Source organism: Agelaius phoeniceus, chromosome W (assembly GCF_051311805.1).
Source record: "Agelaius phoeniceus isolate bAgePho1 chromosome W, bAgePho1.hap1, whole genome shotgun sequence".
Lineage (NCBI taxonomy): Eukaryota > Metazoa > Chordata > Aves > Passeriformes > Icteridae > Agelaius > Agelaius phoeniceus.
The window spans coordinates 825528-896060 of record NC_135301.1 but is presented as its reverse complement, the minus strand read 5'-3'; the positions used below and the strand labels follow the sequence as shown (position 1 = coordinate 896060).

Sequence of the window (70533 nt, the reverse complement as noted above, 5' to 3'; positions counted from 1 at the left end):
AGGGAGTATAAAATGTAGCAGTTGTTGCTGTGAACTGACATAGTTTAGAAACACATCTTAAGTTCTAATTTAGTGCTTGAGTATCAGAGCTGGAGCACAGAGTAGCCAGTGAGCCCTGAATGTGGTGGGTTCTGCATATGGAGGTTTCTGAGTGCTGCCCAGTAGCATAAGCAGGCAGATTAGGGCAAGGGAGGACACAAAAGACAAGTGTGAACATCATCCCCTTTAGTGATGAGGAAAATAAAATCAGAAATACCCATCTGTGAATCATCCCCCATCAGCATGCATCTCTGCAGCTTACTCCTTCAAGTTCCCAAACAGGCAGTTCTTGCTGAGTGCTGGTAGGGGTTGCTCAGGACAGCTGTGGTCAGAAAAGCCCAGCACAGCATCCTCAGCTGCAGGGCATGGAGCCAGTCCTTCCTTTTCACAAACGGCTTGCTAGGCAACCCTGGCTCTCAGAGCATCAACACAACCCAGCATCATCTGGGTTTGCTGCCACATAAAAACCAACAATGCATGCAGCTCTAAGTTCTGCATTTCCCATCATTATCAGGGCCATGTAGGGATAAAGGATTCCCTTTTTAATCTGCTTTCCACTCTGCCACAGCCACCCCCCAGCCCTGAGACAGTGTTCAGTAATTAATTACAAAAATCTCATCATACACCTAGAATAGCTGTTTCTGCGTGTTTTTCTAGCATGTCAGGAAGATTTCCTGGCCACTGCTGATTGAGTAATAATTCATGTTTACTTTCTGTAAAATATCTTAGTCTGGCTCATGTATTCTTCTCCAAAACTTCTGGTTTTGTAGTCTTATCCCAATTTTCTGTAGTGAAACACATTTCCAGCTGTGATATCCTGAAGAGCTTCTTGGTATTTCAGTAAAGGCTTGAATTTAATTATTTTCAGGTTATTATTTTTCTTAATCTTGCTATTACCAGGACTGCAACCTGTTAGAAATCTGTGATAATTTTTTTTATATGTGGAGAAATGTTAGTGATAGGTAGAGATCCACGTGTTCCATTTCTGATTTTTATGCTGCATCTCTCTAATTTCTTTTCTATTCCAATTACATTCTCTGAATGAAGCTGCATTTCCTTGTACCAGGTTTAATTGCTTTTATTTTAAAACCTTAATTAACAGTATAGTGTATTTCTACATCCTGGAGAGAGTAAGCAAATCAGACCATCCAGTCTAGAGTAAAGAAAACAGAAAATGATTGCACAGATGTCTAGTTATTAAATCCTGCTCTGGACATGCAGATGAGGCTGCTTCATTTGATTTGTCACAGCTGCAGTATTAAAAATTTAGTGCAGCATTAGGAAAATGTAGCATTTATGATCATGTAAAACCTGAACACTCAGATGTCTTGGGAAAGGAATGAGACAAAATTGTGATGCAGACATTGAAGCTGTGTAACTGTTGAATGGTGTGCCTGATCCCTCTGTCAGAGGATGTTTCACAGTGTTTACACACTGAGTACCAGCAAGTGGGTGTCAGTGCTTGGGTGGCTACCTGACAACAGAACTGGAGTGCAGGAGGAGGGAAAGAGTTTACATTTCCCTTAAGAAATGGTTTGGCTGATCCCTACTATAGCACTACTTAAGTTTACATTGTACATCGTAATTAGTTTTGTTTAGTACTGGAAAAATGAATTCAGATTTTAAGTGAGTCTTGTAAAAATTCTCATGTGCTTAGCTACCCTTTAAACAAAGATCCAAATAGCTGAACAGATAACAATATATTTTTAATATATAAACCTGCTGTATATGATACTTCATATACATAAAAGCAGTTAAATGCACCTCATTTTCACAGTACTCATCTAAAATATATTAGGAAGCATGTGTTTGAGTAAGGGCAGCTATCAATATACTTGAGTGAGAAATATTTGAATTAAAATAGTTCAAGTTAATTGATGAAACATTTGAACAGGAAAGGATATGTTCAAGAGCCTGCTTTACTTCCAGCACACCTGTTAGACAAAGAGTTGGAAAATTTGTCATACTTCTTTGCATTCAAGAAGAAGTTAATTCATTTCCTCTATGTTATATATATATCTGTGTCCTTTATACAGCTAAAAAGCAGAAAATTTAAACTGAATAACATCATCCAATATTTCTAAGAAATGGGCAATACTGAAAATGCATAAATTACTGGATGGGATAAATTATTCCCTTCTTCCTGTGAACATTTTTTTATTGCTTCCACATCCATACAGAGGTGAATCACACGGAGGAAAAAAATAGATATATTTTTTGTATAATTTTTGAGTAATTTTCTTTAGGTTTAAATTTGGTGTACTAAGAGTCACTGAAAATGTAGCCCAGTATTCCTGGGAAATGCACAAGGAGATCAAGTGTTCTGTTTGAAGTGGAGATTGTCTCATACACCTCACCATAATTCTTTGATTCAAATGTATCAAAGCAACAGCAAAGATTAGAGTTTCTGCCTCAAAGGCAGAGTGAACATGTAAATATTTGAGGTCACTGGTTGAGGTCCACATAGAAAATTAATAGACTGGAGAATGCAGTGATCTATACAGTGTATGTGATAGGAGGCTGGATATACTTATTAACCTTTAAGGACCTTTTTCTGAAAAATCCAGGTTTAGGCGAGCATGTTTTTTCTCTTTCAGGCAGAATAACAGGAGCTTTAATATGATGAGCAAAAAGCAGGTGTAAACTCTGAAAGGAAAAGTGTTCCCTTTAGAGTAAGTCCTTAAAAACAGCCATCAGTCTGATTTGCAGTAATGCTGACAACCTCCAGCCCTCATCCTTCTTCTCTGCAAGTGACCGGGCCTTACAGAGTGATCAGGTTTGGTACCTGTGCATCTGCCACCCCCAGTAAACCAAAACAGATCCCATAGAACAGTTCAGCAAAAACTAGCCTGTCTAAACTGTCTGATTGCTTTGCACAACTTTGTACTGCAAGGGTTTGCAGGCACAGCAGATGGTGTCCTTAAATGCCATGGCACTGGATAAATTCTGCTTTAGTGAAGGACTGGGAAGGAACCCCCTTCCATCCAGTAGAAATGCAGAAAGTGCAGTAACTCTGAAGGAAGTCAGAAGCGTTGCTTTCCACTCTGTGTACAGGATGTTGACTTGGGACAGTGTTAGCATTAGCAGTACACTTACAAATCACCCAGTCAGCCTTCTGTGTGTCTGAGTACCAGCAGGAGCTGAGAACATTTGTGTTTCTCACAGGAATTGCTTCAATTTGCTTTGCAAAAACCATGCAGTTCCCAGTCAAACCTGTTAGTGCTGACACGTTCAGTCCATTTTTTACAGAAGAGTTGACCTGGATGCTTATTTATCCTCTTGAGACTCCTTCTGCCATTGAGCTGTCTCTCATCATCAGTGCTCTTAATCCTAATTCTGTTCAATTGCCCACAATGCCTCTTGAAACTTCTTTCAGTCTACAGAATTATGTTTAATGTTTCATGCTTAAAGACATTACTCTAGGCTATCAAGTTTTGCCTTTAAATTGGAAAGTAGAGATCTTGCCTAGAATGGGGGAAGGAACCCAGATGGGCATCTCTCCTTTCAGTGAGCATGAAGTGTAGTAACACAATAAAGCCTTTTGCCAAGCATGCAGTAAATCCAATTATGAGAGTTTTATACAAGTTTGGATAACTGCTTACTATAAAAAAAGGCAAAAAATAATTCACTTAAAGGGCACCTTTGCCTGCATTTGGCTTTAGGGTTCCAAATGCTAATGATGGCAACAGACTGCAGAAACCATTCAGGAATGCTGGAATTTGGAGGCCAGGCCAGTTAGAGGAGCACAAGACAGTGTTAGCTTTTGATGCCTCAGTCCTGCCTGCTCATTTTTTTCCTGGAGTTACTCAGTTTGTGTGCTTTAATCCTTACACAGCTCACTAGTTCAGGCTTTGCAGCCTGTATTAGGTGCACTGTCAGCAGTCCAGAGCTGACAGGACAGTACCACTGTCCCAGGCTTGGATTGGGCATATGAAGGGGTGAAAACAGACACAGTAAGTAGAAAAATAACAGGAAATTTTAAGTAATGTGTGTGAATTGAGTATAGAAACCTTCCTCCCTGTACTTCAGAGCAGTTCTAAAGCCAAAGCAGAGGCAGAGCTGAACCAGGCACTGCTCTTGTTCCTCCCTGTCTGTGTGGATCTGAGAGCCAGCCGTGCTCATCCTGCCTTTCTTCCTTGCTGCACCCCAGGCCATTGCTGTAGGACACATTCAAGGCCCTGTGCAGAGGAGAACAAGTGGCTCTGTGGGGGTTTAAATGATCTGCCCAGTGCCCTGAAGAGCTGCTGTGCAGGTGAGCTGGGAGTGCTCATCCAGCTGTGCTGCAGCCCTGTCCTCACACGTTCACCACAGCTGGATTTCACCAGAGCCCCCGGGGCAGAGTGCAGCCACTGGCTTTCAAAACACTTGCAGAATGTTTGGGCCTAACTCTTTGGGGAGGATTTAATTTTCTTAATGACTCTGAGTAAAGTGTGCACTGCACCCACTCTGAAGGCTGAAGGCTGAGGCTCTGCACAGGCCTCTCATCTCTTGGAAACAGAACAGCTTAGCTCCTCACAGGGCTTGAGCCTTCACATTTCCCTTTTGTGGTTAAAAAAAGCACATCTTGCTAGAAGCATCTGTGCTCCCTGCAATACTCAATTCACACACATGAACCACGACTTAATTTTGGTGTCTCTTTGTATTCCATACAGCAGCTCCAATGTACTCAGCTGGCTGGTTTTCAGTAGCCAATGCAGAGCACTTTCCCCACATCAAAAAGAGCTTCCTTGGCTTTTTATCTCCCAACTCCCTTGTTTCTGTTAAATAAAAGCCAGATTTTACATGAGGGCACTTCAGAGAGAGTGAAGGAGTGTGAGGGGGCTTTAAATATGGTTTTTTGGTTGCTTGTTTGTTTTGTTTTTCCTTAGGAATGGTTTACACTTAGTTTGTGTAGCTGCCTGTATTAGTGTTTCTCATGAACACATTTACTATAACACCTAGGTCTGCGCTACAAAATTTAGAAAAAAGGAAAAACGTTGTCTCCACAGTGAACATCCTCCTTCCTCCGCCCCCAAATCCACATGGCATTTCAGCCCATTCAAGTGAAAGAAACCCTTAACCACTGACACAAATGGGAATTAAGCAGAAAAATTCCAACTCCTCATGGCAGTCTTTAAGTTTTAACCCTGTGCCTTCCTCTACCTAACAGAGCTCCAAGTGCTGTACTTCACAAAAACATGGAGAGAGGGAATTCTGTTCCTGTTCTTACGCCAGTAAATTAGAAATGACAGGAGAAGCCTAAGAGTGCCATGCACAGAGTCATATCCCAAGTCCAGAAATCAGGCAAATAATGGACCCCAACTAAGGCAGTTTTCTAACAAGACAAAGTGGGACAACTTTCCTCAGCTTCAGTGCAGGTTCCGAGCTGAGAATGTCTCAAGCACCAGAAGTCGGATGAGAGACAACCAATAAATGGAAGATGCAAAACTGCTTTACGTAGCTAACAGCGACACAAGCACCTCCAGCATCAGCTGAGAACACAGGGAAGTTCATCTTGATTTTGGCTTTAGGCAGAAACACTTGTAAGGTGTAATTCCCAATTGCCAGTTTAAGCCAAGAGAGCTGAGCCTGGGTGCCATGCAACCCTGAGTCTCCCCAGTGGAAAACCACACTCTACAGCTTTCATCAAGGATAGAAATGTTATTCTGGAAGAAAACAGGATAACTGCTCCTTTCACAATGAGAAAATATCCATTACCTCAGAGTTTCACATGTGAATAATCTGGTTCAGAGCTCATTAACTTGGAGAAAAAAAAATCAACCTCGCTGCAGTGATCTCCAGAAGGCCAAAGTAACAAAGGGAATGGGGGAATGAGATTGGTGGAGGGGCAGGGATAAAGTGTGAGTGTCTAGGATAAGACAAGAAATGGCATATAATACAGAACTGAAAAAATTTTCATCTTAGTTTCTTCAAATTTCTTGTATGTCATGCAGTGTTATTACTTTTGGATAGTTTGGAGTTTATTTTCCCACCAGGCAGCCAAATGTAACTACTGTTATTAATACAAATGTCAATAACAGTTACACAGCAGTGGGAAAATACAGTTCATTCAGCATTTCATTATGGAGGTGTATTAAATGCCTCTGCAAGCCTGTCTGTCTGGTAAAGTAATCAGTGGGAGTTTTATCAAGGCTGCACATAGGCCTACCAGGAGGATTTATGGGAGCCACACGTTTCAAATTTTTGTGGATTATTCTAGAAATGTCCCTCTTGTCCAAAGCTATATTTAAAATGTGGAGCTTTCAAACCTAATTCTGTATTTCATTAACCAGGTCCAAAATGGTATTTTAGAAGTCCCATCTCAGAGAAAGTTCTCACTAAGCATTACTGGTGGGATAGGAGGGGACCCTGAGCCACCTGTGTGCATGAAGCAGAACCTGCCCTGAGTGGCACAAGCTGCCCCTGGCTGGGGAACAGCACACAGCCTTTCTGTGGGGTTTGTGCCAATGTCCTTCCACTTTGTAATGACTTTATAATACAAGGGACAACACAGACTTGAACAGAGCTATGAGGTGGTGGGCTTTTGCATGGAATTGGGTATTCAGTTTGGGTTTTTTACAGAAACTCTTTTTTCCCATCGTACCTATAAGCGATTTGAATGCTTCTGCTCCTTCCATACTTCAGGTGTACCAATCTGCACCAAATCCTTTCTTTGATTTACAGATTCAGCCAGTGATTCTCTACACAAGCCCAAGGTCCTTTTTAGAGAAAGCCACTTTCAGACCTGTGTGCAATTTACTCTATCTCCATGTATCTTGGCAGAAACCTCCCAGACCCTGATGTGTACACGTTATCTGTTGCCTTCCTTAGACAGGAGAGAGGAGGAGAGAACCAACTGAAAATAGATTTCAAGAGGGGGAAATGTAATTTATGTCACCTGCATGACAATTTAATTGTAATTGAGGTCTATAGGTTTTTGTGCGATAGCAGAGATTTAAAGCTTGATGCAACTCAACAATGAAGGCAAGGCTTTAATAAGGCAGCATTAAGCTGGGAATTGAACAGAATCAATACTGAGAATTAGCAAGAAAAGATTATAAAAGACATTTCAGTATTCAAGGAAAAAACAGTTTTTGCATTTGATCATTTATGCAGCATACCATGGCTGTGTTTTGCCTTATTTTGGTGTTCAGAAGTGCAGCAGAACCACAAAATCAGGGAACTCAAGCAAACAGGAAAGCTTTTGGCTTTTTTATGGTTAAAATGCATGGGTAGAAACACAGCTCCATTCCAGAAATCCCATTTGCTGAAATGGAAACCAGGCAATTGAGACTATTGCAAACTGCATCAGAGATTAAACCAGCCTGCAACAAAGGAACCTTCATTCCAAATCCAGCAAATCCTCACCTTGTCTCTAACTGTAAAGGTTTTCACAGTAGATGGACACTGGAATGTTCTATAACTTCTGTTACCCCGCAGGAGCAATGCAACAAGGTCAGTGTTTAACACAAACTCCTCTTTTTCTTTTTCTTCTTCTTTTTGCCCCAATCTCTACAGGGAGGTCCTATCCAGAACCGAAAATCCAAGCGCTGCCTGGAATTGCAGGAGAACAATGAAAATGAATTTGGATTTCAAGTGGTCCTTCAGAAGTGCACTGGACAACGCTGGTCCATAACAAATGTCCTGAGAAGCTTGTCATTATAGCAGACTAAATTTTGTACCCATTTCTTTTGCTACTGTGTAGCAAGTACTGCATTGTCGCCTGCTGTACTGTATCCCTCCCGCTCCCCGTCCCCCCAGCTCCTTCTCTCCCCTTTTTGTCTCTGATTTGATTTTGTGAGTGTGTGGAAATAGGGTTTGTGGGCTGGAAATAAGAAGTTTTTATTTCACCATGATGTTTTCACGACATTTATAGAGATGCTGAATGACAGGTGACGGGTAGGCTATCCTAAAATATTTTACAACTGTAACTATTAAGCAAATGGAGAATATTTATATCTCAAACTTTTATTGAATAAAAAAGCCCAAACACTATTACTGGGTAGGTGTCTCCATGGAAATCAATTTGGAAGCTAAGTGCTGGTTTCATTGCTTCATTAACCCAAGCCTGATCCTGGCATGTTGCTGCAGAGCATCAGAATTCTGCAGACTTTGGATAAAGAGTTCTACCTGCACACCAGCAGCTACAGCAAGGGAGGATTTTCTCCAGTCTCCCTCCAGAGCTCTGTCTAGGCCACGGTAGGTACCGGTGTGCAAATACAGGGGAAAGGTCTGGGGTGTGGAGGTGTTATGTCCCCAAGTATTTTTCCTCTCCAGTACCACTTAATAAAACCCCAGAGAAAGCTCCAGGGCTCAAGTGAGGCAGGGAAGAGAATTTATTAAAAAGAAGGGAAAAAATATCCCAAGAGAAAAGCAGCAGCTACTGGAAGAAAAGTAAAATATAAACCCTGACATTTCACAGTGGGCTGGCCTCCATTTCAGTGGCTGAACCTTCCTTCCAATTCTTCATTGTTCTTACAAGTCTTTTTTTTTTAATGCAGTTGTTCCCTGGGTGCTGCAGACTTGGGTAAAAGTGGCTCCATCCAAGAGAAAAAGGGATGAATTCACTCTGCTTTTCTTCCTGCCTTGAAGGAGGTGTGAATGCAATTCCACATCTCTTCATCTCTGCTCAGACTGGCGAGGAGAGGAAATTTGATGAGGTAAACCAGAGCACTGGGATTACTAGAGTTCATTTCCAGCAGCTTTTATTTGTATGTAAATTCCCCCGTATTTTGATCAGTTTTTCTTGACAATAACAGTACACCTACCACATCTACCAGCTGATAAGGAGATACTGACAATTAAAGGAAATAGAACATTGCAAGAAACCCCAAGCCGCCTTCCTACAGTACTTGCTTAAATATTTATGGACAGCAAATATCTTGTCAGGTATCATCCCTCGTGCCAGGATATCACCTAGGGTGCTTTCCCAAGGTCTCCCACTGTGTGTTCTCTCACCACATTTGCACCTGGGGCAAGCCACCAGCACCAAGGAGGAAAAAGTTGTGCTGGTGATGTGAGGAGAGCCTGCAGAGTATCTCCACATCCTCAGGGAAAAGCTGTTAGGGCTTGGTTGCTATCAGAGACCCTGGGTAATACTTTTGAAGATGGGCTGTTCAGAAGGGATCCAGGTTCCGGGAATTTATTCATTGATCTGTTTATATACTTATTTTTACAAAGCTACCGGTTTCAGGAGCACAGATGACTGACACCATACCCAGTCATTCCCAGCTGGAACTCTGACAGGAGAATTCCTGATTATCCTTGCCTGCCTGATCTTTCCAGGCTGGCCAACATCTGCTGGGAGTGACTGTGCAGGGCATGGTTTAGGATTGTCCTCTTTTGCTGGGGAAGGTTCTTTGGCTTCATCTTTCTGAAGGACCAGAATTTCATCCTCCAACACCATGTGTCTTTTTCTGTGTCTTTTATAAACAGAAGTTAATCAGTCAAAACTAATCACTGAGCCTTTTTGTGTATGGTAATCAAGAGGTAGTTGCAAAAATTATAATTAAGCAAGTAGCTGTCATATGTCATTTTATACTGGGTAGCACTGAATACTTATTTAGCTGGAGATATAAAGGGAAACAGATTTTAGAAGGTCACACTTACATTTTACAATCAATGTAAAAATGTGTCTGTAAGCATCATTTTGTTTGCAGACCTAAATTATGTGTATTTGTGTGTGTGTATCTCTACATCATCAAATACATGTAAATTTATATGTAAAACATCAGCATGCATGTACACAGACAGCTCACTGGCCAACCACAACAGAAGCAAAATTACATTAAAGTGCACTTTCTCCAACTAGAGCCTTTTGAGACGTGCAGATAAGACACCAAAATGTCAGCTTTGGTTCACAATTACATCACTGCTACACAGATCACCTTCAGCACTGCAGCTATTTTTAATGCTGACAAAAAACACAGAACACATGATCCTTTTTCAACATTTTTTCAAGTGCATGTTGGAAGTTTTCCACAATAACTTCTCCAACCAGAATACAAAATAGCTGTGTTCACGCAGAGGCTCTGGAGGCAATTAGCAAGGCTTTTATCTAACAGTGCATTTTCTACTGATTTTCTAAACTTTCCCCCTGCTGCACACCTTGCTTTAAAAATACTTAAAAGTGCAAAAGTTGAGTCTCAGGTCTGTCCTTCATGGCTACATTTTGACAGCAAAGCAGTGTATTGTTGTTTACTGGCTAAGATGAGCTTTGCATTGTCACATGAAATGAGAGTTTTACCTGAATTCAGTCTTGTTCTGAACAGTCTGAGGGGATTTTTGTGATAAACCAGCTGAAAACTGTTTAGCACTACAAAAGCATACTTTTCATGATAATATATTGTTTCCAGTGAAGTCGTCTCATTTGAGGTGCATATATGATAGGATAGTTTTTCAATTGAAGAATATAATCTTAGGATATGAAAACAACAAATATATATTAGTTCAAAAGGCCAAAGGTGCATGAAATTTTAATTCCAATTTTAAAAGGAAAGAAACTGAGTAGTCTAAATAAACTAGACCACAGTTTAGAAGGTGGTGACTGCTCAGGCCTAAAAGTATGAAGAGTTCAGCCTTTAAACTCTGCTGACATTCTTGATCAGAAGTCTGTGTGGGTGGCAGTTTTGGGGTTTCTTTAATCAACAATAGCAGGCAAACATTTTAACATAGAGACTCTTTCTTACTCCTAGAGAACCAAAGCTCCTGTAAGCACACACAAAGAATGGTGTGAGCCCCAGCTTGTCATTTGGACTGATAGTCCCTTAGCTTCTCTCATTGCTAAAATCACTTGATTTCAGTGTTTTATTTCCCCATCTGCTCTAGAAGTGGCATACCAACAGCTAACCTCAGGAAGATCTGCCCATTTTCTGCAAACACAGATAGTAAAGAACCATATTTAAGTGCCCATAAATGCCAGTTATTCTCATAGCAGTTAGGAATATTTTGCTGCAGATGACAAGAGCACTCATTCAAATTCAAAACAAGCCACCAAAGGTTACATTCTTATTTTCAGCATCTGTTAATAAGGGTTTTCTGTGCATCATATTTTTGTGATTTACCATTATTTTATAGTTTTCTGTATTCTCCTAGACATTGTTCAGCTGTTAACACAAGAAGTATCACTTGAGTTAAATGCTCTGGAAATGCTCACAATTAAAGAGGAGATTCTAAAAATATGTCCCAAACTTGTGGACAGATCACCTTGAATAAGCACTGACAACCACAAAAAGCATCCTGTTGCACAAAAAGGACCTTGCCACCAATATTGGATGCCGAGACCTTTCTAAACAGTAGAAAAAGTACAACACAAGCAGTGCAAAGACAAGAATCAAAAGCTGTGCATGGGCAGCACTTTCCAGAACAGGTCTCGTGCTTTAGGCATTTTTGCTGACCATATCTCATCAGATCTGGCAGCCATTCAGAGAGAGCTTCTTTTATTAAGAGATGAAGAAAGATCATCACACTAAAGAAGTGAATTGCCTTGACTTTTAGTGTGCCTAACGTGCTTTGCTATTGAACACCTTTTACCTGGGCATGCATTGCAGGAGGGAAAAAAATACCACAAAACCACCAAACCTGTATCAAAGGTAGCTTTACATTTCTGGCAGGCATCACTTTCCTAATCTGCCTCACTTTCCTGTTCTTAGAAATCAGAGTCCAAAGTTCAATTGAATATCTTGGAAGGCACATTGGGTATGTGTGAGGTAGCTAATCCTTCTGCCTGCAGCTGAATGCAATGTGTACCACCGCCATTTTTCTAACCTGTGTGTATTGTGCCTAGGCACTTCAATGTTAGATTTCTGTGTATTTAGCAATGAACAAAGTTAAACCCCTCTCTTACACCCAATTTTTTTAGCAGAGAGACAGGAACATTCAAAGTGTCAGTTCAGGCTTGAACCAGTTCATATTTAAATCATTTTATTGTTCCGCAGCATGACTTCCTCTACTTGGTCTCACAATCACAACTCCTGTCAAGGATGGCAAATTTAAATGATTCTTCTTGAGAGTAAAGCTTTCAGATATTAAACCCTTGACTGAATTTTCCTAGGAGAGATTGAATCACTTGGAGATTTCATCATCTGGGGAAGGGCTTGGGGGAAGCGCTGCGCTGCTGTCCAGGGCAGTCGGACTCGTTCTGAGCCTTCTTTGGGGGTCAGGGAAAGGCGGGGTGAAGACTCGGGGCTCTGATGCCGTTGGGGGCAGCCCAAGGTGCCCAGGAGAGGGAGCCCCACGGCGGTGCAGGAGCCGGTGGGGGGCGGGCGAGGGGCGGGGGTCACGCTGGGTGCCGTCCCCCAGAGGGACCCAAAGCTGCCACCAAATGCACAGGGAAATTGCATTCCAATGTCTTGGAACAGAGGCTCATCGGAAGTTCTCTCAGCTATCCAAGGCACGGAGCCCTGGAGCCAAGTCAGCCTGAGCTGCTGCGTGCTTGCTGTGAGCCTTGAGGTGAGCGCGCATCATTGCGGGCTCGGGATCGATTGAAATGCGCTAAGGAAACCAGCTCTGGGGAGGGAGGGAGGGAGGCAGGGAAATGCTCTCTTAACATGTGCCAATGCTTCTGTCAAACTCATCAGGGCAGGACAGCGTTCAGACTGAAAGTGTAAGAAGATGTGGAGTGAGACAGAGAACCTGACAGGAGCACCGGACTCACAAGTGCACGAATTTTGCTTTTGGCTTGGATTGAAACTCAGAAGTTGTAAGGAATTTGGAAAGGAGAAGGGACGTTTCAGAAGGAGAAGAAGAAAAAGAAGTTGTTGGTTTTTTTTACAGCCCTGGCAAAATCTTTGGTTCTAGCTAATAAAGGAAGTTAGTTGAAATAAAAAAAAGAAAAAAACATGGGTTTTTCTCCTTCATTGTTGTATTTGTTGGTGGTAGATGGTGTGTTGTTTTATTTCTTGGTCTTATTAACTCTGTGTAAATAGTTTTTTGAGTGAAGCTAACTTTCTGGACAGGTTGGTTTGTATTTGAGGTAGGATTAATTTCAAGAGGTTTCTTTCCTAGACTTCTGATAGGTATTCCTGGGATTTTGGTTTTATTTACTGCATGTATCAACAGAGAGATTTGGTAGGGCCAGCTGGGCTGCTGAAGTTCTGGGTGTTAATTTATTAGATGGCTTTTGTTAGACACAGATTAATTAAGTAAGTTAACAGCAAATTACCCAATTTATCTAGGTATGCTACCTAAACACAATGCTTTATGTCTTACCATTTTTCTGTTGTTCTGCTCCAAGTAGTTGTGTCAAAAAAGAAAGCGCTGTTATTTTTCTGAAGAGCTTTCTTCTATAACAAGACCTTTACTCCCTTTGGATTTGAATCAGAGGAGCCAAACGGCTGCAGCTGCTCTGAGGGCTTTTATATTTGGTGGGATTAGCCCCCTCCCTTTTCCCAGGCATCATGGGAATGGGAGGCGGGCACCATCAGGGGTATATTAACCCCAGCCTTTGCTGAGGGGTTTCATTCCCTCTCTGGGGTGTGCTGGGGTGAGGGCTCTCCTGTCATTTCAGTGATGAGGCTCTTTCAGCTTATCTCAGCTTGCTTTCAGCAGGTGTTTCTGGGCATCTAAAGCAATAGAGGCTTGGAAGATCCTGTGAAGAAAATGGCATGGAATACAGGGAGTATTTAAGGTGACAATGTCAGATTTTGTGTTTAGGGGTGATAAAGTGCATTTGCAATTTCTGGTTTTGTTCTTGTTTTGTGTTTTTATTGTTTTTAGGAGGTGCACAGCTTCCAGAGATCCCAGGTTGTGTCCAGCACAGCACTTCTTTCAGCAGATTGATCATGTCACAGGAGGCATCTGCCCAGTGTCAAAAATGATGTTTGAGATGGAGGCTTCAGGTGAGTTGAGGGTTGTGACTGGGAGAGGGAGGGTGAGCAGGTGTCCAGTTAGGAGTTATTGGGGGGCAGGGGGGTTTGCAGGCAGCAGGGTGAGAAAGGGTGTTTATTTGAGGGCCCCCCACACAGGGCTTTTCAGAAGCACAGCAGAGGCATTCCCATGTCTTCCTCACACAAGGTCCACTGCACTCACAGGAATGCCATTGAACTTTGCTTTTCTCTAACCCAGGTGTCACTCATAATAATGCCCACAGCCTTGGAATCAGGATGAAGGTGGAGCCTGAAGGAGCCAGGCACACTCAGGAGAGGGCAAGTAGCTGACTTGCTGGGATTTGGCCCACATAACTCTGAACTCATACTTTGGTTTTGGTTTTCTTTATTGTAGCTGACTGAGAGGCTAACAGGCGATCACAGGGCCCTCCGAGGCAGACTCATTTCAGGTGCAACGTGGATTCACATCACTGATCATCCAAAAGATAAGTCTGGGTCACGGCCTGGAGAAGGGAGAGCAGCGGGTTGGGAGTTCCTGGGACAGATTGAAAAATTAGCAGAGGGAAAAGCAATCTTGTCCTAGGGGCCTCTTAGGACAGCTAAGGGGAGAGACTCCACATTTGATGGCAGCGTGCAGGCGGGCAGGGCAGAGCAGTTCCGGTCCACGTCGTGTTGTCGGGTGTACCGTGTTACCTACTGTGTCTTTGGGGTCCCTTTTGCCTTTTCCCCTCGAGGCCCTCACCACAAGCATAATGTGTCGTGTTTAACGTCCCCCCGTTGGTCACGTTCTGTGTCACGGGTGTCTGCACATATTTGTGCCGGAGCTGCTCTGCCCTGCCGCAGAGGCTGCTGCAACAGGACAAGGCTCAGGGACACGCAGTTTGTGGGGTGTGGCCGGACTCTAGATGATATTCCTAGATAGACAGAAGATGTTTGGAGCTGTGAAGATATCTTGCAGCCCTTTGACGTTTGTCCTCGCTTTCTTTCAGATGCAGAAGGATAAAATCCAGGGCAAAATCCATCCGCCCATCCCGAGTGAGGAGGTTCCCCTGAGCAGGTCAGTCACCGTTTGTCTCTGCAGGGAGAGTGTCAAGTGTGACTCTGTTACAGCTCTGTTCTTTTTCTTTTTAGGAAGTAAAGCTGGACATCAGCAGGCAAGGTGAGATGGGCAAGGTGAGCATTGAGTAGCGTACAGAAGCAGTTAGTTGTTATTGCTCCAGTCTCACTTTGCGGTGCAGCTCTAAGCATCCGTTCCTGTTTCTGCGCTTCAGGCAATCCACTCGGAGTACGCCAAGCCCCAGTCACCAACCGGCCGACGCGCTGGGTTTGCCGCTCTCCCGAGCCCTGGGGAAGAATCCCGGGACTCGGCGATGAAGCCTCTGCCTTTTCTGTTTAAAGGTGTCACCAGGGTAGCCTTCAGCAATGGCCGAGGAGTTGCGGTGAGTCAGGGAAGTAGGGAGGAGGAGCGAGGCTCCGCTCAGGTTTCAGCAGCGCCACATCACCTCGTCTCCTCTTAGCCCAGGCGTGCCCCACGACGATGGCGTCAGCCTCCGAGTGCGGCTGAAGCGTGCGGCCCCAGGAGCCGGGCATTCTTGGGAAAAGAGTGAGTGGCAGAATTGTTGGGTTTTGGCCAATGTGCTGCTGAGGTTATGCATTGATATTTTGTTTACTTTATTGGAGCAGATGAAGAAACAACAGGAAGTTGTTGAACAAGAGTGCCAGCAGGACCTTCCCAGCTGTCGAGGCAGCCTTCCTTTGCACCTGACACAGACCGGCATCCCCAGATGTCTGAGAGATAAGTAGAGGGCCACGACCCACAGAGGGGATGAAACCAGGGCGCAGGGCAGGGACCCACCGGGAGGGGTTTTTGAGTCCACTTTGGAGACGGGGGTGTGCACGAAGCGGCCCCTTAGGCCTGGGGGGGAAATAAAAGCAAAGTCTCACTTTTGATCCCAGTGCTGAGGTGCGCAGGGCAGAGCAGTGCCGGTGTGTACTGTGTCATTTGTCTATTGTGTGTTCTGTGTGGTTGGATGTGTCATGTCCTTTACCTTAGGCCTTTGAGGAGCCTAGCAGAAACCCTGGCATCATTGTTAGCATCTGTAATCTCTGCATTCCTTGGCCTGGTACCCAGGCCATTGACCTTTTGACTCGGGAGCTCAGACAGGCATCAGAATTGCATCTCTCTTTGGAAGCATCCAGTCAGGTGGCTTGTCAGGTCTTGTTCTGAGCTGCACGGACAGCCGTGCTCCTCAGTGCTCCGTTATGACGGATTAGGCTTTGTAAGAATGCGAGGTTAGGGAGAGGATTCTGACCGTAGGATTCCTGGGTGTCCATCTTTGCAGTTCTTGGAATAAATCTTTCAGCCAGCATCTTCCTCCAGGGTTCTCTGAGCCTCATCAGTTTGCCATCAGTCTCACCTCGGTCATCTCCTTTTGCATTCTCTGAGTCCTTGCAGCCACTTTCCTTGCCAGGAGCTTTCTGTTCCTGTTGTGTCCCCCCTGTCTGTCATGTCCTGTCCCGTGTCACGGGTGTCAGCACACACATTTGTGCCGGAGCTGCTCTGCCCTGCCGCATAGCCTGGTGCAGTAGGAGAAGTCCCTGGGAGTTTGTAATGTGGGGTGTAGTGGGACTCTAGATGGGATTTGTAGATGGACACCAGACGTCTGGAGCTCCTAAGTTATCCTGCAACAGTTTGAGTTTTGTCCTAACTTTTTTTTCAGATTCAGATGGATTAAATGTGTGCCAGAGGGCCCCATCCCGAGTGAGGGGTTTCCCCCGTGCAGGTGAGGCACCGTTTGTCTCTGCAGCAGAAGTGTATATGGTGACTCTGTTACAGCACTGTTCTTTGTCTTTCTTTTTAGGAAGTAAATGTGGATACCAGCAGTCAAGGTGAGCAGTGGAGAGAAGTAGTTGTTATTGCTCAGGTCTCAATTTCTGGTGCAGCTCTAAGCTTCCATTCTCGTTTGTGTACTTTAGGCAATCCACTCGGAGTATGCCAAGCCCCCGTCACCAGCCAGCCGATGCTCTGGGTTTCCTGCAAATGTGAAGCCTGTGGATGTATTACAGGACTTGGTGATGAAGCCCTAAACTTTTCTATTTAAAGGTGCCATCCGGGTGGCCTTCGGCAGCTGCCCAGGAGTTGTGGTGAGTCAGGGATGTAGGGGGGAGGAGCGAGGGTCCACTCAGGTTTCAGCCGTGCCAAATCACCTCATCTCCTCTGAACCCAGGCGTCCCCTGTGGCAACGGCCTCGGTCTCTGAGTGTGCCCGAAGCGTGCGGCCCAAGCAGCTGAGCGTTCTTAAGAGAAGGGTGAGGAGCAGACTTGTGGGGTTTTGGCCGATGTGGTGCCACGATCAGGCATTGATGTTTGGTTTTCTTTAATACAGCTGTCGAAGAGACACCAGCCCGGTGCCAGCAGGACCTTCCCAGCTGACGAGGTGGCCTTTCTTTGCACCTGAGACCGGCATCCCCAGATGTCTGAGAGAGAAGTAGAGGGCCACGACCCCCAGGGGGGATGAAAGCAGGGTGCTGGGTTGGGAATTACTGGGAGGGGGGGATTTGAGTCCGCTTTGGAGGTGAGTAGCTTTGGAGGTTGGGGGGGTGTCCATGAAGTGGCCCCTTAGGCCCCATAAAAGCAAAATCTCACTTTTGATCCCAGTGCTGAGGTGAGCGGGGCAGAGCAGTCCCAGTGTGTATTGTGTCACTTGTCTTTTGTGTATTATGTGTTGTTGGATATCTCATGTCTTTTATCATAGCCCTTTGAGGGGCCTGTCAGAAACCTTGGCACCAGTCTTAGTATCTGTACTCTCAGCGTTCCTTGCCCTGGCACCGATGCCATGGAACTTTTAACTCGGCAGCTCAGACAGGTATCAGAATGGCAACTTTTTCGAAGCATCCGGTCAGATGTCTTTTCAGGTCTTGTTCTGAGCTGTATGGACAGCTGCACCCTGCAAGGTTCTGTTATGATGGATTAGGACTTGTAAGAATGTGGGGACAGGTAGAGGCTTCTGACCGTAGGATTCTCGGGCATCCATCTTTGCAGTTCTTGGAATAAATCATTCAGTTAGCATCTTGTTCCTCCAGGGTTCTCTGAACTTCATCAGCCTGCCATCAGTTTCACCTCGGTCCTCTAATTTTGCATCCTCTTGGTGCTCGCTGTCATTTTCCTTACCCAGAGATTTCTGTTCCTGTTGTGTCCCCGTTGTTTGTCCTGTCCTGTGTCACGGGTGTCTGCACACATTTGTGCTGGAGCTGCTCTGCCTTGCTGCATAGCCTGGTGCAATAGGAGAAGTCCTGGGGACTTGATGTTTGTAATGTGGGGTGTCGTTGGACTCTAGGTGGGATTTGCAGATGGGCACAAGATGTCTGGAGCTCTTAAGTTATCCTGCAGCTCTTTGATTTTTGTCCTTTCTTTCAGGTGCAGAAGGATGAAATCCAGGGCAGAGCCCCCCATCCCGGGTGAGGGGATTCCCCCGAGCAGGTCAGTCACTGTTTGTCTCTGTAGAGAGAGCATAAATGATGGCTCTCTTTTTAGGAAGTCAAGGCCGAGTGGGCGAGGTGAGCATTGAGTAGTGTACAGAAGCAGTTGTTTTTGCTGATGTCTCAGTTTCTGGTGCAGCTCTTAGCATCTCCACTTTTTATTTTAGGTGGTCCACTTGCCATCTATCCTGGCCGGGCATGCCCATTCCAGCTGTGTGCAGCTTAAGGTATCAGTGTGGCATCCTTGTCAGATTTGGGAGGTTGTGTTTTCACAGTGTCTCAGCATGCTTTTCTGCTTTGTTTCTTTGCAGGTGCTGTCGCTGCCCTAGGCATGCCAAGGAACAGAGGAGGGCAGGTGAGTCGGTGTTTAGGCAGGCTGACTCACAGGTGAGTGTTACACAGCAGCATGCTAAGTGTGTACCTATTCTTTTTGCAGGTATCTTCTGGGCACCCTCTGGAGTCAAATCAAGATTTGAGGTGGGCCGGGGCAGGGGTGCGGAGGAGCCCTGGGGATTACTGTTTTTGACGGCAATAGTCACCTTTTCTGTTTTGTCTTAGGTACCCTGAGGAGCCTCGTAGCCAAAGGTTGGAAACAACAGCACCGAGGCACACACGGAGCACATTTCACCATCCACGTCCGACCGAGGATGGATTTTGTCTGCTCCTTTTCCAAAAGCTAAGTGTCGGGGCCAGCAGTTGGGAGAAGGGGAAAAACCTTTACTATCACAGAGGGCAATTTGATGTCAGCTTAGCGGAGAGGTCTGTAGTGGGACCAGCTCTCTGGAAGAAAAGGGAGAGGGTTTCTCCTCAGCCTGACCAGAGCCTTTGCTGGGCAGGGCAGTTCCGACCCATCTCAGCATTCTCGTGAACTTTGCGTTGTCCGCCTTCCTCGGCCCGACGTCGTCACGGATCATTCCCCCGAGGAGCTCGCCTTCACGTCCGGAGCTACAGCCACGGTCACCCGGCCGTCGGCTTCCTTCTCTAGGCTCGCTGAGCCTCTCGAGCATCCTCTTAACTGCTTTGGCACTAACTTCTTTTAACGAGTTACATTTCATCATCACATGCTATCGTCATAGGGCTTCCTCTCCTTTGGCATCATCAGCCTCTGGCACATCTTGCGCTAGGCATCTCGGGTGCCTAAGGGGACAGTGCCAGGCAGTTGCCACTTGTCTCTGTGTCTATGTTGTCCGTGTCTGTGTTGTCCGTGTCTGTGTCCGTTGTCTTCCACGTCATAGGCCTTTATTATGTCTCAATGCTTTATCGGCACTATTCTGTGCCATCTAGGCTGTGTTCTACTCACGTTCCTTTCTGGATATCCCTTATTCTGGCATCTTTACATTTTTACTCTTTGAGACAGGAATGTCTCAAACGGACAAGATGTTCTCATCCATCTTCCTTCTCACTACCAGCTTTGGTAGTGCCTTTTTTTCCATGCCATTTTCTTGGACTGCTAGAGGGAGTGTCTTGCACCCTCCTCATGTGACTGCAGTACTTCTATAGGTTCCATCTTCTCAAGGGTATAGGACTCAAGAATTCATCTTCCAGCGAGTTATCTCAAGTCCTGGCTTATATTGTGTGTACCTGTGCTGGCTTATACTGTATGTACCTACCCTCTATGTACACTTGCACTGTATGCATCGACTTAGATTGTTGTGTGTACTTATATTGTACCACTTATGGTTGGAGCTGCCCTGCCCGGGCACGTAGTCACAGTCAGGTAGAAGAGTTATAAAAACTTTACTGTTCATCTGTCTTTTATGGGATTTTGGGTAGAAAACTTATTGGTCCAGAGTGGAGACAAGTCCTAGCTGTCAGATAGCCACTCGTTGACCGCTTCCTGTCGTCTCACAGGTCCCCGAGGCTACCGATTTCCCCAGAACCTACCAACTGACGTCAAGGAGCGCAGCCAGAAGATGTGTGGCAGCACGTTCTTCAGCGTCTCGAGTAAGGGCCACAGCGAGTGTGTAAGTGGGAAGAGCGTGTGAGCATGTGTGAGAGCATGTGTCTGTGTCTGTCTGCGTCTGCTCGTCTCTGCGTGTGTCAGCGCATGCCGACTGGATTACTGGATTTAACCTTGTGTGTGTGACTTGTGCTTTTCAAGTTTTTCAACTCATTTTCAAATTTAGAATAAAAAATCCCCAGCTGGGTTTCCCCCCCCCCGGCTGTTTTTTTTTTCTCGGTCCCGGTCGGTCTGTGAGGTGACGTTCATCACCAGAGTTTGGGCGCGGACTGTCCAGGGACCGGGGTTTTTGTCAGGCAGGAAGATTTTTTTGAGGCTCCCGGGAACCACGTTCCCGAGGACCAATGATTGCTGGGGTGTAATTTAGCAGTTGTGATGAGAGGGATGGTGACTTCGTGTGTCATCTGAAGGGGGTGTTAATTGTAGATGAGTGTTGTTTTTTGCGTGCTTTTGTTGTTTTGGGTTTCCTGTAACAATAAATCCACATGTAAAGAAAATAGAAAAAGGTTATCATCTTGTGTTAATATGTGTGTTGTGTTGTATTGCTCTGTATTGCAGGGTGAGCACAGGGTGAACTCTCTCCTCCTTGCTGTGACACCTGGGCTGGCAGGGATGACACAGTGACCTCGGCCGGCCGATGCTGCCTGTGCCATCACCTGGCACTGACGTGTTTGATGAAAATGCTTTTGCTGGGATTTTTCTCCTGAGAAGCCTCAGAACAGAAATGGAACCAATAACGATCTGCTGGCTGTGGAGTGTGGGCTGGAGATGGTTTAGCAACAGGGGCATCTTGGATTGGTCTCCTGTGCAGTGTCTACTTGATGACCAATCATGGTCCAGCTGCGTCGGGGCTGTGAGCAGTCCCAGGTTTTTATTATTCATTCCTTTCCAGCTTTCTGATGTCTCCTTGCTCTTTTAGTATAGTTCTACTATCTCATTTTCTTTTAATATAATAGAGATCATAAAATAATATTTCAGCCTTCTGAGAGGTGGAGTCAAGATTCTCGTCTCTTCCCTCGTCCTGGGGACCCTCAAACACCGCCACAATCAGCGGCCGAGCGGGTTTGTGCGAGCCTCCCAGTAACCCTCGGCCGGTCCCGAGTCGGCAGACACCGGGGGGCAGCCCTGACACGGCCGAGAGCGGGGAGACACTGTCTGTGCCCCGAGGGTGCTGAGGGCACCTGGGCTGGGGGGAGACACTGTCTGTGCTCCGAGGGTACTGAGGGCACCTGGGCTGGGGGGAGACAGTCTCTGTCTGTGCCCCGAGGGTGCTGAGGGCACCTGGGCTGGCAGGGAGACACTCTCTGTGCCCCGAGGGTGCTGAGGGCACCTGGGCTGGGCCCCTGTGCAGCACAAGAGACACCAGAGACAGCGGTAGATGATAAAGGGCCGACTCTTAGCAGGGGTTAATCCAAGGTTTTCTTAGGAGTCCCAAAGGAGCTCCTGCACCTCAGGGGCCTCCTGCCAAGCCCCAGGGAGATGTGCCAAGGTTACATTTAAAGGGAGGTGGAAACCCAAAGTAGATAACATTTTACCAACCATTAAGTGACCCTAAGGGATGGATGCTGGGGCATAGACATACAGGACAGCGTATGGGGCAAGGCTCGGGGGGCTGACCCCTGGCCTCTGGCTCATAACTGGACGACTTGGACCGAAACTTCTGGATGGAGGGGATGGGAGGCTGAGTGATTGACAGAGAGCCAGGGTCGGGGTTTGGGGATGATCTCATCCCGGGAGAGGGATAACACAGGGAGAAGGAGGGGGGTACAGTTTGGGATAAACCATTTGGGAAAAATATGGGGATACAAAACAAAATGACTTCAAAGTATTATAAAGTATAAAAATGCACTACAGCAGGTTTGGGCAGCACCAAATGAAATGTAATAAAATGCTTTAAAAATAGAAAAATTAAAAATAAAAATTAAATAAAAGTAAAAAAACAAAATTAATTTAAAATAAATGAAAAACAAAACAAAAACTGTAAAGTGCTGTAAAGTGCTGTAAGAGTTCCATAAAAGGTAGTGCCGTAATGCAAGACCCTCAAACACCACCACAATCACCAGCTTGAGTTGGTCTGGGCAGCACTGAATAAAAAAAAAATAAAAACCTTTAAAAATAGAAAAATTAAAAATAAAAAATAAATAAAAAATAAAATTAGAAAAATAAAATAAAAGCTTTAAAAATAGAAAAATAAAAAATAAAATTAAAAAATAAAATTAAAGCTCTAAAAATAAAAAAATTAAAAATAAAAATTAAATAAAAAATAAAAAAATAAATGCTTTAAAAATAAAAAAGTTTAAACTTAAAAAAATAAAAATCTTTAGAAATAGAAAAATTAAAAATAGTAAGTAAATTTAAAAAATAAAAAATAAAAACGTTAAATATAGAAAAATTAAAAATAATAAGTAAATAAAAAATAAAATTAAAAACTAAAATAAAAATGCTTTAAAAATAGAAAAATTAAAAATAAAAATTAAATAAAAGTAAAAAAACAAAATTAATTTAAAATAAATGGAAAACAAAATAAAAACTGTGAAGTGCTGTAAGAGTTCCATAAACGGTAGTGCCATAATGCAAGACCCTCAAACACCACCACAATCACCAGCTTGAGTTGGTCTGGGCAGCACTACATAAAAAAAAAATAAAAACTTTAAAAATAGAAAAAAATATAAATTTAATCAAAAATAAAATAAAAAAATAAAATAAATTCCTTATAAATATAAAAATTAAAAATAAAAATTAAATAAAAAATATAACTAGAAAAATAAAATAAGTGTTTTAAAAATTGAAAAATAAAATTAAAAAATAAAATTAAAGCCCTAAAAATAGAAAAACTTTTAAAGAATTAAATTTAAAAAAAAAAGCTTTAGAAATAGAAAAAATTAAAATTAAATAAAAAATAAAATTAAAAAAAAAAAGCTTTAGAAATAGAAAAATGAAAAATAATAAGTAAATAAAAAATAGAATTAGAAAAATAAAAGCTTGAAAAATTAAAAATAAACATTAAGTAAAAAAAAAAATTAAAAAAAATAAAAATAGATTAAAAACAAAATAAAAACCGTAAAGTGCTGTAAAGTACCATAAAAGTTCCATAAAGGGTAATGCCATAAAGCGCGACTGTCGCAAAAGGTGACGTAAAGCGCGACTGTCGCAAAAGGTGCCGTAAAGACCGACTGTCGTAAAACAGCCGTAAAGCGCGACTGTCGCAAAAGATGCCGTAAAGCGCGACTGTCGCAAAAGGTGCCCTAAAGCGCGACTGTCGCAAAAGGTGCCGTAAAGCGCGACTGTCGCAAAAGGTGCCGTAAAGAGCGACGGTCGTAAAACAGCCGTAAAGCGCGACTGTCGCAAAAGGTGCCGTAAAGCGCGACTGTCGCAAAAGGTGTCGTAAAGCGCGACTGTCGCAAAAGATGCCGTAAAGACCGACTGTCGTAAAACAGCCGTAAAGCGCGACTGTCGCAAAAGATGCCGTAAAGCGCGACTGTCGCAAAAGGTGCCCTAAAGCGCGACTGTCGCAAAAGGTGCCGTAAAGCGCGACTGTCGCAAAAGGTGCCGTAAAGAGCGACGGTCGTAAAACAGCCGTAAAGCCCGGCTGTCGCAAAAGGTACCGTAAAGCGCGACTGTCGTAAAACAGCCGTAAAGCGCGACTGTCGCAAAAGGTGCCGTAAAGCGCGACTGTCGCAAAAGGTGTCGTAAAGCGCGACTGTCGCAAAAGATGCCGTAAAGCGCGGCTGTCGCAAAAGGTGCCGTGAAGCGCGACTGTCGCAAAAGGTGCCGTAAAGCGCGACTGTCGTAAAGCTGCCGCAAAGCGCGACTGTCGCAAAAGGTGCCGCAAAGCGCGACTGTCGCAAAAGGTGCCGTAAAGCGCGACTCTCGTAAAAGGTGCCGTAAAGCGCGACTGTCGCAAAAGTTGCCGTAAAGCGCGACTGCCGTAAAACTGCCGCAAAGCGCGACTGTCGCAAAAGGTGCCGTAAAGCGCGGCTGTCGCAAAAGGTGCCGTAAAGCGCGACTGTCGTAAAACAGCCGTAAAGCGCGACTGTCGCAAGAGGTGCCGTAAAGCGCGACTGTCGTAAAGCTGCCGCAAAGCGCGACTGTCGCAAAAGGTGCCGCAAAGCGCGAATGTCGCAAAAGGTGCCGTAAAGCGCGACTGTCGCAAAAGGTGCCGTAAAGCGCGACTATCATAAAAAGGTGCCGTAAAGCGCGACTGTCGCAAAAGGTGCCGTAAAGCGCGACTGTCGTAAAACTGCCGCAAAGCGCGGCTGTCGCAAAAGGTGCCGTAAAGCGCGACTGCCGTAAAATTGTGCCGTACAGGCTGGCGGCGCCCTGGCCGACACGGGGTGCCGTACAAGATGGCAACGGCCGCCCGAGTGGGCGTGTCCTGGGCGGGGCGCCGTGTCGACGGGCTGACGTCATTAGGCGGCACTCTGCCTGCAGTGCGCCCATGCAGACGGCAGGGGGCGCTGTGCCTGTAGTGCGCCAAAGCAAACGGCAGGGGGCGCTCTGCCTGCAGTGCGACAAAGCAGACGGCAGGGGGCGCTCTGCCTGCAGTGCGACAAAGCAGACGGCAGGGGGCGCTCTGCCTGCAGTTCGACAAAGCAGACGGCAGGGGGTGATGTATAAATAGAGTATAAAGTATAATCTATATAGAAGAAGAAATAAAAGCTCTATGTTACCTGCAGCTGTAGAAAATTTCAGGCTCCCATGGAGGAAATAGTTTTCCTAAAATCATTGCCGTTTTGGGGTTTTTTGCACTCCCCAGTCGCCTGAACGTTTCTACTGCTGCTTTTTTTTATTCTAAAGCTAGAATGGAAAGCCAAGATTAGAAATACAGCGAAAGAAAGAGAGAAAGAATTAAAGAAAGAGAGAGAGACAGAGAGACAGAGACAGAAAGAAAGAGAGACAGAAAGAAAGAGAGAGACAGAAAGAGAGCGAAAGAAAGAGAGAGAGAGAGAGAAAGAAAGAGAGAAATAGAGACAGAAAGAAAGAAAGAAAGAGAGACAGAAAGAAAAGGAAAAAGGAAAGGAAGAAAGAAAGAAAGAGAGAGAGAAAGAAATAAAGAGAGACAGAAAGAGAGCAAGAGAAAGAAATAGAGAAAGAAATAGAGAAAGAAATAGAGAGAGAAAGAAAGAAAGAGAGAGAGAGACAGGAAGAGAAAGAGAGAGAGAAAGAAATAGAGAAAGAAAGAAAGAAAGAAAGAAAGAAAGAAAGAAAGAAAGAAAGAAAGAAAGAAAGAAAGAAAGAAAGAAAGAAAGAAAGAAAGAGAGAGAAAGAAAGAAAGAAAGAGAGAGAGAAAGAAATAGAGAAAGACAGAAAGAAAGAAAGAAAGAAAGAGAGAGACAGGAAGAGAGCAAGAGAAAGAAAGAAAGAGACAGAGAGAGAGACAGAAAGAGAGACAGAGAGAAAGAAAGAAAGAGAGAGAGAGACAGAGAGAGAGACAGAGAGAGAGACAGAAGGAGAGACGGAGAGAAAGAAAGAAAGAGAGAGAGAAAGAGAGAAAGAAAGAAAGAGAGAAAGAAAGAAAGAAAGAAAGAAAGAAAGAAAGAAAGAAAGAAAGAAAGAAAGAAAGAAAGAAAGAAAGAAAGAAAGAAAGAAAGAAAGAAAGAAAGAAAGAAAGAAAGAAAGAAAGAAAGAAAGAAAGAAAGAGAGAGACAGGAAGAGAGCAAGAGAAAGAAAGAAAGAGACAGAGAGAGAGACAGAAAGAGAGACAGAGAGAAAGAAAGAAAGAAAGAGAGAGAGAAAGAGAGAAAGAAAGAAAGAAAGAAAGAAAGAAAGAAAGAAAGAAAGAAAGAAAGAGAGACAGAGAGAAAGAAAGAAAGAGAGAGAGAAAGAAAGAGAGACAGAGAGAGAGAGACAGAAAGAGAGACAGAGAGAAAGAAAGAAAGAAAGAGAGACAGAAAGAAAGAGAGACAGACGGAAAGAGAGACAGAAAGAGAGACAGAGAGACAAAGAGAGACAGAAAGAGAGACAGAGAGAAAGAAAGAGAGAGAGAAAGAAAGAGAGACAAAGAGAGAGACAGAGAGAGAGACAGAGAGAGAGACAGAGAGAGATAGAGAGAAAGAAAGAGAGACAGAGAGAAAGAGAGACAGAGAGAAAGAAAGAAAGAGAGAGAGAAAGAAATAGAGAAAGACAGACAGAAAGAAAGAAAGAGAGAGACAGGAAGAGAGCGAGAGAAAGAAAGAAATAGAGAAAGACAGAAAGAAAGAGCGAAAGAAAGAAAAGGAAACAGGAAAGGAAGAAAAAAAAAAGGAGGAAGAGAAAGGAAGAAAAAAAATGAAAAAGGAAAAGGGTGAGAGTGAAAAAGAAAGAGCGAAAGTGGAAAAGGGGGTGAAAAACAGAGTGAAAAAAAGAGTTGGAGTGGAAAAGAACGGACATTCGGGAGGGGCGGTGCTGCCTAAGGTGCTTCCGCGCCCAGGAGCGAAGGAGCCGTTTGATCCCCTGGCGGGAGCGCAGCTCCCGGTGGCGGAGAACGGAGCGGTGGCTGTCAGTCCGAGACTACAACTCCCGGCAGGCCCTGCGGCCGTAAAGCGCGGCGTCTGACGCAACGGCCGACGCGCCGTAGGAGTGGCTGGCGGGCCGAGGCGGCCGCGCGCCGGGGGAGCGGGGAGCTCCCGGCGCCTGTGCCGCGCGGGACGGAGCCGCGGCAGCGACGCTGGAGGGGCGAAGCCTCCGTCCGGCCGCCCGCACGGAGCCGAGCGGCGCGGAAGGGGCGTCCGCCCGGCGCCTCGGCCTCGCTCAGCGGTCCCGGTGGCGGGGGCTGAGCTCGGGCGGGGCGCGCTGCCGCCCGCCGATGGCGGAGCGCCGGGCGGTGCTTTGCTGCCGCGGGCCGGGAGCTGCAGGAGCCGCCCCGGGCGAGCGGCGCCGGGCGCTGCCGCGGTCGCTGTGCGGCGGCTGCCCTCGGGCTGGCGGAGGCGCGGCAGCCGCCGAGCTGCAGCCGTCTCCCTCGGGCCGCTGCCGCTGCTGCGGGCGGGGGCGGACGAGCGGCTGCGGAGGCGGCTCCGCGGCGGGCTCAGCCTTGCGAGCAGAGAGCGCTCGACATCGCTGGCATGACACGGCTGCTGAGTGCCTCAGTGCTCGTGGCTCTTTCTTCCACGCAAACGGATGGAGCGGCATCGCTGAGCAGTAAAACACAGCGATGGCCCGGAGAATGGCGAGCGCAAGGAGCGCCGGGCAGGATCCTTCTGATGGCACAGGTGCGATCGGCAAACTCAGCCCCTTGTGCCCCTGCCCTCCCGACCCCCAGGGGAAATGCTCTCCAGCCTCGAGCTGCTGAGAGACAAAACGTGTGATTTGACACTAGGGTCCGGAAAAGGTTTCCGTTTAGATTAGCAAATGCCTCAATTGTTCTCGGTTACATCCTAGGATCGGTTTTAGGCAGTGACTTTCTACCGCTTGTCGGATTTTCTTGTGCAATGGTAAGAAAATAGGCAGGTCTGATACTGGTTTCGCTTTTTTTCTACTTCATGTTCCATGAGCTGCTTTTATCCAAGCAATTGGTTTAAAGTTCTACTGTAGGCGTTTATGGTTCACTTTTTTTTTTTTTTTTTTTTTTCCCTCTAAATCGGCAGTAAATATAGCTGAGTAAAATTACCTTGGTTTTCTTCCTTCTTAAATGTTTTTATTGATAATCCTATTTGAATATGCAGAACACGTGGGTATGTCCTGTAATATATCCTAGCTTTTCTTGTTTACAGGGTACTCAGAAAATATTTTTCCCTTCGAGTCCCACTGAAACATTCTCCGTGCAATCTCCGTTAAGGTCTGTGTTTGCAAATAAGCCACCATCAGCTGAGATATTTGCCTGTGTACCTTTTCCTGTCATTCAGAGCTTGCGTTCTGTGGTTTTTATGATAAACCTATCAAACTTGCGAAACCGTTTTGCAAGTCTTAACCGTTGAAGGCAGCAAGAAGTGGTTTTAAAGCCTGTTCTTGAGCAGACAAAGGGGAAAAGTGTGAATTTGCTGCTGAACTTGTCCTTTTTCATTTGACTTGCCTTGAATTATTTAGGAAGAGAGAGAACTAGAAAAAAGAGAGAAATAGAATTGGTTCTTGAGCCCTCCTAAAATGCTCCCCATGATTCCGTGTGGAGCCAAAGTGAAGGGTGATGGAACAGAGCCCCTGTGCTTTAGAAGGAAATCAATTTCAACCTGATCTCCACCCTGAGTCTCCCTAATTTCTGTTTTTAAAATGCAAACTCAGTTTAGGAAGTGTTGGGAGTCAGTATTTTGGGGAAGAAATGGCAGTTGCACAAACCGTTCCATTTCCCAGAGGCTCTGGGAAGGATTCATTTTGTAAGCGCTGTAACTGCCATCGGTTGGGGGTTCGGGGTTGGAATGTGCACTTGCCCTCCTATAAAGCACTCGTTCATTTGCATTTCAGTGCCAGGAGTCTGGAGAAACTGGAGAAGAGCCCAAGAGACATTTTTCATCCTGAGATACAAAAGGTAGGAAGTGACTTTTTTTGGTTTGGTTCTTTTTCTTTATGATTTCCTGGAAATAGAAGTAATTAAGTATAGATACCAATGGTTTGTTTCTTCCAGTAGCTAATAAGAATAATAATAATAATAATCTAATACTACTTAAACTGTCTCTTTATCCATTGAGCTGGCCATTTCAAATCCAAACTTCTAAACACCAATAAAACCATCATCCTTGTAGAATCTTTAATAGGAGGGGGCTAAAGATGCTGTTTTTGTTGACAGGATTTATTGGTTCTTGAAGGGCAAGAGGTGAGTACAAGCCTGACTACTTCTTGCTCACAGACCCGTCCGGTGAATACGGCTTTGTATTTGGATGGGCTTTTGATGACTTCTAAATCAATTGCTCGTTACAGTAAAAATAAGTCCTGTTTTTTTGAACATGACAGCAAAAATAACTTGAAGCACCACCTAAATAATAATAGATCACCAATTTAAGTTAATGATTTTATGCTATACTATCAAAGTTTAAAGGTAAATCATTATGTATTAGGAGATGGTATAAAATGTATGTTCTAATGTGTAGGATGTATGCAAAGATTAGAGGAAACAAATTTTTATGTCTTCTGTTTGACTGTTTACCAAATAATATTTGGTTTTATTTTCCAGGGATCGGTGAATTTTAAATTTGGAGTCCTCTATGCTAAGGATGGTCAGCTTACAGGTGATGAAATGTTCAGTCACGGTGAGTTTTCCACCTTCTCCTTAATTGTTTTGCTCATCTGAAAAAAAAAAAAAAAAGGCAAGTTAAAAAAGGTATGTTTATTATTTGTTACCCCGTTCTGTCCGTTTCCTCAGTATTTGCTGGAGCTCTGCTTACCCAAGCTTTGGGTAAAACAAGCTTTGGGTTCCTTCTGTCCCACTGGGTGTTGCCCAGTTTGGTTGCATCTGGTGAAATTCAGCCTGAGCCCTTACAGAACCAGCTCAAACCACGTGAGAGCCATTCGCAGCTCTCTCAGGACACCCAGAGGAGGATGGGTGACGTTTCTGAGCATCTGGCAAGTGTACTTCTATCAAAACTCGGCCTGTGCAATTTCTGGGGAAAACCCTTCTGTATCCTGAAGGGTTCCTCAAACTCTGTTGAGGATCCGGTTAGCAGTTGCTCACCTGGATGGTTCCAGCTCCTCAAGCTAACACTTGTACTCTTGCCCTGTAGTTTAGATCTATTGTAGTTTTGTTATTTTGCAAGATTTTACGTCTTTGGACAATAATGTGCATTTCACTCTTTGGAACCTCTTGGATCATTCTTTGGTGCAGCACCACCTAATGGGACACTTGGCTGCTGTGCTGAAGGGCTTGGTTACTGGAATTGTAAATCCCGGAGAGTTTGTAAGTCTTCTGTCCCCAGGGAGGTGTCACGCTTTGTTCACCGTTGCTCTGTTTGTCGGGTGCTGCTTCTTGTCGGAAGTATTAACTTCAAACTGCCCTGTTCTTTTTTTAACTTTTTTTCCTGGTTCTCTCCGTAGGGCAGGGAAGGACTCTCGTATCCCGGTCGTCAGACTCAGCGCTGCCCGAGAAGATACAGAGACTGTAAAAATCATAAGGAGCAGCTAGGACTGCAGAGGAAACAAACTGGAGAGAACAAAAGGTGATATTGTTCTCCTTCCCCTGGATTAGAAACATCCACTGTGCTTTGATGCCGGTGGCTGCCAGGGGCTCGTTAGGTCTCTTTAGGCAGGTGTAGGTGTTCACTTGTAGGTTTTCTCTCTGGACAAGTCAATTCAGACTTTGCTAAGCTTATATTTGAAAATTACTCTCTAGTTCAGTCCAGCATGACATTTTTGAATGTTGTAAAAAAAAAACATGTTACTTTGAATTTGCTAATGATGCGAAGCTTTAGGGAAAAATAAGATTTTGGTGTCAGGAGATAGGGGAAGAATTTAGTGGGGACGTTAGACTGGCGTAAAGCCTGCTTTAAGCTGGACTGGCACACTGGCAGATCCCCTATCCAACAGGAGTGCTTAGATTAGCCCGGGTGCTGCCCATTGTTTCTGTAGGAATAAATGTTTCCTGGCCTTCAGAAGTAAGCTGCTTTGAAAACCTGGAAGCTGCAGTACGGTGACAATCCACGTGCTTGGGATTCAAAGGAGATTTCAGAAGGGTGATGGGCTTTTGTCTTTTCCTACAAGTCCATGTAATCCTACGGAGGAGTTTTTAATTGCGTGCTGCCGAGTCATCCATCAGAGCCCTGTTGTACCGATCATCGTGCAAATACAAAACAAAAAATCAGAGCCTGTCCCAGCCCTTAGAGCCCAGCCCATTATTTCCTCAGGCTGCCTCTGTGTGCCATTGATACTCACCACGGGAGCGAGCTGAGGGTGGCTGCAGCTGTTGGGAGCAAACTCCTTCTCGGCACACAGCAATAGAACTGGGACGACGCCTGGGCCAGCGCCTCTCTGCTCTCGTCTCCCCAATCTCCAGCAGAGCAGCTCCGGCCCATCCGGGTGTGCGTGACCCAGTTCCCGATGGTCTGAACGCGCTGGGCAGCGCTCGGCTGCTGTGGGGGTTCAGGGAAGGCAGAGTGTGCATCATCATCCTCCTGAACCTAAGACAAACCCAAGGGAGAAGCCATAGGGTGGCAATCAGTCGCATCCATGCTAAATAAAACTCGCAGGTGTTTGTAAGGATTGTTTCTGCTTGTTCTTTGTTGTGCTTCTGTGCTTAGAAAGCGTCCCTTGAAAATGAGTTCAGTTCATCACTGGAAACTTTGTTTGCAGACCCTCACTGAGCAGAATTTGTTGCAGACTCGGTGCACGCTGTGCTGCCCTCCTGGGAGTGTGAGGAGCTCCAGCGTGCTACTTTGTGCTTTAGGACACTCTGAGGGATTTATTCCTTTTGGGATCCACGATGAGAATTCCCAAGAGAGGTAATAATAAGGTATGAGATTGGAAAAAAGCCTGTGTCCTTGGAATGTTGTTGTTGTTGTCAAAAGTTAATTTTTCCTTCTTCCTTAGCCAGTAGTCAGCTTTTTGCTTTATTTTTGTGGTATCAGTATTTGATTGTTTAAAAAATTGCTTCAGAAGAACTGCAGTGGCTGGCCACCAGGACCTTGTTCCGATTTGCCTATTTGCTTGTAGCTAAAACGTTTCCATATTGTTTATCATTCTATTGAAGAAACTGCTGCCCAGTCAACTAAGAACTGAACATCTCTCTGTCTGGGACATGGGGAGAGGATTTAGGTCATGTCTTTGTTTCCAGAAAAAAGTTCCAGTGTAGTTTCTAACTAGAGGAAAAGGGGGGGGTGCAGACTCGGGGCTCTGATGCCACTGGGGGCACCCCGAGGTGCCCAGGAGAGGGAGCCCCACTGCGGTGCAGGAGCAGGTATGTTATCACGTACTAGAGAGCAAATTATAAATAGAAATATGAAAATTATAAATATAAAAATATTTTTAAGTCGTTAAAAAAAGCGGGTTTTTTTACTTGTCAATAGGCAAGGTTTTGATGATAAAAATTATAAATACAAACAATATAAAGGTAGAAATCTAAGTCTAGAAATATAAATAATACAGAAAGTTTAAAACTAGAAGAAAAAATCAGTTGCAGCAGTAGATGCAATACATAATATTAAATAGATGTCTAGAATTTTATAGATATTATAGATAATTATTAATAGATTGCATCAAAAGAAACGATAAATATAAATGTGAATATAATTATACAAAGTATGAAAATATTTCGATATCGTTTAAAAGAAGGTGTTTTCTTGTATTTATTTGGTTAGAGATGGGGTTTTTCTTTGGATTAATAGAAGTATTCTAGAAATATAAATCTAACTGTAGAGAGATCCAATCGATAGAGGAGGATATTTCTAAAACCACAACCGAACGCCGCCGCCTTCGGGGGAATCGCACGAGCTCGGCCGAAGCAAGGCGAGAGCGGCCGACCCTGACGGCCTCGAGCGAACCGAGGCGAGGCTTCCGAGGCTGCCTGAAGCGAAGCGAGCCGAGCTCAGGCGAAGCGAGCCTGCTGCTCTCGTGCGCGCTGCTTAGCGCCAGTGCGCTCCCAGCCGAATGAGCTCCTGCCCGAGCCCGCGCTCCCGGTCGTGTCCGCGCCGTGGCCGGGCCGCCCGCGGGACGCGGCAGCGGGAGAGCCCCGAGCCGGGCGAGCTGAACGGGAGGCGGCGGCGCTTGCCCGCCCGCCGTCGGGGAGCCGAGGCGAGGCGAGCGGAGCCGAGGCGCGCCGAAGGCACAGAGCGGCTGGGAGTTGGGCCGAAGCGAGGCGAGCTCGGCCGAAGAGGCGAATGCAGGCGCCAAGAGCCGAGTTGAGGCGCCAAGAGCCGACTGGAGCCGAGCGTCTCCGGAGCGAGCCGAGCTCCGCCGAGCGCCGCAGCATCCCGGGCAGGGCGAGGCGCCGGGCCGGGCTCGGGGTGCAGCCGGGGCTCTGGGAGGCTTCCCCGCCTGTCCCTCTCTCTAGCCCTCCTTCCTTCTCCCCGTATTCGCCTTCTCTCGCTCCCTTTCCCCCATTCCCTCTCCCCCCGCAAAGCCGGCTCCTTCCTGTCCTGTCCCTAGCCCGCTACTCCCTTCTGTTCCCCCTGTCTCCTTCCTGTGCCCAGCCTCCGTGTACCCTCGTCCCGGGCTTTCCCTTCCCGTGCCGCTTTCCTGCACAGCCCGAGCTCCCTCGCCGCCCTTTGTCGTGCCCTGCTCTCGCTCCTCTCTTCCCGTGCCCCCTTTCCTTCTTTGCCCCGCAGCCGCGGGGCTCGGGCTGCCGGAGAATAAAGCCCCGAGGGCCGGAGCCCGGCGCCCCTGGGCCCTTGCGGGAGTCCCCGCGCGGGGCCGGAGGCTCTCGGCGGATCCCCCCGTGCCGCTCAAGCAGCGCGGCCGACAGCGCCGGAGCTGCGGCTTTGCCGGCATCGCGCTGAGAGCGGCCCCCGCTCCGTGCCGGGCCGTCGCCGCCGTCTGTGCCACTCCCTCTCTCGCTGCCCCTGGCCCGTGACAGCGAGGCTGGGCAGGAACCTCAAGCCTTCTGGGGGCTGCCCCCCCTTTCTTGTTGCAGCAGAATCCCTTGCTGGGGCCATGCACGTGTGGGAAGGGCTTGGGGGAAGCGCTGCGCTGCTGTCCAGGGCAGTCGGACTCGTTCTGAGCCTTCTTTGGGGGTCAGGGAAAGGGGGGGTGAAGGCTCGGGGCTCTGATGCCGTTGGGGGCACCCCAAGGTGCCCAGGAGAGGGAGCCCCACGGCGGTGCAGGAGCAGGTGGGGGGCGGGCGAGGGGCGGGGGTCACGCTGGGTGCCGTCCCCCAGAGGGACCCAAAGCTGCCACCAAATGCACAGGGAAATTGCATTCCAATGTCTTGGAACAGAGGCTCATCGGAAGTTCTCTCAGCTATCCAAGGCACGGAGCCCTGGAGCCAAGGCAGCCTGAGCTGCTGCGTGCTTGCTGTGAGCCTTGAGGTGAGCGCGCATCATTCCGGCCTGGGATCGATTGAAATGCGCTAAGGAAACCAGCTCTGGGGAGGGAGGGAGGCAGGGAGGCAGGGAAATGCTCTCTTAACATGTGCCAATGCTTCTGTCAAACTCATCAGGGCAGGACAGCGTTCAGACTGAAAGTGTAAGAAGATGTGGAGTGAGACAGAGAATCTGACAGGAGCATCGGACTCACAAGTGCACGAATTTTGCAGAGCGCCGCTTGGATTTAAACTCAGAAGTTGTAAGGAATTTGGGAGGGAGAAGGGACATTTCAGAAGGAGAAGAAGGAGAAGATGTTACAGTCCTGGCAAAACCTTTTGTTCTGGCTAATAAAAGAAGTTAGTTTAAAAAATAAAAAATAAAATTTAAAAAGTGGTTTTTTTTCCTTCACTGTTGTATTCGTTGGTGGTTCGTTATATGGTGTGTTGTTTTATTTCTTGGTCTTATTAACTCTGTGTAAATAGTTTTTTGAGTGAAGCTAACTTTCTGGACGGGTTGGTTTGTATTTGAGGTAGGATTAATTTCAAGAGGTTTCTTTCCTAGACTTCTGATAGGTATTCCTGGGATTTTGGTTTTGTTGTTTACTGCATGTATCAACAGAGAGATTTGGTAGGGCCAGCTGGGCTGCTGGAGTTTTGGGTGTTAATTTATTAGATGGCTTTTGTTCAATGCAGTTTTGAATTGTTGAATTGTTGAAAGGGTTTTTAATGTAGTGGTTTTAAGGCGGTTTTTAAGAATTGTTTGTATCGTTTCACGTTGTTTGTAGTTGGTGTATGATCAGGGATATGGTGGAACTTCTTGAACGTTCTGGTATTAGTGTTCCTAAGTTCCGATTTCTTTCTGGTTTGATTTTTTTTTTTTTAGTTTTATTTTTTGAGACAGGGGCATTTATATGGTGGGGTTTTATAGGCAATATGTTTTTAAATTTGGGTAGTGATATTTTTTAGTATTTTAATAGTATAGATTTTTTATTTTCATGCTTTTTTTAAATTTTAAAATAATTTTTAAAGATTATTGGTTATTATTTGTGGGTTAGCATAAATGTAGAGCTTTGGGGGCTTTTTTTAGTAATGTTTAGGGTCAGTTGTAGGGTTTTGAGTTTAGTGAGTTGGTTTGATTTTTTTAATTGGTGTTTGTTTTTACTAGCAGTTCTGTCATTTTCCATGTGTATCTGAGTCTTTTGGGGTTTTGAGCCATTGGTTTAGGAGGAAGTTTATGATGAGAATGTACAGAGCTTTTGGGCTAGTTATAGTGGGATTTAAAGTTTCTTTACAGTTAGGTTGGTTTGAGTTTTCCTTAGGGTTAAATGTCGTGGGGTCTTTGTTCTGTTAGTCCTAGAAATAGGTTTTGTTTGGATATGCTGCGATGGGATGAGCGTGGGCTGCGTACCGGTGCTGACGAAGGTGCGGTATTTTTGTGGTTCTGATGTGTTGGGTTAATGAATTGATATGGTCTAATATATAGATTAACGTAGAAATAAATACAAATATAAAAATAAATATAAAATGATAGTGGTAAACATAAATATAGAAAACAGATAAATATAAAAAACTATAATATATAGTATATTATTGTAACACACCATAATATATATAAATGATGGTCTATTTTATATATATATATATCTAAAGATATATAAATATAGATTGTAAATATAAAAATATTTAAATACAGTTAAAATAAATTGGGGTTTTTTTGATTTGATTTGGTTATAGGCTGGGGTTTTTTATAAATAATATAAATAACATAAAAATAGAAATACAAATATACAAATATATATTATATATACTGATATCTATAAATATTTATTATAAAAAAATATAAGAAATATACAATATAAAAATTATATATCTATTTTCATATTATTTATATTATTTATAGAAAACCCCCTCCTCTGTGCAGTCTGTCACAGTTGCCCACAGTCTGTCGTGCTGCTTACAGAAGTGCCAAGAGCCAAAACCTTGAGGAACAGACCTTAATGTGACTCTATAAATGGCTTTAATAATCCCCTCCTTTCTTGTTTTCTTTTTGAGGCAATCCTGATTGCCTTTGGTTTTCTCCAGCCAGAGTTAATCCAAAATCTGTCTCTTTGGGCCCCTTTCTGGCCTTGCCTAGAGCACAGCACACTTTGTTCCCCCTTGAATGTTTCTCCTGGCTGGTGAGGCCATGAAAGGAGTGGGAGATGATGTGAGAGGAGCTCAGTGCGGGGCAATTGCAGAGTTCCTCGCTCTCCCCTGTGCAATAAGGAGGGGAGCAGTGCCCAGCAGGCAGACGATGGAACGAGTGGAGATGCCTTGTGAGGAAGGCAGAAGGAATTAATGTCTGCAGGAGCCCAGGGAGCGCTGGGGCTGTAACTGGGAGATGCACAGCAGACATTCTCCCCACACAGGGCAGGGCCGGTTTCTCCTGTTTCTGGGCAATGCCGGGGTGGCTGTCACTGCTGCTGCCACTGGAACTCTCAGCCCAGGGCTCAGGCCATCAGCGCCAGCAATCATCTCTGCCAGCTCATGGGCATTGCTGAATGTCTCCTGTGCTGCTCAGTGACGCTCAGCAGCCTCAGTTCTGCTCAAAATCATTTCAGTGGGAGCTATGAGGCACAAAAATGCTGAGACCGATTTCACAGAGCCACCTGTCCCTCGTGAGTGCAGGGTGCAATCCCAGCAGAGCAGGGGCAGCTCTCCCTGGCTGTGCTTTCTCTCAGCACCTGAATGACCCTCAGTGGTTGGCAGGAAAGGGGCTCCAGTAAAGTGCCTCCTTTCTCCTCTTCCTGGAGTCCCAGCTGCAGAAAGAACTGAGCAGTGGGGTGCAATCCTTGTTTGAAATGGCTGAGAATGAACCTCGATCCCAGCCTCAGAACTGAGCCCCGATCGTTGCGTTTGCCTTCTCCTGGGTGCGCTGCAGTCGCTGCCGTGCCCCAGGGCAGGGATTTGTGTGCCAGCCTTAGCAGGCTGAAGTGTTGGAGATCTCTGGGTGGGCAGGAAATGGAATGGGCTGCCTTGGCCGCACCTGCTCCTGCCAGCTGGATCCAATATCCATGGGGGACTTTGCAGGCACCGCGTGCGTCAGTCCCGCTCCTTAGGACAGGCTCCCAGCTCTGCCCTGGCATTGATCCGGGAGCTCTGGGACACCAAGGGTTTGGAGCGGCCCCTGAGCCTCGGCAATGCCTGCAGGGCTGGAGGCTTCCCTGGGCCAGGGCAGGGAATCCCTGCTCGTTCCCAGGCGGGAATGCCCGGGCTGGAGCAGCTGGGAGGCGTGGCCCATGGAAAGGGACGCGAGCTAAAGGCCGAGAGCTCCGGGGAAAGCAGCGGCTGCCAAGGGAGCTGAGCCAGAGGCAGCCCGGGCAGGGCAGAGGATGGGAATCCTGAAAGGTGAACGCGCCCAGACCGGCAGAGGGCAGAAAGCAAAAGTCCAAGCCAGCAAAAGACAACGTAAACCGTGGAGATAAAAAGACTCTTGAATTTGCCTTTTCATAATGAAATAAATCCAGCTGGAACAACAGAAATAAAAGCAGTGGGAAGGATCATAGCAACAGGTGGGGTTTTGCTCAGCTCTGCTTTGCTTTGATTCCACTACAAAAGATCAAGGCTTCTCAGGAAGATGGAAATGAACACATAGGTTGATCCAAGAGCAGTGAAAAGTGGGAATGAGGCACTTTTAGCCCCAGGAATGGCTCTTCCCTTGTGCGCTAAGAGAGCTTCAGCAGCAATTCCCGCTTTGGTGACATTTTCCAACAACGTGGATTTTCTACAGGGGCAGACTTGGAAAAGAGCAGCTCCACGTTGAGATCATGTTGAGAGCTGCTCATGAGTGTCACAGCTGCAGCTCCCCAGAAGCTGAACTGTTCACTGCAGAAAGAAGGAGAGGCAATTTGTTTTGCCATTAGCAGTGTGCTAACAATGTGTGCCATGCAAAGGTCACGAGCAGAGATGGCAGCAGGCTTTGCTCTGAGAAGCAGAACAGGTTGGATTTAGGGCATCCTAAGGAGATTGGAGTGAGACAAAAGCTCAGCTGCTAGGAGCAGAGGAGCACGTGGATCCATCCAGGGATTTCTCTCATGGAAAGCTAAATAGGCAAAGATCTGGCATCAGCTTTAATTGATGGCTGTCATCTTTCCGCTTTTGAGACCTAGTCAGTGGCACGGTATTGGCCAGAGTTTTAAACAGAAAATGGCATCAGGTGTTATGAATCTTAGCTAGGTGTGATTGCGTAAAGAAGGAAAGGAGAACAGCGCTGTTTCTCTTTGTTTTGGAGCCTGCAGCCATGGTGGCTGCTTTGCACAGTGCACGTTGGTAGCGGTCGGTGTGCGAGAGTCTGTCAAATGAATATGAAAGCTTCTGGCCATGCCTTGATCCCGCGCAAGGAGCACAGAGCGAGTTCTCCCCTCAGGAGCAGCCCTGTCGGCCGGCAGTGCCGGCTCCTCCCGGGCACTGCCATGCGCCTCCTCCTCCTGGCGGAGCCCGAGCAGAGAGCCCGCGTCCCCGAGTCCCCGGGCGGGATGCGAGTCCCGGGCTCGGGCCCGTCCCTCTGCTCCCGCTCAGTGCAAGGGGCTCGGTGCCGGCTGCTGCCGAGCCCCGGCCGCTGGGGCTCCGCTTCCTCTGCCAAAGCTGCCGCTGTCCCTGAGCGAGGCGGGGCAGCTGCCATGGCCCGGGAGCGCGGCCATCCTTGGCGAGCTGCTCCTTCCCGGCGGCGGCAGCTGGGAGCTGCCTCAGCCTGAGCTCAGGAGCCGGGCAGGAGCGCCCGGATCGTCACCCGCTGCTGCCCGCTCCGGCCCGGCCACCGGGCACCCCTTCGCTTCCCCCGGGCCGAGCGGATCCGGGGCTGTTCCCCGCGCCGCGGCAGCGCCCGGAGCCACGAGCGGCATCGCTCCGTGAGCCGGAGGCGGCGCAACAAACCCGGCTGGGGATAATGGGATATCGCAGTGCTGGGATAACGCGGTATTGCAGACAGGCTGCATTTGATGGCATCCTTTCAGGGCAGGCTTCCTACCTTCTAATGCCACGGGTGGGTTTTTTGCTAGCCTGCAGCAGTTCTCCCAGGAGAATCAAATGTGTGAGAGGTCCATTCCCTGTGACCATCTGTGGGGATGGCCGCAGTCAATTCCACGACCCTGTGAACTGAGACTAATAAATTGGGCATTTTTCTGGTCTCAGAATCGGGAGTCCTGTGGGTTGTTTGCTTGTTTTTTTTTTTTTTTTTGTTTTGTTTTTTTTGTTGTTTTTTTTTTTTTTTTGTGGTGGTGAAGGTGAGGAGGGCTCAGGGACAAAGTCCTCCGCTGCTGGCACTTGGACCCAGTCGCAGCTGGGCAGGCCGAGGGCTGTGAAGCCGGGACTTGAGCCCTGTGTTTCGGGGGTGCAGAACGAGGCTCGCCCAGGCCTGGAGCAAAGAGGCCGAGTCCTGCATTTTGGGGCCCGGGGCCAGAGCCGAAATGCTGCGCGCGAGTGCTCGGAAGGCGGAGCCCCGGCCCGGCGCTGTCCGGGCCCGGCCCCGGCCTGACGGGGGCGGCTTCGGGGCTGAGAGAAGCGCTCAGGCGCTCCCTCGTGGCGCTCGGCAGCGGAGGCCGAGCTCCGGCCGAGGCTCTTCCCGGAGCCGGGACACTCGTGGGGCCTCTCCCCGGTGCCGATGGGCGGGGGGTGAGGAGCCGGGAGCGCGGCGTTGCGGAGCCCGTGGGGCCGGCGTTCGGGGGCTCGGGCCCAGCCCCCGCCGCGGTCTCGGGTGCCGGAGGCCCCGGGGCCGTTGCCGGGCGGGCGGGGAGGTGCCGGGGGCAGGAGGCGGGGCGGGAGCCGCGGTGTCCCCGGGCCTGGGCGGGTCCCGGCCGGGGCTCGGCGAGCCCGGGCCCGACGGAGCGGGACGGGAAGGCGCGGCCGACGGTTGCCGCTCCCTGCCCGCCACTCCCGCCCGCGGCGCCGGGACACGGAAGGTGACACCGGGACGGGGCTCTGCGGGCTCAGGAGAGCCAGGCCCCTCCCGCCCCATAGCGATGCCAGTCCCGATGGCGACGGGGGAGAGGCGGCACCGCCCGGGGCCCCCCGGCAGAGCCAGGCAGCGCTCGGCCCCCGCAGCCCGGGCCGCGGTCACGGCCCCGCCGCAGCGGCCCAGGCTCCGAGCGGTCCCCGGCGGGAGCAGCCGTCGGGCGGGGCTCGCACAGCGCCGAGCGAGGCTCCCGAGCGATAGCCCCGGGACCGGGGGGGACAGGGGGGCGGGGCCGGCACAGGTGCGAGGGGCGGGGCCACGGAGCGCGGGCACGGGGCGATGCGACGGTGCCACCGCCACCGAGGCCGGGGGTGGCGGGCAGAGCGCCGCTGGGGTGTGCCGGGCGGTGCCGCCTCTCCCCCGTCGGGCGGATGGAAGCGGCAGCGGGCCCGGGACCGGTTTGGGGCCCGGGATGGCCGCGGGCACGGGGCGCTGCCGGGTGCGGGATCGCGGCCGTTCCCCGGTGCGGAGCCGCCGTGTGGGGCCGGCACCACGCAGGGCGCCCTCTGGCGGACACGGAGCGCGGTGCGAGCGCGGCGCCCCCGCCTGGCGGGGGAACGCGGTGCGGGGGGCGGAGCCTGAAAACAGGGGGCGGGGACAGGGGCGGAACCGGGCGGCACAAGGGACGGGGCCTGAGAGAACGGGGGCGGGGCCAGGCGGCACAAAGGGCGGGACCAGGGGCGGGGCCGGCTCAGGTGTGCACGGCGGGCGCGGCTCAGGTGTGCGGGGCCCCAGAGCGGCTGCGCGGGGCGGGGCCGAGGTGTTTTAGATCCCGGAAATCGCCTCGGCCGCCATTTGCTCACTCAGAGCACGGTGCGGACGGGAGCTCCGTGTGCGGGCTCCGCAGGTAAGGCGCGGAGGCTTCGGCCTCCCTTTCTGTCCCTCTCTCTAGCCCTCCTTCCTTCCCCGCGTATTCCCTTTCTTTCTCCCACTTCCCTCTCGCCCTAAAACGCTCCTTTCCTCTCCTCCCAAACCCGACTCCCCCCACTCGTTCCTGTCGTGTCCCTTCCCCACTACTCCCTTCTATTGCTCCTCTTTCCACCGTCCCTCTTGTCCCCCCTCGGCCTTTCCCTTCCTGTCCCGCTTCCGTCGTCACTCCGACCCCTCTCCCTCCCCGTCCTCACCACCCCCATCTCTCCTGTCTCCCCGTCCTCCCGTTTCCTTCTTTTCTCGCAGCCGCGGGGCTCGGGGTGCCGGGCAAGAATAAAGCCCTGAGGGCCGGAGCCCGGCGCCCCCGGCCTCGCTGGGGTCCCCACACGGGGCCGGAGCCGCTCTGCGGGTCCCCCCATTGCAGTCCAACACACCGCCCGACACCGCCGGGGCTCCGGCTTTCCCAACATCACACTGGGGGGGTCCTGGGGTGGGGGGCCCGAGTTACAGGGGCCCCCTCATTAGGAGGGGGTCCCAGGGGGGAGGGGGGTTTAGGAGGGGCCCCCTCGTTAGGAGGGGGTCCCAGGGGGGAGGGGGGTTAGGAGGGGCCCCCTCCGGAGGAGGGGGTCCCTGGGGGGGGGTGGGGGAGGGCCCCCTCCGGAGGAGGGGGTCCAGGGGAGGGGGCGGGGTCTGGGGGGGCGTAATCCCCCTCCAGGCTCCGCCCCCTTCCCCGGACCCCCTCCTCCGGACGGGGTCCCACCCCGGCCCCCTCCAGGGACCCCCTCCTCCGGACCGGGGCCCGGGAGGGGGGGAGGGCGGGTGGGGTGGGGGGGACGTAGAGGGGGGCACGTCGCTCTGCAGCGTCAACACACGTAAAAAAAAAAATTTGCCCGACACACGACCGTCCCCCGCCGTGCTGTCCCCGCCCGCCCCACCCTCCCCCCGGGCCCCGGTCCGGAGGAGGGGGTCCCTGGAGGGGGCCGGGGCGGGACCCCGTCCGGAGGAGGGCGTCCAGGGGAGGGGGCGGGGCCTGGGGGGTATTACCCCCAGGCCCCGCCCCCTCCCCTGGACCCCCTCCTCCGGAGGGGGCCCTCCCCGCCCCCTCCCCTGGACCCCCTCCTCCGGAGGGGGCCCCTCCTAACCCCCCTCCCCCCTGGGACCCCCTCCTAATGAGGGGGCCCCTCCTATCCCCCCCCTCCCCCCTGGGACCCCCTCCTAATGAGGGTGCCCCTCCTATCCCCCCCCCTCCCCCCTGGGACCCCCTCCTAACGAGGGGGCCCCTCCTAAACCCCCCTCCCCCCTGGGACCCCCTCCTAATGAGGGGGCCCCTGTAACTCGGGCCCCCCGCCCCAGGACCCCCCCAGTGTGATGTTGGGAAAGCCGGAGCCCCGGCGGTGTCGGGCGGTGTGTTGGACTGCAATGGGGGGACCCGCAGAGCGGCTCCGGCCCCGTGTGGGGACCCCAGCGAGGCCGGGGGCGCCGGGCTCCGGCCCTCAGGGCTTTATTCTTGCCCGGCACCCCGAGCCCCGCGGCTGCGAGAAAAGGAGGACAGTGGGGAATGGAAAACAAGAACAGGGGAACGGAGAAGAAGGTGGGGAGAGATCGGGGTGTGCAGGACAGCAGAGGACGGGGCTGGGGGGAAGGCAGGCTGGAGGAAGGAGCGGGATTGAGGGCGGGTGGGGAGCGACTGGTGGGGGGGAAGGGGGAGCTGGGAGCGGGGTCAGGGGGGAGTCCGGCTGGGGAGGGAAGGCAGAGGATGGGAAAGTAGGGTAGGGTAGGTGGGGTAGAGAACGAGAGAGGGGCGGCCGTAGGGGGGGAGGGAGGGGAGGGCTAGGGGGGAGAGGGAGGGGGGGGGTTTGGGGGGGGGAGGGTGTAGGGGGTGGGGGAGGGGTGGAAGGGAGGGTAGAAAGGAGAAATACACAGAAATACAACACAACAGAAACGCAGGAGAAAAGAAACGCAGAGAAAAAGAAATATAGGGCCCCGGCCGGCAGCAACCTCCCTCACCCAACGCCGAGGAGCAAATGGCTCCGCCGGGCCCTCCCCGCGCCTTAAATCCCCCAAGGCCCCGCCCCGCGCAGCCGCACTGGGGTCCCGCACACCTGTGCAGACCCCGCCCCTCGCACCTGTGCCGGCCCCGCCCCCAGGGCCCCGCCTCCCCCCCGCCCCCCGCCCGCCCATAAATCCCGGCGGATCGGCGCCTGTCCCGTTTTCTGCGCGGGATGCTCATCCCGGGAGGCGGCGGGAGCGTCGGTCGGAGCGCTGTGCGGAGATCCGGATCGGGGGCTGCTGCTGGTGCTGCGCGGGGTCCACGGCGCTCGGCTGGGACCGGGACGGGGATGGGGATTTAGGCCTGGGAATTCGTATCCTGGTCCTGCCGGTATTTCTTGTGGAAGCTGGGCCGAGCTGCTTCTTTCTCGGCGGGCAGGGTATGGGTGCCAAGGCCAGAGAATCGAGGTAGGATTGGGGCTGGGATCGGGACCACTATCGCTGCGGTCGGGAAAAGCCGCTCCGGGACAGGCGCTGCCGCTCCGGTTGCGGCCAGCGCGGGGCTGGGTCTCGCCGGGGCTCCAGGCACGCTCCGGCTGCGGCGGCAGGGAGCCGGTGCCGTGCCGCTGCCATGGCCGCCAGGAGGACGACGCTTCCCCGGAGCAGCCTCTGGATCGCGGCTGGCAGCGGGAAGGACACCGAGACCGCCCGTACCGGCCCCGGGACCCCATGGGCATCGCCGCTCGCTCAGCGCCGCCGCCCGCCCCGCGGGGCGCCCCCTGGCGGACACGGCGCCGCCCCGCAGCCCCCCCGGCCCGGTAACGCCACGAGCGCCGCGCTCCCCTACGAGCCCCAGCGCCCGCAGCCCCTGCTCCGTGCCCGCAGCCCCTGCTGGGGGCTGCAGCTTCCCAGCCACGAGCAGCCGCTCTGGGACGGCCGCTGGGGCCGAGGCGTTGCTGCTCCCGCTGCCATTGTGCCTGGGGTGGGACTGGAGCCCCAGGGAAACGCTAGGAAAAACCCCATGGGTTAAAAAACCAGTGCAAACGATTTGTTCTTTATTTCCAGAGCCGTGAGAATCATCAAGTCCAATGTGAGAAGTGACTGGCCCAGCTGTGTATCAAACCCAGAATTTTGGCCTTCTCAGCACCCTGCTCCAAACACCTGGGCCAATCCCAGGGCTGTTCCAAAGGCCCTGTGTGGGATGGCAATGACTGCTGCCACTAAGAGAACTCCTCTGCAAATGCAGCTCCTTCCCTTCTGCTACTGCTGCTTTGCACAGCAGCCCCTGCAATGGCTGTGGGGCAGAACTGGCTGGCACTCAACATGGCAGCACCAAACTCTTCCCCATAGCCCTGATTGTTCTGCCCTTGCCAGGATTTCCCCAGCAGCTGTAAATGTGCTCCCACAATGTCCCTTTGTTTCCCCAGGAAGAAGCCAACAAGACAAGCCCTGAGGGTTACCTTGCTCCGTGGCCAAAGCTCTTCTGGAGAGTGCCGGGGGGCGTTGCCTGCAGGTGAGTGTTGCCAGCTCCAAACCATGCTGGCTGCTGAGGCCAGGGCTGTTTTTCTGGCCCAGGGGCCTCGGTGTCTCCTGCTGGCTGCCAGCCATGCTCCTTGGTGTTCCCTGGCTGTGTCCCAGCTGGCTGGGAGCGCAGGGCAGGAGGAGGCCAGGAGCTCCTGAAAGGCAGCAGCACCTCGTGTCTTTGGCATCTGCAGGGGAGGAGCTGTGCTTGCACCGTGGCTCCTGGGCCAGGGGCTGCTCTGAGCAGGCCCCTGGAAATGCTTCAGCCCGGACAGAGACCACCAGTAGCCCAGCAGGACCCCAAGGAGCAGCTGGCATTGCTGGGAATGGAGGCACGGGCCCTTTGCAGAGGGGCTCAGCAGCAACTCCTGGCTCAGAGCTCCCACACAGCTGCCAGCTGTGGCCCAGCCACCCCAAATCCCTTCCCTCCTCCCCAGCCTGAGGCCATCGGCCATCAGCAGCATCAAAGCCAAGGCCATCTTCCCCCACAGATGTTCAATCCCAGGCAGCAGCCCTCAGAAGTACCTGAAAATCAGTGGGATGGAGTTCGGAGTTTTCCAGGGATCCAGCTGGAAGTGCAGAAGTGATGGAAAGCTTTCCCAGGTAGGTGCCACAGGAGGTGTGCTGAAGACAAAGCTGTGCATCCCTTTCCTGAGAGAAAAGAATTTGTAGAGGCCCCTGCTGAGGCTCTGAAAGGAGCTGAGCTTCTGCAGGGAGAGATGTCCCCCCCTGGGCACAGGGGCTGCCTCAGCTCAGGCTGGGAGCACATCTGGCCACTGCCTTCTCCTGCTCTAAACCATCCACTGGATCTTCTCCATCCTGGAGCTCAGGGGGGTGAAATGGGCTCCATTCCAGGCAGCTCTGGCCAGTGAGCCCAGGGACACCACTGGGCTGAGGGTTCTCAACAGCCACTTCTATGGAATAGAACCCTGGCCTTGGCCCTGTGCTGCTGAGCTTCCTTGGAAGCTCTGCTGGCTCCTGACACAGCTGCTGTCCAAGGCAGCAGCTCTGCATGGGAATGCCCACACTCCATGGGGCACTGGGAGGTTACTGCAGCGGGAATGGAGCAGGGAATTTGGGGCTATGGGTAGAATTCATCAGAACTGGCACAGCTGACAGGGAACCCCAAATCTGGGCACCACACAGAGAACAATCTTTGTCCTGCCCTGTCAGCTCCAACCCCTGGGCTGAGAAGTTTTGGGAATTAAATGGATGGAATGATACAAACCACAGCAAGTGGCATCACCCAGAGGGACAATCCGGGTCCCAGACAATTGCTCCACAATCCACTATGGGGGAAAACACCCTGTGCCTGCCAGGAGCTCTGACTCTGCTTCTCTACCAGCTCCTGAGCAGTGTCAGGGCCACCATGAGGGCCTTAAAATCCAAACAAACCCCCTATCCCACACAGTGAATAATCCAAATAAAGAAATGCATTCTTGTCATCAAAGCTCCAAACTGTGTCAAGAGCTCTGCCAACAAGTTAATGGGATTCCCAAGAATCTCATTAATGCTCTTGGTTTCAGTTTTATGTATTTTTAATCCCTCAGTGGGCAGCCTGTACATCTTATCCTGGGATTTAGAGGCTGAGCAGGGCTGGCTTTGGGTTGACCCCCACCTCTGGCCCCAGCCTGTGCAAACACACCTTGTGCCAGGCTGGGTGAACTCCTCACCTCAGCGTTTCCCTCCTAAATATCCCCTCCTTATCTCTCTGGAGATTCACTGACATTTTGCCCAAACCATGCACTCCTCACCTCCATGTGGCCTCCAAGTGTCCATTCTGTTCCTCACAGGTGCCCTGGTGCCACCGTGTTGGTCCCTTGGCCTTTCTCCAGCCCGAGGCTGCTCCTCTGCTCGCTCTCTGCAGTCTCATCCCACAGGGATCCTCTTCTCCCTTCCCTGCTGGCTGCTGCCAAGGAAGGAGGCCACAGGGAGTCTCCAGTGCTGCCCCCTCAGCCCTGGAGAGTCCTGGCTGTGGGCCCGAGGGGCCTGGGATTTCCCAGGGAAATTGTCTGCTGGTCTCCCTTCAATGACCTCAGCAATTCCCTCCAAAATGCCACCTCACTGCCCCTGACATCCCCTCACATTCCACTGCCCTACACAAACAGTTCTTGGATCCCCTCTAGATCACACCAGGTTTTCAGCCACATGAATGGCATCACCTGTGCCCACTGCTCGTTATTCACCCAACCAAAAGCAAGAGCAAATGTTGGTTGGGCTTTAATAACAACTTGAAAGAACTTTACAGCACAATAAATCACCTTTTTCTTCTGTGGGTTTTTTTTCCCTTCAGCTGCTGGGCTTCCCTGTGAGGATGTGTGCTGAGCTCTGGGTGGAGGGGACTGTCAGGCTGAAGGGCTGTGGGTTTGTGTTCTTCTCCCTGGGCATCAGCCACTGCCCCAATCCCTTTGCCCAGGCTGTTCCCTGTGCCTGTGCTCAGGCTGGGGCAGCACAGGCAGACGCAGCTCTCAGCACTCCCTGCTCCAAACACAGCTCTGGCCTCCGCTGCAATCTGGCTCTGCTGGGAGGTTTGCTCCTAGAGAAATCCAAGAATTGCTCATGGCAATGTGGAGAATCAATCTCCACAAAGGGAGGTAAGGAATAAAATCCTGCTTTGGGAGCCCTTGGGATCTGCAGGGCTGCTGAGGGAAGGGGACATTCCCTGCCTGCAGTGCACACAGCCCCACCTGCAGCAGCCAGCCCAGCCTGCCAGCTGGGCTCTGCCAGCCCCTCTCTGAGCACCCTCCCTGTGCTGCTCCCTCTCGGTGCCTTTGGCAATCCCAGCCTGAGCCTGAGCAGCCCAAAGCTCTGGCTGGCAGCCCAGGGACAAAGGGACGCTCCCAGGGATGGGGCACATTCCCAGCAAACGCTCCCAGCAGGGCCCAGAGGCAGCCCTGGAGCTCCTGGCTGGGGCTGGCAGGAGGGCACAGCCCCCAGCTGGGCTGGCAGTGACAGCAGTGACAGCAGCCAAGTGCCACGCTCTGGTGGCACAGCACAGACACCCAGGCCAGCACTGCCCGTGGGAGGGGCACAATGAATGCTGCTCCCTGTGCTGCCCCATGCCAGCAGGAAAGCTCCAGGGGCATGGAAACTCCTGCCCCTTCCCCCCAGCCCAGATGAGCACTCCTCAGCTCCCAACACCCAGTTCTCACCTCCAGCCTGCTCCCGGGGCTGCTGCCACCTTCCTGACAAGGTGCCAAAGGCCCCTGGGCACAGGGCTCCCTCTGTGTCTCAGGGCTTGGGCACGGCAGGGACCAGGCTGCTCCAGCAAGGACAGCCTGGAAGCAGAGCAGATGTCCCAGGGCTGGCAACGGGCTGGGGACAGCAGTTCTGAAACCCAGAGTGCTGAAAACAGCCCCCAAAGTGTTCTATGGTCACACCTTGAACATGGCTCCAAAGGGCAGCAGCTCTGGTGCCAGAGCAGCACCTGCACCATTCCCTGTGCCAGCCCTGGCTCACTGAAAAACAAAACAAATCAACCACACCCAGGCCTTGTTTGCACAATTCCTGATCCAAACCCTCACCTTTCCTGCCCAGCACTGAGGCAAATCTGACACAGCATTGAGAAGTGACCTTTGCTGAGAGCAGCCATCATCCCAGTCCTCCAGCCTTGGCAAGATTGTGCAGTGAATGGACCTCAGCTCTACTCCTAAACCTCAATTTCTGTCAGTTTTTGTTAGAAAGATACTGGACAGGAAATCATGCAGCAGAATTTGCAAATTGCACAAGGAATAACAAGGCCCAGAGCAAAGCCAACCACCCCCATCACTGCTGCACCCCAGTTCTGGGAGAAATGCTGATCTCATTTCTAAATACTGCCCTTCCCTCCCACTCAGTCCTTCCCTGCACATCCCTGCAGAGCATGGACTCCATCTTTTGCTGCCAACAGCTCCTCTCCAGCCCAGAGCCCACTGCTCACAGACACAAACTGAGCAAGCCTAAGGCAATGTTCCCAGCAGCAGATGCAATTCCTGAACTCCCTTTTCCCTGGATTCTGAGCCCTTGCAGGAAACTCAGCTCAGCCCAGAGTCTGTTCTGCTTTCCCAGAGGGAAATACAGCCTGATGGGCCCCAGCTCTGGCACCACATTGCCCTTGTTCCTGCTGCCCTGGAAAGGCACAGGCAAAGCCAGTCCCTCAGAGCCCATCCCTGGGCCCCAGGAGAGCTGGAGCTGCTCCCAGATGCCAGGGCCCTGCAGGGCTGTGCTGACACGAGCACAGGCTGACCCCTGTGCCCAGCACCACCCCTCACTCTGCTCCCACGGCTCCCAAATGCTGCCAGCCCTGCCCCTGCCCCTGTGCCAGGGCCGTGCCTGCCCCCAGCCCCAGCAGAGGCTGTCACCCAGCCCTGCAGCGGCTGCCAGCCCTGGCAGAGCTGGGCATGCACTGAGAGCTCCCCAAGGAAGGCCCAGAGCAGCCCTGGGCTGCACAGACAATGCCCAAGCTGCCCTCAGGGCACAGCCAGCACCACAGCTCCAGCAGCCCCAGGGAACTCTGGCACTGCCTCTGCACCTCTGCCCTTCTCCAGCAGGCACAGCTGGGGCTGGGCTGGCAGCAATGGCATTGCCATGGCAGCTCATGCCAGCAGAGAGGAAAAGGGGAGCCCTGTGTCCCTCTGACTCACCCCACAGCGTGGGCAGGACCAGAGCCCTCCAGCGCAGAGCCCTGCTGCTGAAGCCTCTTGCCTTTGGCTGCTCCAACACCAAAGCTTCGGGCAAACATGGGAGGAGTTGGATGATTTTTCCTGCCCTGAAAGAGAGGAGAAAAGAAAATTAAGTCCACTGTGGAAGTCCAAGGATCCCAGCTCTCCTAGCTCTGCTCTGCTGGCTCACTATGGGGTTTTACCCAGGAGAGGTGACACCAATTCAAACACAAACGTGTCCTTTGCCAGCACTTTTATTCCTGACTATTTCAGACAATGAAAGGATGCTCATTTTTCATCTTGCATTCTCTGCCTCATTTGAACAGAACCATTTTTATCCCAGAGCCCACGTGGCAGCCATTCCATCCTTTCCCATTGGACTTGGCACAAAGGAAGGGACACCCGGGATGCTGCACCACAAGAAATCCCAAAGAGAATCCCCTCCAAAACCTCCCAGGGAAAGGGTTTTTGCTTTTGGGACACAAGAAAGGCCTTGGGCCATTTGCACCCACATGGAAAGCCCACACTGAGCACTTGCTTTTAAAGATGTTGCACTTGAAGTTACAGACATGGAATTGCTCTGGGATTTGGCATTTCCTGCACCCACACAAACACATTCAAGGAATTAAGCGCAGAGTCCTGAAGTTTGGTTATTCCAATGCTGTTTTGGTAGTGCCACTTGACACACCAAAATCCACAGCAACACTTCAAAAAATGCAAAGCAACTTTCACCCCCACAGCCCCCTTCCTTTCCATTTTGCAGTTTTGGGCTCCTCTTAAGAACAGCTTAAAGAAAAGAAGAGAAAAGGCCAGGACCTGCTCCCAGCCAGTGCCCCAGCCACCTGTTTGCCAGAGATTCTCCTTACAGCTGATGGCTTTTCTAAGAAAGCTCCAGCTCAGCCTTATCACAATCCCCTGGCAGCCCTCACCACGAGCCCCAAAGGCCAGGGCACATCTGTGTGCTGCCTCAGGAAGCTCAGGGGCTCTCTGGGGGACAAAACCTGGTTTGGGCCCAGAGCTGACTCTGCTCCCTGCTGGCTGAACTGTGCAGCTGTGGGATGCAGCTGGGTGCTGCAGGGCAGAGTGTGTCACCCTCTGTGCCAGCCAGGCTCCAAAGGCAGCCCTTGGTGCCCCAGCAGCGCTGCTGGAAGCGCTGGCAGCGCTTGGCACAGATGGGATGGAGCCTTCCCACAGCTCTGTGCCCTGGCACCGAGGCTGGCACAGCAGAGAGGCCGATGGCAGCAGAACAAACCCAGCTGGCTTTCCATGGGCACTGATGGCACTGAGAGCCCCAGGCCAGAGCTGCTCCCTGCCCAGCCCAGGAGCTCCCAGTGCTGCTGCAGGGCACGGGCTCTGAGGGAACCCTGCAGCTGGGACAGGAACGCAGCAGCGACAATTCCCAGGCACAAAGAGATCCCCACCTGCTCCAGCAACTGAACCTCTGGGGCTCAGCCCCACGGGCTGTCCCTGCTCCAGGCAGGAGGAGCCACACAGCCCCCGAGGCTGGGCTCACCCCCTGCCCTGCCAGCAGGAAACAAGGGCTTCATGAAGCTTGGGGACACCTTCTGTCCCCAGAGGGCTCTGACACAACATCCAGCAGTGTGGATCTTTAATAAAGACACCTCGGACCTATCCTTGCCACACACTCGCCTTTGTTATTGCCTCACAGTCTCTGCTTTAAAATGTTTTGCTATTACAAGTGTTTAAACAAGACTGACCGTGAGCCCTGCACCCTTGCCGTGCTCCAAGCCCGAAGGCAGAGCTGGATATCCTCACACTCATCCAGCCTGAGGGAGCTGCTGCAGCATTTAAAACATTTACAAACCACCCCTGCCCTGAGGCTGTGCAGCCCTGGGAGGTGCCTGGGTGCCAGCCCAGCATTAGAGATGGGACATCAGGAGAGCGAGCAGACAACGCCCACTGCAGCCTCTGCACTCTCGGCGCTGCAGCTGCACGATCCTCACTGCTCAGCGACTCTCAGCTCTGATTCCAGGACTCCCGCCAGGAAACTGAGGGCCCTTTCCAGATGCAAATCCCCACAGAGCCACTGCTCTCCTCTCCACCCACCCTCCTGCTCCACCTTTTACCCCTTTGGTAGCCACCACCCCACCCAGGACACAGAGGAGGCTCTCGGGTGCCAACTGAGACCCAAATCGATCCAGGTGCCTCAGGAAATAAATACAAACCAACTCCTCCCTTCTAGGCTAACAAAATGTCCTGGTGCCCAGTTCCTGTTTCCTAAGGCAAAACCCACGGATCAGGGGAAAATGGCAAGTCCCAAACCCAACCAAACCCGGTTTGGCATCGGTTTCCATCAGGACCGTTCAGGTTTCCCAGTGCCCCTCAGCTGCAGCCACAGGAGCAGCTTCTCTCTGGGACCCAGGGGGGTGGGCACAGGGACACCCATCCCGCTGCTTCCCGGCAAACAGAGCTCAGCCCAGCCCAGAATGGAACAGAACAAATGCAGTTCTTGCCCTTGCCATTTATGTCTGAGCTCTGGCACGCTGTTATTGAGCACAAAACTCCCGAGAGGGGACAGTCTGTAACTACTGCTCTGGATCAAGGATCATCTGTCAGTTCGTGTATGCACTGCACAGCTTTCATAAACAGCACTGTAACAGACACTAGTTTAGACTGTAATACTATAATAGAGACTGTGAAATGTTCAAATGCTTTTACACGTAAGGAACTCAGAAAATGGTATCAGATAATGAGGTGATTTCCCACAGCTGGGGACAATCTTATCTGAAACACAAGATAACAGAAACAGAAACCAGAGCACTGAAAAAAAAAAGGAAAAATTTACTGACCCTCGTTATCAAATAACGAGGGAGTGAAAATAAAACAGGATGGCACCACAGGAAGAAATAAAGTATATCGGTTGAATCCACAAGATGGCGCGAAGGTTCCAACCAAGCAAAAGAACATCTAAACTGAAAAGGACTCTTGGAATATGTATAAACTCTAATGAATATGCACACCCCACTGCAATGGAACAGAATCTAGAGAACACGGTTTAAGGGAACCGGGTGCTCCTGGCAAACAGCCAAGCACCCCAGCGCTGCCTTTTATCCCTTAACAAACGTGTAAAAATTCTAGAGAGTGAACTCTGTTTCTCACCCAATAAAACGCTGTTCCCGCAGCTGGGACGAGCCCCACCTTCATTCCACGGCACACGATCCCAGAGAGCCGCAAGGCCCGGGACAGAGCCGTGCCACCCGCAGCGGGTCCCACGCAGCAGCGCCCAAAGCAGCCCCGGCCCCCTGTGGGTGCCCCCGGCCCCGGTGCCCCCGGCCCAGCTCCCTCCCCTCCGGCCGCTCACCTGAGGGCACCGCCCGCTGCCTCCCGGCGCTGCTGCCGAGCCGAGGGCATTGTCCCCGCTCCTGGCCCAAAGGCCGCGTTCTGTGCTGCAGGGCGCGCTCCGGGGGACGCGGGGCCGGGCAGGGACAGGGTGAGCCGGGCTGCGGCGGCTGTCCCAGCGCTCTGTCCCCTCCCGGGGCTCAGGCCGGGGAGCGGGGCCCTGCCAGCGGCCGCCATTGCAGCGCGGAGCAGAGTCAGGTAGGGCCGAAGAGCCGAGTGTGGCCGAGTGGAGCCGACAACAGCCGAGTGTGGCCGAGTGGAGCCGACAACGGCCGAGTGGAGCCGACAACAGCCGAGTGTGGCCGAGTGGAGCCGACAACAGCCGAGTGTGGCCGAGTGGAGCCGACGACAGCCGAGTGTGGCCGACAGCAGCCGACAACAGCCGAGCCTACCCGAACGGCCGACTCTGGCCGCGATTTGCCGAATCCATCCGAGTTTAGCTGAGGTGAACTGAACGGAACGCGACGGAACCGCGTTCAGCCCAACCGAACTAGATAAGCCCGACCGAACTAAATAAGCCGAACCAACCTGAACATTACGGCGTCGCTCACTCACCCATCTCTCAGTGTGGGCAGGCACCCTCAGCTCTAAGGAGCCGTGCAGAGCGAGTGCTCCGTCCCTTGGGAAGCACGGAGTGATCAGCCCCAGGGACAGGAAAGTACAGACAAATGCCGTGGTCAGCCCTGAGGATTCAGGAGGATTCCGAGCCAGTGGCCTAGAACCTGCCACAATTCTATCTACAATTGCAATGTAATTACGGTGGGACAGTGCAAGGCTGGAGTTCAGAGAGCTCGGCCGTTCCACCGGGGCTGGGGACATGACTGAGGGGGTTTTGTGTCAGTCTGATGGGCCTGAGCAGCATCAAGAACCAAAAGGAAATTTTACAGAAATGTTTTGAGATGGACTGCCCCAAAAACTTGGGCTGCTTCTAGGGGGACAAAAGATTGAAAAAGCTTTCTGTTGAATTCCTGTCAGAAAGTCCAGACCCACTGGTTCAGCTATGGAAGGGATGGATATGATGCACCACAGAAAGAGACAAAAGCAGAAATGTTAAAAGGTCTATCTCCCATCCTTCCCCAAGACTGTTGGATCAGTCTTTTTTAAGTGCTCTCTAATCTGATGTTTCTAACTCCCTCTGTCTTCTGCCATCTCTACCTGTTTCTACTTTACTCCAATTCTCTCCACCTGTTTTCCTATGTTTCTCTCCCCCCTATTGCTCTACCCACCTACCTCTCTCCCTTCTCTTCCTCCATTTCTCTCTCTCCCTCTCTCTATCCCTCTCCATCCCTTTATCTCCCCCATTTCTCCCTCTCTCCATCCCCCTCTCTCCATTTCTCTCTCTCTCTCTTAATTTCAGTTCCACGTGTCCAGAAGGAACTGTGCTCCTCCCCAAGGCCTGTACTATGTGGAGTTACACAGCGCTCTGAACTGTGTGCTGTAATACAGAAGACTGTTACAAACACCAGGGTAGACCATAGCTAAGGGTGTCATCACAGCACTTCCATGGGATGGAAAAGCCATAGGAAGAAATTGCTGAGTGTTATGCAAAGAGACCAATGTCATGCCCAAGATGTCTTCATACATCAGCAGCACTGGTCAGACAGGGGTCATGCATCTCCCCTCACTGGCACCAGGAAAAAAAAAAGAAACTGAGCAAACCCACCTTTGTATCGAGAGCCTTTTTTATGCTGATTCGTCTCTGAATTCTAGCTTCTCCTCTTTCAATCTGAGCCATGATCTTCTCTATGTCTTGGAGTTCATTGCATCTTTCCCAGAACACAGCTAAGAAAAGAACAACTTCTTAGTATCTTATCATGCATTGTAAAAGTCAGAGGTTTAACCTTAAAAAAAGGATGTTAGCTGTTCCTTCCTTTTACCAGAGCTTACTGCTGTGTAACAACAGACATGCCTTGAGCTGGTAAGAAACCTTCCCTTCCAGCTACCATGTGCTGCAGTAGTACAAATGCTGTTTTGAAGAGGGTAGATATAGGAATCTTCAGTTTAAGTGAGGTACAATACAGGCCAGTAAGACTTTTGTGTGTCAGTCTCCTCAAAGGAAACAAAGCTTCTTCAAATGAAAACAGATGTAACAGAATACAGTTTTATCAATAGAAGCAAGAGGGCAACTGAGTGCCTGAAGACAAGCAAGTGCCTGAAAGACCATTAGGTGTTTAAATAAGGGGTTTTTGTACAAGATTTTTGCACATTTTCAACTTGCTCTATACCTTTAGAAATGTAGTGCCAGGACTTTGCAGCTACACTACGGTGGAAAAAAATCTCTTCTAATGCGAGGTTAAGACTCAGGTTACCAGTGGTGGCTGTAGGTTCAATCGTGATGTATTTACTGAGTTCTGCTCTCGAGGAGGAGGTAAAGGTTAACTTCTCATTAATGAATACAAGGAAAAGGGAAATCTCTTCAGCTAAGCAGTGTTTCTCAGCATTTCCCTTTGCAAAAATTAACAAGAACTGAAGACAGTGCTACCCAGTTAGATTCAGGATACAGTGAAGTGGCTCAGCAGGAGTTTAGGTGTGCATTTTAGTACAGCCTTAGTTGTGCAGGCAGTAATGATGGTAAAAGACAGAGCAGCAGATCCAAAATACATCAATATAATTCTACCCCAAAAATCTTAGAACAGCAGTGTAAGAAATTCTCAGCAGTAGGATGTTACCATGTTCTCAGGCAGTTCAAATGAGCCAAGCAGAGTTAGATACTCTCAGAGCTGAGTACAGAATTAAGTTACCTGAATACTCAATGACTTCCTCTGGGGTTTTTCCTTCGACTTCTCGTGCTATATTTTCAATGTCATCACGGCCCCACTTCTCATTGGCTTTGAGGAACTGGTTGAAATCTCTCTTATTCCAGTTAGTGAAGCCCTATACAGCAATCAAGAGGAAACATTGCACAGAGGTTCAGGATTTGTCCATCTCCAAATTTGATTCAACTGGTTTCTTGAAATTGCCTGTAACACTTCCATCATTCCACAGTGTTAAACCTTTTCTTTCTCTGCAGTTTAATTTAGTAGAACTCTTTTTATACTGCAGTCACTGTAGTCTCTCTATTTCAATACTGCAAAATGACTAGCACTAGTTCTTTATTTACCTAGTAATTTCTGGTAAGTTTTCAGCTGAAAAATTAATCCCTCCTCCTAATAGTCTCTCTGTGGGATTACTTTCTAAGAAAAAAAAATTGCTCAAGTGAAAGTAGTGTAATGGCTTTTGTTTTGTCAAAAAGGCCCCCCAAGTGCCTCACAGACACCCTCAGCCATTGCATCATTGCAGTGACCACTGCATGGTCACTCTCCCTCAGAAGGACTAAAGCCACCTTGTGATGGTGATTTTCAGCAGAGACACAAGTAGCACTGCTGAAGTCATGAGCTAAAGTAGGTTCATTTCATATTACCAGTAGCTTTTACAAGTAGTGGGAAGTAGCAAGTTCTGCCAGCCATGTTGTGATTTAGCCACAGCTTACTGGACTGTACTGATTCCTGACCTCTGTGATTCTGGTGTCTCCACAGTGAGCTGTTCCAGCTCATTACTACGCAAGCAAGAAATCCTGTCCTGTAATTCCGATCCCCTGCCAAAATACAACGTGTAAATAAAATATCCAAATAAGGCATATCAAGCATTCACCTGGTTTTAAATTATTTAAATATACAGGCTTCCTAATTATATACTTATTCAGCTCACACCCTCTTTTAGTGAGGGGAACTATCCACTACCAGATGTGGTTTAGGAAAACTGACTGTTCAGACCCCAGGATTCACTTCCATAAGGGTGTGAAACTGAGGCAGAATATGTGCATTAAATCATGTGGAATGCAGCACACCCAGCTCTGCAGCCATTCTGCAAGGTTTCATGGAAAGACATCACAGTCTATAGTGAATGCCAGACTAGGATTCAGGAGAATCCTTGGTGCACATTCCTCAAAGATATCCTATGACATAGGCCTATGACAAACCTAATGCTGGAAACTCTTTTCAGTCTGAACCAAACTGTGCAGATGTGTTAACTACGGCACATGCCGATCAGTGACCAAGAAATGCTCCCATAATGCTGTGAAACACAAAACAAGCTTTGGCTGATTTCAGTCTCACTGAAGAACCGACAATACCTGGGTTAGAAGTTTCTCTTTTTCTTCCAGTTCTTCATCATTAAGAGGTTCAGCCTCATCAATCTTAAGCTGCTCTTCCTTTTGTGCTTGGGCTGCATTTGGGAGATCAGGATTACGAGGTACCTGAAAGGTTTTGCACTTTATAAAACTGAATTAATTTTTCACAGATAATTACTAATTGTCACCTTTTTGTTAATATAACCTAATAGCTTCGACAGCTGAACATGATTTTATTTCATTTAAATTACTGTGAAAGGCTGGAAAAGTACTTATTCTCCTACTGTTGCATTAAACTGTTCCATTGCAAGAATTTAGAGAATAACACAGAAGGGACTGGACCTTAAAGATCACCTCTTTTCCAAGCCCCTGCTATGGGCAGGGCCACCTTCTGCTTAGACAAGGATGCTCAAAGGCTCGTCCAACGTGGCCTTGAACACTTCCAAGCAAGTGGAATGTGGGTCATCCACAGCTTCTCTGGGCAAATTGTGCCAGTGCCTCACCACACTCACAGTGAAGAATTTCCTTCCAATATCCAACCCAAACCTGCCCTCTGTCAGTTTAAAGCTGCTCCCTTGTAAAAAGTCCCTTTTCAGCTTTCCTGCAAGCCCCCTCTAGGTACTGAAAGGCTGCAATTTGGTTGCTCCAGAGCCTTTGCTTCTCCAGACTGAACAATCCCAACTCTCAGCCTTTCCTCCTAAGAGAGGTGCTCCAGCCCTCTGGTCAAGGAAATTCTTCAGTTACCTTGTAACCAATTGTTTTCCTGTCGTAGAGAATCTCTTTTTCCAACAGTTCAAACAGGCGAGGAGGAAAGAACTGGAAGTCCTGTACATTTGGCTGTTTTGGAGGCCGTGGAGCCTGAAACACAAAGCTTGCATTTGCTCTCTTTCACATCCAGAATCTGCTTGCTTGTAAGAAGTAATTTAAGTTTATGAGCAAACAAAAAGCATTATTGTTACAAAAATGCACTGTCTTAACTTGGGGGGAAAAAAGTCACACCATGCAAGACACACCAACCACCACAAAGAATTCTAAAAGTAAAAGAGCAGTGAGAGAAGGGGAAGAGAGGTCTTTTGGGAGGAGGTGGCTGGTGAAAAAGTCACACGTGTTTAAAGCATTAATCTTCCACAGGAAAATTTACAGCTGCTTAAATAAGAACTAGAAAAAACTTGATCTTAGCCTCCCTAACGTCTTACAAGTTTCATACTGTTCTTATTTTTTCTCACAGAAGTTTGTCTCAAGTCTTTTGGAAATTTTTTCTAAATTTAGATAGTCCCTCCACTTTATAAAAGTGAACAGAGCAGTTTTTATGACTCAAGACCTATTTGTTGCTTAGAGCTTCAGCCATTTACCATACATATTGAAAAAATTTATTTCTTTTGATTAGTCAACTCACCTTGGGTGCTTTTGGTTCACTGACTCGAAGAGCCTCTCTGAAGTAAGCATCCACAGCATAATTGGCTTTTCTTTCTCTTTTAGGGGGTTCAATCCACTCTGTAAATGCCAACTATAAAAACAAAACCCATCACCCCCAAAACCAAAAATTAAGTCTTGCAAGATCATGAGACCAGCTACAAGTTTTATGTAAAATTAGATCTACATCTACTTCATTATAAGTGTTATAAGTGTTATTTAAACTATTTTCATAGATGACACTGTATTTTACCCAATACCTCTTAAATAAGTATGACTAAAACATGCAATTCAGGGCATTCCTCCAAAAGAAACTTAAAACATTACCTTCTGTTTTTCTCTGTAGTCTTCCCCTTCAAAATTATACATGCTAGATTCAGTATCCATAGTAAAATTCCTAAGGGAGCTTTCACCCATCTTTGAAAGTTTTTCGTTCATTTCCGCAGTCTTGGACAGGGGATACAGAAAAGAATAGTAGCCATTTGGATGGTACTTCATTATTTAACATCTCATTCCCAGATAGAACGGGAGCCATTTTGGAAGGCACGTCATTATTAAACACCTCATTCCAGAAAGGAGCCACTCTGAAAGGTACTTCATTTTAAAACATCCCATTGCCAGAAAGAAGAGGAGCCATTCTAGAAGGTACTTGACTATAAAACATCTTATTGACAACATCAGAAAAAACAGACACGATTGAGTAACACAAAAACCCTCTACAGCAAAAACCCCTTTTCTCTCCAGCTTGGAACCAAGTTATCATCCAGAGACTCACTATCTTGCCATCACATTCAAATCTACAGGTGAGCTTCCCCTTTTCAAACCTTCTCACCTTCTTTGCCCCTCTTTCCAAAATGTGATCAATATCTTCATCTGTAATCTCACTATCCTTTGAAGCAAACACGTGTGTTGCTCCATGTCTGATCATTTGCAGCATTTCATCCTTTCCAAGTTTATTCAGGTTTTGATCCACCAATCTTCCTAAAGATAAAAATGCTTGAGGATAGCAACTCACTAAAGAGTTTATGTTATGGAAGGAGCAATACAGGATTTTCTCCCCCTTATATTTCCACATACAAACTACATATTACTGATTCCAAGCAAGTCAACTAAGGTTACCTTACTTTTCTCTGTCTATTAGAAAAAGGAAAGGCATTCATTTAAATTTAAAGTGAAAGAAGAAACTGAGTGCTTTAAAAAGTCAAATCTGACTATATCCCACTAGGCAGGTAAGCAAAAAGTTAGTGAGGAAATGCCTACTCCTACAGTAAAACAAATTTCCAAGTGGATGAGGCCTTTGCACATGAACTCCCTTCAGAATTCAGATGAGGCAAAAGCAACACTCCCACTGGTTCTTACTGGCTGATTGCACCATGATTTACAATGGGAGAAGAAGGGAATTTCATCCTAGATCCGAAGTGCCTTCATATAATACTTGCCTTGCTGGATGACTATGGAATCCAGGCGCAGTTTCATTTCTGCACGCTCCACTATCCTTTCCTCCACGGTATTGTCTGTAATAAACCTGAACACACGGACAGTCTTGGTCTGCCCAATTCTGTGCGCTCGATCCTGCCCAAAACAGTAACAAAAAAGTCAGCACTTGCCTTCCAGCATGACTACATAATGAGGTTTAAGATTTTCATTATTTACAGCACACAAATTTACAAAACAGAACAGCACAGGTTACTAAAATGTTTACAGCTATCCATGGCTACCCAAGATATTACATTTTTATCTACATTGCAGGTTTGGGGTTTTTTTTTTTCAATAACACTGACAGTGAGTGTGTCTCTATGTGTCATAGCTAAAAAACAGCAGGATTTGGGGTTTTTCATTAAATCACACACAGAGGAGAAGATTTGGATGCTTCTGACCTTAAGCAACCTTCTGTAGAATCAAAGCATGAAGAAATCATCTCTCTGCTGACCAAAAGCTGCCTTTCTCAAAATCCTTCAGTAGTGCCATGAATAGTTCAAGAAAAATACAATAACCCTGCCTCTCCTGACTAGTGAAACATGAACCACTGTGAGAATCAGTATTCTCAACACACACCTGTAGTGGTAGCTGGTACTGCCTCATTTGAGCTATTAGACACCAGTTCCTTCATTCTTTTGAAGTGATTTTTGCTAGAGTACTTGAGACCCACAGGTTAACTGAAATAATTTAAGACATTTCCAAGACTTCTCTCTGAAAGCCCTCATTTGTCAAAAAAAAAAAAAACAAAAAAAACCCCAACCAAAAATCCAAAAATCCACTGGCAGTTTTTAGATAGCTTTGCTTTCTTAGGTGGTCACTAATGTCCTTGACATGTATCCAGGATGGAGATGCATCCACATCTACTTAAAAAAACCCCTAAGGATAGTTACTAAAATGAGATCCTTTCATTACCATCACCATAAAAGCAGTTTTTGAAAACTTTAATTCAACTTTTCTTTATCTCATTTTCAAGATCGCAGGAAAAACAGTGAAAACACATTCACCTCCACTCCCCACAACAGCTTTATAGTTTTGGGATTAACAACCTAGATTTAATTCATTTTTACTTACTCAAGTAGGCTATTTGCATTAAACAATACTATGAGGTGTAGCACACACCCAGCATTTCCCACTACATAAAACACTGTATAACCCAAATGTGACTGAGGACTAATGGTTCCACACAGTGGAAGCTGCACTTGAACTGAAAATTAGTCTTACAAATCCTGCTCCTGTGCTAAAATGGGAAAATACCAATTTATTTTGGAAGTACACATTTCTAGCAAAGTACTGTGAGAAAAAGAAAAACAAAACCCCATAATTTCCATCTGGAATCTTACCATAGCCTGGAGATCTACTTGTGGATTCCAGTCTGAATCAAAGAGAATTACAACATCAGCAGTAGCCAGATTGATTCCAAGACCTCCTGCTCGTGTACTCAACATGAACACAAATTTTGAGCTGTCAGGATCATTGAATGCATTAATGGAAGCCTAAATCAATGAAAAGAATGTATCAGTTAAACAAAATGTTTTACAAGTACTATTTTTACATAAATACAATCCCTGAAGTTGTAAATACCTGTTGCTCATTGTGAGGAGTTTGTCCATCCAGTCTGCAATATTCGTAATTTCTCCACATACAGTAATCTTCCAAAATATCTAGAACTCTTGTCATCTGCCTGAAGATTAGAACCCTTGAGCCTGTTTGGGTAAAAAGGTTTCTTATGCTTTCACCAAAATGTAAGATTAAACAAACTCTCCAAGTCTGCACTACCAGAAAAGGAAGGAGGGCAATTCCATGTACTAAGAAGAAAAGTCGTTTGAATTTCAGACCCAAACTACAATGCAGGGCTGCAGCTGCTGCTGCCACAGCACATCCATGCCATAGGACACGTTTGTCTTACCCTGATATGTCACTGTCTAATTAATGGCTGGCTTCTCCTTTTCATTTTGTGTTGTACTCCTCAAGAAAAAGTTCCCAGACATGGCAGAGTAAGATGGTAGCACAAATATAAAAACATTATCAAGTATAAATAATAAAATTTTGAAGTATTTGATTGTTTTGGATTTAAGATCTCTAGAAATAAAGTGAATTCTTCTTAAGTACTTGTCAGTTTACTGCCAAGAACAACTTAAATAAAAAAAAAAAAGAAAAGGTTCAGTACTTTATGCATATACACTCAGCCATTTCCAGTCTACTGGAGAAATTTAAGTAAAACACAGGATATAACAAAGTTTCTACTTCCTTTTGTCCTTTGGACTCAAGAGTTAATACTGAACTCTCTTGTTTAAGATGCTAATTTGATTTGAGACCAGTCCAGTATTAATTACAACACCTCATCAATAAACCTGATATCAGGAAGAAACCAAGATCAAAAAAGCACAGTAACCACTGAATTGCTTGGTTTTCAGTCTTGAGTTATACAGTCACAGCTGCTTGGATGATACCTAGATACAAAGTACAGTTTACTTCTATACTACAGAAGGTTGAGGTTTGGACGTGGTTTTGTTTTCCTGCAAAGTGTCCCCACTCACAAACCTACATCCAACTTCTTTAGCAAAGTTACTACTGTAAGCATACTCAAAAAATAGTGAGCTAAAAATTTATTCCAGTGTCAAAAACTCTGTTGCAAGTGACTTTTACAGTAATCCATTTCAAAGCTCAAATAACTTTAAAACAACTCAAGAGTTCCCCCATGTCTGAGTGTTTATAGAATACACAGAAAAACCTCAGGTACTGTTCAAAATCACATCCAGCAAGAAAGACCAACATTTCACACAGGATTTGACTTGAGCTATGTATGAGGACTCTGAATCTGAAATGGTCCTTCATGGCAAATCAAAGGCGTGGCTAAAATACTACATAATTATATTTCAGATAGCTAAGAAAACTATGAAAGAAAATCTAAAGCCCCAATCAAATGATGTTTTTATGGTGTGAACTTAGCTGCGATGAAAAAGTGGGAAAAAAAAAGAAATCAAAACACTTCAACACAAAAAGCCATAATGGACTATTGATCCAAGCTGGTATCATACTAGAAACCAACAGTAATCCTGGCTAAAGTCCGCTGGGTTTTGCTCAGAATACACAAAAATATTACTGAACCAAAAAACTCTCAAAACCCCAGAAAGGAGATGTATACCTTGTTCTTTCAACTTAGGCAGCAATTTGTCTAGAAGTACCATTTTGCCACTGTTAGTGACCAAATGCATGTCTGTTGTGTAAGGTGGGCCAGGCTCTGCTCCATCAAAGAGGTACGGGTGATTGCAGCATTTCCGCAGCTGCATCAGGATGTTCAGCAGTCTCATCTTGTCCAGCTTCCCAGCTGAGTTCAGGATATCTATATCCTTCATCAGGATTCGGGTATACCTACAGCACGGAAAGAAAAAAACCCTTCTGTTCACTCTAAAATGAAGCTGGGGGATGACTTACAAGCTGCATCTTTTGCTGGTGCAGAGGGAGGAGGAGGAAAGGTTTGAATACATGTAAGCCAGGAAAAGCCTGTGGGAGACAGAACCTGCCCTCAGCATCATGGCAGCCATGGGACATGGTTTGGGTGTCATTCTTTTGCCTCTGTGCAAGTCAGAAATGTAGCACAGACTCACAGAATCGATTGGGTTGCAAGAGAACTCTGAGATCATCAGTTCCAACCTTAGGCTAAACACCACCATCCACTGGGTGCCACATCCAGCTGTTTCCTCAATACCTCCAGAGATGGTGAATCCACCACCTGTCTGAGCAGTCTATTCCAATGCTTGACAACCCTTTCCATTAAGAGATTCCTCCTGATGCTTGACCTGAACCTCCCTTGGTGTAGTTTGAGGCCATTTCTTCTTGTTCTGTTGCCTGGGAGAAGAGGCTGATGACCCCCTCGGCTGCACCCTCCCATCCAGGAGTCGTGCAGAGCAAAAAGGTTCCTCCTGAACCTCCTCTCCTTTAAGCAAGAAGTTAAGCAAGTTTTCATAAGTCTTTAGGCTACAAATACTGTCTAAAGCTCACCCTTCTCTTCATTTAATCAGGTAAATCTCCCTGACATGCATGGTTCTGTCATAGCAGTGTCAGAAAGAAACAGGAATAAACTGGGAGTATACCAGAGAGAATAAATTGAGTTCTACACAACCTCCAAGTCACAGACAGCACATTCCTTCTGAGCCTGAACCACAGCCCAGTCAAGCACATGCATTAATTACCATTCTCGCTGCATTTTGCTGAGGCCCACATAAATTTTAACTTCCTTCTTTGGAGGCAAGCTTTTCTCCACATCAGCCTTGATGCGACGGAGAAGGAATGGTCGTAGCACCTGAAAGAGGTTCACCATTAAATGCATTTTGGAAACTGAAACACTGATCAGGTCAATGGATGAAGCAAAGAGCAGATATTCTCTATCACAGATACATGATCTAGTGTTAGACAATCTGAAAAAAAAAAAGCAACCTCTATGGAGAAATTATTTGCTATACATAGGATATACATGTGCTTTATTTGAAAGACTCAAAGATTAGGTCAAAATGATCTTTGACATGGTTCTGTGTCCTTGGACTTAATTTTGCTTGACTGAAAAGTTGTGGAATAATCTCTCTCATCCTAATAGTCTATCATAAGAAGTATTAGAAGAACTGTTTGGGATTTAACTTAGGTAAATGTAACCCTTGTATAAAAGGCAAAAGGACTCACCATAGGAAGGCGCTCCACCAGTTTTTGATCCCCTAGACAGTTGTTGGTATCAAATCACGAATCAAAATCCTGTATCAACAAAATCATTGGTTTATAAGAGGCTTCCTTTCAAGGTACAATAGCATCACAATGGTGAACAAATACAACTCTCATATGGCCAGGAAGTAAAAGAACAAATGACCTTATTTGGCCTATTTTATGAAAAGCTTTATAACAAACATTTCCAACTCAATCTATCACTTATCAGTAACTGACACCACTAACTATACATATCCAGGTCTACTTTCAAATTGGGAAAACCAGCAAAATTAATTTGATTCAGAAACAAAAGACTTACTTCAGCTGAGTTAAAGACATCTGGCAAAAGGAAGTTGAGAAGTGCCCAGAGTTCATGTAATTTTGTATGTAAAATGTTGTATGTAAAATCATGTAAATAAAATTGTTCTGAAGTGGAGTTCCAGTTAATAGCAGTCGGTTGGTAGTCTTGAATTCCCTTACAATTTCTGATAACTGAAGGACAGTGAGACATGTCCAAATATCAAACATATATATTTAAACATTACTAGTCCCTACACCATCAACTAAATAACCCACACAGATCTCTTGCTTAGTGTAAAATAAATTACCTTTGATTTTTCATTTTTAATCCTGTGGGCCTCATCTATAACAAGGTATCTCCAGTTGAACTTTTTGAATACTGACTTCTCTTTGATAAGCATTTCATATGATGTTACACAGACATCCCATTCTCCAGGCAGCAACACATCTCTCACAAAGGCAGCCTAGGTAACAAGGTGACAGCTGGTAACTGAGGCTTTGTCAAATTTAAAGGGAGTTAAGTTCCACTTTTTCCACAGGGAAAAGTCTAAGTACATGATATGATGTCCTCTGCCCTATGCAGGTCCATGATGCTCAATAAATAAGGGGAATTTCCTCAGTCAGAGACATAAAATCAGAGTGTTGCACCTATGCAAGGAGCAAATGATGTTTTGAAAAATGGGGCTCTTACACTGTATTATGTATAACACTTCTCCCCATCGCCGTTCATCCATCCAGATAAAATGGAACCTCTTTCCTCTTCAAATGTCAAATATGTAATAGATATTTGGAAATGGAAAGGATACCTTAGGGTACATGCTAATGTACTTCCTTCAATTAGGTTTTATGATTATGACCTTTATTCCAACAATAATTTAATGTTTTAATTAAATTTGCAACCATTTTCATTGCTGCAAGATGTCCTTCATCTCCCTCTACTGTAATTGAATGGAGTGGTTTTCAATCACAATCAGCAATATCTAACAAGAAATTTTAATACCTCTTTTCAGGAATCTAAAATGGATCTTTCATGTTTTAAAACAAACTTCATACCAGTGCTATGGCAAAGAATAATTCCCACCTCTACTGTAAGCAAATAATACACATTTTCCATTTTGGCAACCAGATGTGGAATATTAAATGTTAGTTACAAAAAGAAAATGAAAAGACTTAAACTCCTTTAAGTAAGAATGAGCAAAGTTGAAAAAATTAAAAATTAAACTAATAATCGCACCTTGGTAAAGAATATCCATTGGTAATTACAATGTCTCTTGACTTATGACATGTTTCTGACTAAACATCAAAATCTGAATGCAGGTTACTGGGTTCAGTCTTCATATATCTTTAACATCTCTGATTTTCAAGAATTCATTTGCTCAGAAAATATCCATTACATTTGAAATAATAATCATATTTGAACACCTTTTGACAATATTGTGATCTGCCCAGCCACAGACATTCAAAGGAGTGACTTACACAATGCAAAAGATTTCTGGAAATAGGTTACAGCAGAATATTACTTGTGCACTTACCAAAAATGCCAAAAATGTTGAAAATAGCATTTATTCTTTTGAAAACATCAGTCTAGCATTTCTTCTTTGCAGCAATTTCTTCCCAAATCCACTCTTCTTGTTTCTGTACAGATGATTTCTTTTCAACCAGGGTTATGTTGCCTACAATAACAGCAACAAGGATGTTCAGGAAAGGGGAAAAAAAACACCAGAAAAAAAATGTACAGAATATTTAATTTGCAAGAAGAAAATAAACTACTGCTTTGCATTCTTTATGTAACAGCAGCAACTCTGCACACATTTGCACAGAAGGGGGAAGCACAGCAGCAGAAACAGGAAAACAGTTAATATTAACTCATCACCTTAGAAAAATAAAAAAATAGACAGTATTTTCCTCTTTCTTGCACATAGATTTAAAATTTCCTGGAAGGACATCCTAGACTTGCACCTCTTCTTTGGGTATTTTACTACAAGTCTACAGCTTGGCCTGCTCATCTTGCCCAATGACATGAGATACATGTGCTGCTTTTGACAGAACAGCGGGACATTTTTCTGAACAAACTCAACCACTGCTCCACTGCTTTGCCTGGCCATGTGCATATTTGGATTATTTTTGTGCCAACAATGCAAAATATTTTTTCCTTAATGACAGGTTTTATTTTTTATTTCTGCTGCCTCTAGTTATGAAATTCTCCAGAGAACCATTTACATGAGACAAAACTGATTCTCAGAAAATATATCAGAAATACCAAAGTAAGGAGAATGCATAATCTAGTGGATGAAAAAGATAAAATACCTTATCTACTTTGTGTCATATTCTGGCAATCAAATTATTGCACTTGCAGTATCCATCTCTGTCAATAGGATGGGTCACTGGCTTCTGCATTAAAAGCTCAGTTCAGCAAAATCATCACTATTTCTCAAAAAAAAAAGTTATGATCTCATTGAAGTCATGTAGGACAAATGAAATCACTGTTTTTTCAGGGAATTATTTGTCTCTCCCTCTTGGCGTGGTGTTGCCCCTTTTGAAGAAATGTATCTTAAATACAGTTTATTTTCTTTCTCTTTAAACTTGCTGTTAAGGCATATGCTTGCATCCCAGACACTCTTCATTAAACATTCCTGTGCTGATGCACAAGCATCATTACTCCCAGAAGAGTGGAGAAGTTTGAACTACCTCAAACATCACAGCAATTAAGGAGATCCACAGCTAGAGGAGATCCAGAAAAGCTTTTCATTTTGAACATCAAGTCTCATTATTCATATGCAACCAGCAAACCAGGTCATTGTTGCATTTATCCAACCAAGTTCTTGTCAAAGGGTGGGAAGGAAACTTGGAAAGGCTGAACTTGGGGCTCAGGAATCTGCTCCCAGCCTGCCTTCTGCTCCAAGTCAAGCTTGAACACCAGACAGCCACCGGTTACCCTTCAAAAGGAAGGTCAAGCTAATTAGTTGAGAGGATCTATAGAAGCATTTTATAACAACCAAATTAATACTAAATGAGTTCACAATGATTCATATTATTCCTGAACAATTAAAAATGACAGGGCCATTATTTTAAGTCTTGGTCCAGTTTACAGCTACCTATCCCACACCAGGAGATGTGCTGCTGAGCTAAAAATACATTTCATCATTGGGAGCAATGAATCTTGGGAGGAGTGGTATTTAAACCATCAGATATTTATGTGCAGCAAAAAGTGAAGCTCAATAAGTTTTCTGCCCTTTGTAGTTTTCTGCCCTTTCTAACAGATAAACTTGAAAATCCTAATCCCAGTCTCTTCTGTATAAGTCTCTTACAACTGAAATTTATTTATTGATTTTTGTTGTTTCTCACCAAACTGGGAATTGTAAAAATTTCATGGTTTGCATTTAAAGTCTGAATACATTGGACTTCATCTCCTAGCCACTGAATCTGGTTTGATAACCAGAGATAATTAGTAGCTTACATATTTAAAACAGAATTAGTGAAATCAGCAATGTAAAAAACATTCACTAGAAATTGATCTATTTTTCAGACAATTTTTTTGTTTTATTTTGGGTCTGCTTGTTCATTTGTTTGTTTGTTCCATAAGGGATAATAGATTTTGTAAGAAATTGAGACCCATATCATATATTTCTCTTCAATGCAACATAACTCAGTAATTCTAAGTTATATTCTATCCATTGCTGGTTCCGACCTTGAGAATTTTTTGCAGCTCTGAATAATAATTTTAAATACAATTCTGGTGTCTCTTTCTAAAGAACACCTTTATTCTTTCAGGCAGGTGGAAGGTTAGTGCAGCCTGCCTGAACAGCAGATGGCCAGCAGCAAAGCTTTTCCCTGCTGACATGATTATAAAGGGAGCACACTGCTTTGAAACTGAGTTTGCTACTGCTCATAATCATAATCTACTGATTGATTTATAAAGCTCCACCTGAACATTTGCAGAATTTTACATCAAAGACATTTTTTCTTTCATATAAAAATACAGGAATTATTCTGAAAAAAGCATGATCCTGCAACATAGACCTTCCAAAGCATCCAAAGTCAAATCTCAAATGTTCCTGGTTTCCATCAGTAAAAATTTTTATTTTTCAGTAATATCTATCACGAAGCTGCCATTAGTTTTACCAGTCCTGATACTGATTTTCATGGCATTTTAAATAAAACTGAAACATTGTCCTCTAATTTTGCTTCTCTCAAGTAGTAGGATTAAAAACCATATGATTGTACATGTGAAAAAATTATGTTCAACTCTCAGTCACCCATTGTCCTTTCTCAGGTTGCTGTTATGTGACGTGGTATTTTGCTACCATGGAATATCTCAAACTGGAAGGGACACAGAAGGATCAAGTCCAGTTCTGTGCTCCTCACAGGACCACCTAAAGTTAAGCAGCATGACTGGAGCATTGTCTGGATGCCCCTTGAATTCTGACAGGCTTGATGCCTATTATATTATAGAATATATATTTTAATGTAATTTGCATCAATGTATACTACAGGCCGATCTCTAAGTCTGACCTAATTGTCAAATATGGTATTAATAATCTTCTGACTTATTATAAGAAACATTTTGCAGATGTTTCCCACAAAAATTTAAAGGCAATGTTAGAGATTCCAATAAAGCTTATTCAAAGCAGCTATGTCTCATATTTAATTTCATATTCTTCTAAAGCACCAAGTGCCCTGGCCTATTCTGTTTTCTTAGGAATCTGTGGAACACTATATTATTTATAAAATGTAATTAATTTTCGTTCAATCTATCCATTCATGGTGGCTTAAAAGAAAAAGCTATAATCCACCTTACTGCTTTTGTTGCATGCTCACTATTTACATTTTTGTGTAAAATCTCATTATTCAGACTGCTGATTGAATAACTTTGAAGTGCTTTGTGTCTCATTAGCAATGCTGCTCATTATGCAGAGTATGATGACTAATGGAAAGCCTTTGCCTCACGGCTCCAGGTGATGGAGATTTTTTTTATCATAAGCTACTGTTCAGACATGAAATGATTATAGAAGTAACAATAAATAATTAAAAACTTAATTACAATTTCCTTTCAAGGATTGTCACCACTTTGCTGGTGTTTAGGTTTTGTTGTGATGCTGAATGCGGGTGTTCCCTTCTAAATGCACATAGTCTGGTATGACAAATATCAACTCCAAAAACGATACATTTCTATCAGTGACACAAAGTAAACAAGGGGGAGAAACCTCTGACAAAGGTTTTGAAAATGCTACAGTCCCTAATCCTTTAGATCAACACAGGCCAATTGCCTCAAAGTGGGAATCCTAATACTAATAATGCTTCCTTTAAACCAAATAATGCTCCAGATAGCCTCAAGAGATGGAAAACTTGCATTCCTTACATTAAAAAACATAATATTATATTTTTTCTTTTTCTGCATGGAAAAATACATCCCAACAAGGTGATCTATGCAATAGTACCAATAAAGGGAAAACCTCAGCCCAAGCAGAAATAGATACAGTTACACACGGTCTTCATCAGAAGTCATGTGTATGATTTCTTCACACCAGATAAATAAGGAATCCAGTAGGGACATAATAAATGCTCTGGAAAAAAACATCTGATTTGCTTTCCCCGAAAGGTCAACCATGACTTTGTTATCCATCAAGTTTGTAATAGATTATGAAAACAAGAATTTCCAGTTGGGTTTCACGGCATTTAGTGCATTTTCCAGGGTTTCAGCTCTGTGATAGAGAGCATTCAATTTTGCTAAAGTATCTCTAATTTCCATCATTAGGAACAGCTCTTTTTTAAGAAAAGAGGTGAATCCAATTTTGTTTTGCTTTGTTTGTTACATATTGTAGGTTTTGATTAATAGCTACTTTACACACAAAACATTCAGTGCCGTCCCTCTACAAAAATTGCATCATTAAATGTTTTTAAAAATCATGGTCCCTGGAAGAATTTGTCTACTTGTATTTTATGAACTATTTCCTAAGTTAAAATGAAAACCAGAGTTAAGCTGTCAAAGAAAAATGAAAGACATCCTGAAAAGACACAGAACTAAAAGGAGCCTA

General features: G+C 47.4%; 2 protein-coding genes and 1 long non-coding RNA gene across 3 annotated transcripts; all 3 read right to left on the bottom strand.

The window, feature by feature from the left end:
- Nucleotides 1–44020: 44020 nt before the first annotated feature.
- On the bottom strand, nucleotides 44021–52799 carry LOC143696578 (uncharacterized). Its single transcript, XR_013185979.1, has 2 exons — nucleotides 52466–52799; nucleotides 44021–49250 (listed from the first exon to the last, which is right to left on the bottom strand). It is a non-coding gene; the product is annotated as an uncharacterized LOC143696578 (long non-coding RNA).
- A 595-nt stretch (nucleotides 52800–53394) lies between these two features.
- Nucleotides 53395–58258, bottom strand: LOC143696567 (SWI/SNF-related matrix-associated actin-dependent regulator of chromatin subfamily A member 5-like). The gene is made up of 6 exons (XM_077193136.1): nucleotides 58250–58258; nucleotides 58008–58118; nucleotides 57356–57469; nucleotides 56615–56737; nucleotides 55245–55377; nucleotides 53395–54285 (listed from the first exon to the last, which is right to left on the bottom strand). Exons 1-6 carry the CDS (start codon nucleotides 58256–58258, stop codon nucleotides 54125–54127), a joined length of 651 nt encoding a protein of 216 aa, XP_077049251.1. The 3' UTR covers nucleotides 53395–54124.
- A 15-nt stretch (nucleotides 58259–58273) lies between these two features.
- LOC129121250 (SWI/SNF-related matrix-associated actin-dependent regulator of chromatin subfamily A member 5-like) lies at nucleotides 58274–61386 on the bottom strand. The gene is given in 5 exon segments (XM_077193135.1): nucleotides 58274–58471; nucleotides 58857–59001; nucleotides 59460–59596; nucleotides 60844–60996; nucleotides 61339–61386. Coding segments are annotated over 5 exon segments (681 nt in total).
- Nucleotides 61387–70533: the final 9147 nt, after the last annotated feature.

Coding starts and splice junctions, on each gene's coding strand:
- LOC143696567 (XM_077193136.1), bottom strand. Junction 57,470..58,007: donor GTGAACCAAAAGCACCCAAG/GTGAGTTGACTA, acceptor TTTGTGTTTCAG/GCTCCACGGCCTCCAAAACA. Junction 55,378..56,614: donor AAGAGAAACTTCTAACCCAG/GTATTGTCGGTT, acceptor ATTGCTGTATAG/GGCTTCACTAACTGGAATAA.